This window comes from Talpa europaea, assembly GCF_964194135.1.
Source record: "Talpa europaea genome assembly, chromosome: 9".
Classification (NCBI taxonomy): Eukaryota; Metazoa; Chordata; class Mammalia; order Eulipotyphla; family Talpidae; genus Talpa; species Talpa europaea.
The window spans coordinates 116,681,387-116,749,400 of record NC_140076.1 but is presented as its reverse complement, the minus strand read 5'-3'; the positions used below and the strand labels follow the sequence as shown (position 1 = coordinate 116,749,400).

Below are 68,014 nucleotides of genomic sequence, written 5' to 3'. Positions count from 1 at the left end.
AGCTTGGGAAGGCAGGTGGGGGCCAGGGGTTAGCTGGGGGTGCAGGGCACCTGCTGGCAGCCGAGCTTGGGGCAGCAGGAGCTCGGACCGCTTTCCAGGCTTCAAAACCCATTTCCATCTGTAGCGGTTGCCCGGGGCAGTCCCCACTGGCCTGATGGCCTGGCCTGAGGCCCGGCGAACCTGCTGCCTGAGTCAGTCTTGTGAAGCCGGGGCGGGAGGCGGCGTGCGGGCCTGTGTTCTCCGCTGGCACTTCCACCTGCCCTGCCCAGCCCAGCCCAGCCAGGTTGGGGACCAGGCCTCCCCACTTCCTCTGGACCAGGACGCCTGTCTGCTGCCGGCGGTGACGCAGGAAGACCTGGCCGCCCAGGCAGCGCGCACCCGCGGGCCTCGGGGTCGGGACCGGCCCCTCCACAGCTCCTGCCCGGCGCCCAGGCGCGGGGGTGGGCGGGGCGACTGTGTGCTGTGGCCGCCGCTCCTCCGTCCCTTTATCTGTAATTGCGCACCCCTCTAGAATTTAATGGTTTATTGGAAAATGGGGCACTTTATAGAAAGCAACTTGTTAGACTCGTCTGTACGGGAAGAATTTGAGTAATTTGTAGCTTATTGTTTATGCTGATTGGCCTGTTTCTTTTTAAGTAAATGGTTGCGTTTGTCAAATCTGATCTTTTCATATTGGCTTTATTTTTGTGCTACTTTTAAAGAATCCCGTAGGGCCATGCGGATGACCTGTCAGCGCAGCCATTTTGAGCGCGGAAGAAGGCGGCAGCTCCAGCCGCTGCCCGTTGGGCCAGATGGCGGCGAGGGCGCTTCCCCCGAGGGTCGTGGGGCTGGGTATGGGTGGGGCCCTCTGTGACTTAGTAGGGAGCAGTCTTTGTGGGGGAGCGCCCCGGAATCCTCGGCTCGCACGGTGCTGCTGCTGGCAGGGGGAGGCCATCTGCCTGCCCTCCTGGCTCACGAGACAGGCCCCCAGCGCTGTCCACATCGCCACCTGGGGCCGGCGCCCCGGCTCCATGCTGGGCCCAGCACTCTGTCGGGACCCTCCTGGTGCCCAGTCCCGGCCAGGGCGTGCCCGTGGGCCCCCAGGATGCTTCCCCTTCTGTCAGGAAGCTGCTGACGGCTGCCACGTGACGTGGCTGCGACTCCGCTGTCCTCCCTGTCGCAGCACTTGCATTCTGTGCACGCAGTGCTTCCCGCCCCACGGGCGGCCCCTGGGTCTGGGCCAGGCCCTGTTCGATACCTGGCAGTGCCCCGCACGTGCAGGGTCCTGTGTTCTGGGCCGGGCTTCTGCTGGAGGAGACTGCCCTGGGCCCCTCGCGGCTCTTAGCTGTCCAAGTCCTCCTCGAGGCCCTGTCCACGCACTCGTTTGCCCGGAGGGGGATTCGCAGGAGGGGAGCCCCTCTTTGGGCTGATCTTGCCAGACTTTGAAGAGCAAATTCATTCTCACCTGCTTCCCCTTCCACGTGGTCCCTCCTCTTTGAGACTGTTCCAACTTCCGTTTTAAAATACATCCCTGAGCACCTCACACCCCTCCATGCCTGTATTCGGGCCGAGTCCTGCGCCCCAGCAGGGTTGTCCTGTCTTCCTCTGGCCTCTGGCCTCTGGCCCTGGGCGTGCCCTCTCCCACTGCGCACCGTTCTGCAGGTGGGACCGAGGCCCTAGGCCCCCTCTCTGCAAGGGTGCTGGCCTGAGTGAGGGGTGGGTGGCGTCGGAGCCCCTGCTTCCCTGAGGACCCAGGCGCCCGCCCATCCCATGCTGCTTCCGCTCCCCAGCGCACCTGGGCCGGCCTGGCCTCCCGCCCTGGCCCCCTGCCTGCAGTGCCCTCCTGGCGGCCCGCTCCCCGCCCGGTGTCAGGCGCCTTGCAGGCTCCCAGCCGCCCTTCTACCTCCCCACTCAACAGCCTCGGAGGCCCCAGCCCCCGGGGAAGTGTTTGCAGCAGCTGGGCGGTGGGGAGTCGTCTCGACAGTCACGGTGAAATGACCACGGGAAAAATTCCAGAAAACTTTAATTTTTCTCCGTTGGGATCAGTCAGCGAGGGGATGTGTATATGGATGGGTCAATAAATACATTCTTATGTACATGTTTCACAGAAATTTTACATTCCATCTTTAGGCTGCAGAAATAGATTTTTTACAAGACAAAAAAAATAACTGCCACAACTTCTATGTCTCCATGCAGAGAGGGGAGGGGCGGGGCGAAAGGCGGCTTCAGGTCGGAGTCCAGTGAGAGTAAAAACGCATGGAGGAAGCGATAGCGGAACTGTGCTTAGTGGGAGCGGAAGGCCCCTGCCACGCCCCGCCCTGCTCCGGGTCTGCTGCCCTGTGGACCGCTGCCCCACGGGGTGCGCTGCCTGCCCCTCCCCAGCCCGGGAAGCCCAGCCGCAGGGGCGCCTCCTGCCTTGGGGTCGCCGTCACAGCCTATTGAACCAAAGGGGGGGGGCGCGGGCTCCTGACCCTGAGCCCCACCCTCCCCCTTGGGGCGCGCTCCTCCGCTGGAACAGGCACCTTTTAAGATTAAGACAAAGGACAAGGCCTTCGTGCAAACACCTGATGGGCAGCCCTGGGGGCAAGTCCTTGGGGTGGACTCTCGCTGGGCTGGCTGAGGTGCTGTGGCGAGGCTGGCGGGGACACTGGGGAGCCCGCCCCGCTCCTTGGGGCAACTGCCCCCGGCGGTGAACCTGCAGTCAGAAGACTGGAAAGCGCTGTGGGCCGGGATCAGTTATGTAAATAAAGCACATTCCCTGTGGTCTTTGAGCCTTTATTTGGAATTAATTCTTTTGGGACCTTCCATGTCCATCTAACCCCGTGGCGCCCGCTCGTCCTGTCCAGCGCATTGGCCGGTGGGCTCCTGCCGTGGGTTCCATGGGCATCAGGCTTGAGGAGGAGGCCTCTGAAAATAGGCTGTCCGGAGGCAGCCTGCTCGGGTGACTGGGGTGCACACGGCATGTGCGCCCCTTGGAGGAGCCGCCCTGGTGCCCTCACACCGCCCCCCCACCCAGGGTGCATATCAAGCTGCGCAGTGGGGCCTGGGCGCCCTTCAGCAGCCCCTTCCCCCAGGTGCGCCCCAAGTCTGGTCCCAGCCGCGGAGGACACAGATTGTGTCTGGTTCTTCAAACTTAGTTGGAGGCCCCTGAGGCTCCCGGGGGCACGCGGCCTCGGGCAGGCGAGCTGGGAGGGCCCCTGGGCCTCGTGCTGCCCGGGCCTGGCGCATGGGCCCATGGGACGGCGCAGCAGGAGTGCGGGGGCTTCAGCCTCTAACTCCGCCGCCGAGCTGGGCTCCCCGGCCCAGTCACCAGCACAGCGAGCGCGTGTTGGACACGGAGCGCTGCTTAGAGGACACTCGGTGGCCTTCCGCGCAGCAGGCAGCGGTTTCTCCCTGCAGTCGACCTAGCCAGGCCGGCTCTCGGCGTCCCGCAACCCCGCCTGCTCATGAACAGCTGCGGCCGGCCTCCTGCCTGGCCCGGGGCCTCCCGCCGTGCCCTCTCCTGCTCGGTGAGAGGCCCTCAGCTGGAGAAGCTCCAGATGCGGACACCGGACGGGCTGCCCGCTGGTCCCCGGCTAGTCCTGGGGCTTCTCACCTGGCAGGGGAGGCAGCTGCGTTTTGGGGGCCCCGCCTGCTGCCCCAGCGCCCTGCACAGACCGCGCTGCACCAGCCTCGCCCTGGATCTACTGGAGTTAGAGAAGGTAAGACTCTCCCCTCCATGGGGGGATCTGAGGCTTCCAGCAGGAGCTGGGCGGGGGTCAGGGGCGCACCACGGTGCCCAGGAGGGGCGGCCATGAGGCCCGACCTGTTGTCCGCCATCTTGTCTGTCTGGGGGGGGCCTGCTGCTCGGCGCCCTTGGCCTGCCCTCTCCAGACACCCCTTCTGTTTCACAGGCCCCTTTAGAATAATTGTTCCATGTGCCCCTGGCGGAGGCCTGCGAGGGCAGGTGGGCGGTGGCGCGCGGGCTGGAGGTGAGCTGGTGGGAACACAAGTGGAAGCGACACCACTGGGGCCCGCTTGGGCCCCCGCTCCTCCAGCTCCTCCTGTGGCCAAGGCCTGCGAGGGTTGCCCGTCCCGCAGCAGCCGCCCTGCCGCAGGGAGCCCCACGGGACCAGGCCTGAGGCCACCAGGGGCCGCTCACTGGGCGCCGTGGTCCTGCCCAGGCCATAGTTGGGCCACCTGGTCGCGACTGTAGCGCCTGGTCCGCAGGCCACGGCAGACCTGGGCAACGCGTGCCCTCCTCCCGTGCCCTCTTCTGTCCCCGCTTCTCCGAGCCTTCAGAGAACTGTTCAGAGAAGGGTCCAGGCTTTGGAGAGCCGGCGGGGACCTGGCCCTGGCGCCAGCTGGCCGCACCTCGCCTGACCCTGCTCGGTTGGTCCCGCTGGGCCGCCCAGGGGGCTGCTCTCCTTGGCAAGCTCTGCTGCCAGAGACCTGCGCGGGCGCTTGGCCTGCACACCCCGAGCCCGGGCGTCAGGCTGCCGCCATTTGGAGCCGGTGACCAGGCTCCACTGAGGCCTGGGGTCAGGCGTCCGCGGTGTGTGTTCCTCCAAGGGCTGTCGCGGCAGGCCCAGGCCCCGCGGCTGCTGCTCCTTGGTGAGGTGTCCTCGGCGCGGGAATACTCGGTCTGTGTCCGTGGGCTGGGGCGCACAGGCCTTTTCACGGGCGGGCAGCCGAGGCCACGGACGGCCATGGACGGTGACGGCGCGGGGCATCACCTCGGAAGGCGTGGACTTGGCTGGGAAGCGGCGCCGAGCTGCACCATCTGGAGGCCAGCCTGGCCCAGGGCGCGGGGCAGGCCAGCTGCGATGTGAGGAGCGCGCGAGCGCGGCTGGCTTGCTCTCCGCCTGGTCCGTGCGCCGCGTCCTCTGCGGCGCTAACCTGGTGCCTCGGGAGGCCTGCGGGTCGCAGCCAAGGCACTGCAGCCAGGGCCGGAGGGAGGGCGGAGGCCCGAGGCCCGGGCGGCGTGGGAAGCCCCTCTCTGCTGGCCTCTGGCGGCGGCGGGGAGCAGTGAAGGGACGGGGCGAGCCGCTCCCCAGGGAGCCAGAGGGGCCTCCCCAGCCCAGGCCTCTGAGCTGTCACCCCTCCGGGCAAACGCTCCTCCGCTGGGGGTGGGGGGCAGGGGAGCTCAGAGAGAAGAACTGGGGAGGGGCAGGAGGCGGTGTCCTTGGAGACATGGGGTGCCCTCCTGTTCTTCCACCTGTGGTAGCTGGGGCGCCTCCTGCGCCCCAGGCTTCTGTCCGGGGGCCTTCCCTGGCCCCGAATTTGGCTTGGGAGCTCGGGACGTGCGGGAGCCGGCGGCAGGAGGGGCGTAGGAGGCCCGGGGCTTTCTGCGTGGTGTCTGGTTCCCTGTCTGTGAAGATCTGGAATTGTCTTAGTGAAAGGCGTAGCGTCTACGCAGGCCCCGTCGCTGGCCCCGGGCAGATGGACGCATCGTTGCGTGTGCGTCGAGGAGGCTTGCTGCCGGCAGCGGGGTTGGTGACAGGATCTGGGGTGGGGGGTGTGCTCGGGGTGGGGGTGGGGCTGAGGGGTGGCCCAGGGTGCGGGGGGTGCAGCCCAAGGGGTGGGGAATGGTGGTGTGGGGCATAGGGGGAGGCAACTCGGTGTGGATGCAGCTGCGGGGGCGGCTGAGGGTTGGGGAGGTGCCTGAGGGGGGCGAGCACAGCAGGTGGGAGTCTGAGGCAGTGGGCCCTGCCGCAGGTGTGGGTGCTGGGAGCCGGGTACTGGGGTGCAGCGGTGCAGTGAGGGGCTGGTCTCAGGGGCTGACGCCATGGTTGGGCATTGGAGCCCTTACCCCGCTGCTTCCCCAGCTGCACACAGACAGGGGTGCTGGGACACACCTGCACCCCTTCCTCAGCCCATCACGAACCCAGAGTCTGGCTTTGGCAAATCTCCTTCCACGAGGAGCCGGCTGGGCAGGGCCCCTCCCCGGGGCAGCCGCTGGCCTCATGCAGGGCTAGGTAGGGTGTGCCCGGGGCACGGTTTGCTGGAGGGGTGCTCGGGGGCTGTGTTGACTTCCCATTCTCTCTATTTTGGTTTCTCTGCCTGCTGTCCGATGGAACTTTCCAGAGCGGGGGCATTGCAGAACGCGCGACCAGGACAGAGCCGCCTGGCTGGGCGGGAGAGGCCCGAGGGCAGTGGCTCCTGCGCTGAGCTCATCTCGCTCTCCAAGAGCCGGGAAACACCTCTGTTACTGCTGAAGGTCCCCCGGCTGGCACAGCTGCTGCCGCCCCGAGCCTGGGCGTCCTGGGAGCCGCCCGGGGGCCTCCTCTGGCCTCGACCCCGGGGCCTTGTTCTCCTCGGAACCGAGTCCTTTCTTCTGCGGGCTCCAGCCTCCCAGACGCGCCCCGTCCTCGGAGGGTGTACGGCCCCTGTCAGGAGGGGCGGCCAGATGCCCAAGGCTGCTGCTGGCTGGGATGGCTGAGTGGCCAGGCTGGGCCCTCTCCTATGGTGTCTGCGCGTCACACAAAACCTGCAAATGTGGGCGGCCCCTCCCCTGTAGCCCTGCCCCGCCCGGCGGCTCCTCTAACGGGTTTGAAGCAGAGGCCGCTGGGCCTGTTTCTTTCCTCCCCGAGGTGGGGAGGCGCAGGAGGGCCACGTGCCTGGAGGACTTGTCCTAAAAGCAGAGTGGGGCTCGGGGCGTGGCAGGCCCACCAGTCTGCGGTCCCCTCGCGGGCCCACCCGAGCCTGCCGCAGGAACCCGCTTGCCGCCCGACATGGGCGCACCTGGCCAGGGTGTGGGCTGTGCCGCTCGGAGGGGGTGAGGTCACCTGCCCACCAGGTCAGCCCCATCCTCCCTCCCTGTGCCCACGGGGCTGACACGCCAAGGGGACGCACAGCAGGGCCGCTCAGCCGGCCTCGAGGGTCCTGTGGCCCCGGAGGAGTGTTTAGGCCTCCCTGGTCTGGTTTGATTTTCTGGACGAAACACCCCCCGCGACGCCTCCCCAGGCGCGTGCCCTCCCTGGCCAGACTGCCGCGCACGCGCGTCCTCTCCCCGGCTGTCCGCCCACACAGCGGGGCTGGGGACAGGAGCCGCACGCGTCCCCCAGAAGGCAGCGAGAACTGTGCCAGCGCCCGTGGCCTGCGGCTCGGACATCACGGTGTCTGCGTGAGCTGCGTGCCTGGTCCCTGCGAGCAGAGCGGGCTGGGCGGGGAGCAGCGCCCCAGGCCACCTTCCTGGTGCATCCGCGGGACACTGAGGCCCCCTGGCCGGCCAGGCCCTGTCCCTGGAGGACCAAGTTCAGCTTTTCCCTTGGCCGACAGGGATCCAGGCGTGGTCAGTCCTGGGAGGCTCTGTGCCTCCCCGCGTGTGAGGGCTGGTCCTGCTGTCCTGGCTGCCGTGGCCACGCTCTGGGCTGGCCCTCCGTGGCAGGGGGGTGCAGGGGCTGACCACCGGTGGTCGTCTGGCCCCTGAGGAGTCTTGGCTGGCTGGTTCACCTGGACGCAGACCTCTGCATCTCGTCTGGTGGCCGTGGAGGAGCGACGCGGCTGGTGAACTCGCTGGGCAAGCGTGCTGGCCCCTGTGATAAAGTGCTAGTGACGGCGGGCGGACCGGGGACCGCACGCCCTTTGGACTAGGGCTTTCCCTCCTAAAGTGACGTCGTGCGGCGAAGGCGTGAGCCGTGCAACCTCCTCCAGGGCCAGCTCATCCCGGGCCTCTGTCGCGGCTCCTCCTGCGTGGCCGGTGATGCCGCATCTGGGCTCCCCGTCCGGCCCGTGGCCTCGGCCGCTCCGCCCCTCAGTTCCTGCCCCCAGTACCCAGCCATCCTGGATCCCTGACTCCAGAGTGGCTTGTCTGGACTTTCCTACACGTTAAAGCTAAACAAAGCACCGAAAGGAAAATGAAGACTTATAAAAATATAACGGGGTCACCCCCCAGCTTGAAATTCAGTGAACAGACTTTCCAGACACCCGGGACCCCACCCTCCATTCACACGGGCTGCGACACACCCCACACCTCACTCTGGAACCCCTGAGCCCTGGGTCCTCCACCCCCCGACCCTGCCTTCCCAGACACACTCCCACTGGCCATTCCAAAGAGACTCGCCAAAAAATAGACATTTGAAAAAGTGCATCTGTTTATACTCCGTCTATCTGCATATTTCTTGAGATTATTACTTTTTTTTAAACCATAAAAAAGATTGCATATTGGCAATTTGTGAGAACACCGGGCGGCCGATTCCAGGGGGCGGCGCCAAGCGGTGCGAGCACTGAAGCAGGGGGGCCGGGAGGGGCAGGTGGTCCGGGCCGGAGGCCTGGGACCGGCCTGGGGCCTCTGTCCCTGGCGCCCTCTGCCTCCGCCTTCCCGGCTCCTCTGGGTCCCGCCCCCGGAAGCAGAGGCTGGATGGCTTTTTGGCGTGTGTCCACCCTGCCGGCTGGACCAAGGCGTGGCTGGGAGGGTGTGCGGGGACGCAGCAGAGCAAGCTGCTTTGTGACGGACCCCCCTCCGGGATAGCGGCCTCGCCCCGCCACGTCAAGGCTTTAAGCAGTTGCTAGGCTGACAGGCTGAGAATCGCCTGTTCTCGTGGGTTTGCGCTAACATCAAGCGTGGATATAGGTCGTATATTACATGGCTTTCCTTCTGCCTGGGCAGGAGAAGACTCTGCCGTGCTCGAGGTTTTGAAAGCCGCCCCGCCCCAGCCCCGCACCGGCCGCCAGGTCCTCCCGGGACGCCCCGGCGGACGGGGGTTGCCCAGGCCGCATGCAGCGCTGCCGGGCTGGGGCTGGGGCGCGGGGCTGCGAGCTGCTCCCTCCGCCCCGCCGCCCCTCCGCCCTCGCCCAGCCCGTGCAGACCGTCACTGGTTGTGCACGTCCTCCCTGCGGACGATCTTGTAGATGATCCAGTAGAACATGTTGAAGATGAGGAAGGCCATGGGGAAGCCGATGCGCGAGATCTTGTCGATCTTCTTGGCCCGCTGGATGAAGAGCTTCCGCATCTCCTCGGGCGTCTTGGAGGGCGCGGGCGGGGGGTTGGTGGCGGTGCTGTTGGCGCCCTTGACCGAGATGCCGTCCTTGGCCTGCAGGCAGGCGGGGCCCATCCCGTAGGCGGAGAAGTTGAAGCGGCCCTCCCCGGCCTCGTCCTCCTGGAACAGACGCAGCATGGGGCTCTGCGGAAGGTCAGCCGGACCGGGGCGCCCTCCCCGCCGGGCGCCCCCGCCGGCCCCTCTGCTGGCCCCCGCCGGCCCCCCGCCAGGCCTGCTGCGTCCTGGCGCCCGCGGTGAGGCCCTCGCGAGGGGCCCCGGCCTGCTGGCCAGATGCAGAGCGGGGGCCGTGGCGAGGCTTAGGTGTCTGTCCCGCCAAGCCCTGCCTGCTGGCCTGGGGCCTCCGTGGGGCAGGGCCGGTCTCCTACCCCTGGAAGTGGAGGACAGCACCCGCCTGCAGGGGTGACCGGGGAGGGGCACTCCCTGTTGGGAGCCGGGGACAGTGGGGGCAGCTCCCTGCCTCGCCTCTGCTGGCCTCCGCCTCCGCCCTCTGCTGGCCCCTGGCTCCCCAGCTCCCTGCAGACGGGGCGGCAGTGGCCGTGGCCCCACTGCAGCTCCCAGGGCCTCTCCCCGCCCGGCGGATGGGGCTGTGCTCCCGTGGGAAGGGGGTGCCCAGCAGGCACACCCCGGGGGGCGCCGCCACAGCTAAGTGACCCAAGAGCCGTGGCCTCGTGCCTGTGAGCTCTTTGGGGGCCGGCTCCCCAGGGCCTGGGCGGGACGCCCCGAGGCCCACGAGCCCGGCGTGCAGCTCCGGCCCGGGCTGTCCTCGCGGCCCGTGGCCCGGGTGCCCCGAGGGTCCGCGCGGTGCCGCGGTGGCCTGGACCCGTGGGCCCTGGGATGCAGGTGCCCCGGCCCGGCCCGGCCCGGCCTACCTTGTGATGCCGGCGCTTCCTCCGGAAGCGGAGCAGCTCCTTGTGCTGCCGGGACACGAAGTTGACGGCCGCGTACTCCAGCAGCGCCGAGAACACGAAGAGCAGGCACACGGCCATCCAGATGTCGATGGCCTTCACGTAGGACACCTGGGGGCACAGGCCAGAGTGGGTCGGCGGGCCCTCAGCCCAGGCCGGGCGGCCCTCACCCCCAGGCCCGGTGGCCCTCACCCCCAGGCCCGGGCGGCCCTCACCCCCAGGCCACGGGGGGCTCTCAGCCCAGGCACAGCTGGCCCTCACCCCCATGCCCCGGCGGTCCTCACCCCCAGGCCGTGGGGGGCCCTCACCCCCAGGCAGGGAGGGGGTCTTGGAGGGGCGAGGGACAGCGGGCAGGTGCCGGGCAGGGCCGTGGCTCATCAGTCAGCGAGCCCAGCTGGTGCAGGCTGCGGCAGGCCAGGAGTCCACCAGGCCGCCTGCGGGGAGGCCGCCCCTTCCGTCCTGCGTCAGGGCCACGGGAACCCGGGAACAATGGCAGAAGCCACTTTTCTCATCAAGCTGTTAACTAGCCGGAGCCTCGGTGACCCTGTGCGCATTTAAGAAAAGCAGCTGGACGTGGGAGCAGCAAAATCTGTGGCAAACGAAGCACCAAACCAGCTTTGACTGAGACGGCTCCCTGCGGCGCCAGCCAGGAGCGGCCCGCCCTGCAGCTGCGGTCAGGGGGCCCGGTCCCCCGCAGGCTTGGGTGAAGCAAGTGCCTCCAGCTGTCCGCCCCTCGGCCAAGGCCCCCTCCCCGGCCCCAGCCGCCGCTCGCGGAGCAGGGCCTCCTGTTCCTGCGCGTCCCGGGAAGGGGCTCTCCGGCGCCCCTCACTTAGCAGTGCGTTCTCAAGGGTCATCACGGTGTCACTTTCCTCAGTATTTCATTCTTTTTTATGTGCAAACGATACTCCGCAAGGCGGCACGTGGTGGCCGCATCTTGTTCCTCCATTTTGGGTTGATGGACGTTTGGGTTGTTTCCACCTTTCGGCCATTTTGAGTCATGCTGCCCTGCACACCCGTGTGACATGTGCTCTCATTGCCCCCGGGGCCTGGTGCTTTTAATTTGCCCCGTTCCCCTCCTCCCGGCCCCGGCTCCACGCGAGACTGGAAACCGGTGTCTCGCAAGCACGGTGAGCGCCCGTGCCCTGGCAGTCAGCGGGTCAGGCGGGCCGACTTGGAGCTTCGTTAAAGCCCGTTTCCTGAGAACTGTCACAATTTACCTGTTTAGTGGCTGCCCGAGACCTCGCTCACAGGCTCTTTATTTGGCTTGACTTGGAGCTGGCCAGATGTGAACAGGCTTTTCCTTGGAGCATTTGCTGAAAACAGTGCTCAGAAGTGTTGAGCACTGTATCAGCCGAGGCAGGAGATAGCAGCCGAGGCAAACCATTGGTTGATCAAAAAGCTTAGAAGAGAAAGCTGCAGAATGAGGTGCCCACAGGGGCTTTGGAAGGCTCCGCCATGTTCCCGGGGGCCCATGTGCATGGCCAGGTGAGGCCTGACTGGCTGGCGGGGTGGAGGGTAAGTGTGTGGCTTGGCTGAGCGTTGAGGTGGCACCCTGACATGCCGAGAGCCCCAGACCAGCGCTGGGAGATTTACAGGTTCTAGGCTTTTAAAGAAATCTCTGTCCATTTTTTAGCTACCCACTCAGATAAATGAACAGACTTAACTAACCCCAAACAGCAAAGAATACTGGCATTACAGAACTAGTTCAGAGGAGTTACTAAGCAAGAACATCAAATGAGGAGGCAGGAGAATCGTTACATTATGTAATATGTGTCCTTGCCAACAAAATACTATAAGCCATACAAAGAAATGGGGACAGAATGGCCTCCAGTGGACCGATGTTTGCGTACAGCAACATATGTTGAAATCCAAACTCTCACACGAGGGTATCTGGAGACCTTTAAGAGGTGATCAGGTGACGAGCGAAGAACCTCATGAACAGTATCGGTGCCTGTATAAAAAGAGGCCAGAGGCTGACCTACTTCTCTGACCGTCATGTGAGGATACAACAGCAAGCTGGCAGTTTTTAACTGGGAGAGGGCCCTTCCCAGGACCTGACCATGCTGGTATCCTGACATCAGATTTCCATTTTCCAGAACTGCGAGGAGTAGGTTTCAGTGGTCTGTGAGCCTCCCAGTGTATGGTACTTTGTTGGAGCAGCCTGGACTGACCAAGACTGGCCCACACGTAGGAAAAAAGGCAGTGGAAGGAAGCTACCAGGATGCGTGGCTTTGGGCTAAGTACTTTAACCAGCTATCTGATGTATTCAAAGACTAAAGGAAACCATGTCTAGACAACTGAGGAAAAGTATGAGAACCAAGTAGAGGAAGAGATAGGAATAATAATAATAATAATAATAGTAGAAGAAGAAGAAGGAGAAAAATCAAGTGTAAATCCTGGAGTTGAAAAGCAACTGAAATGAAAATTTCACTAGACAGTATCAACAGCATATTTGAACAGACAGAAGAAAGGACAAATAAACTTGAAGAGGAGTCAGTGAGCTTGAGGCTGTCCTACCCAAGAAACGGGATGAAGGGAAATGAACAGAACCTCGGAGGCAGGTGGGGACCACCAGGTGCACGAGCACCTGAAATGGGTGTCCCGATCACGTGGGATTTATCCTGGGGATGCAAAGTTGGTCGAACATGAAAGAAACAATCACCATGTGACTAGAACAGAGGACAAACATCACAGGCTCCTTTAAATAGATGCAGAAACGTCATTTGACAAAATATAGCACCTTTCATGATGAAAACACTCAACAACTAGGGATAGAAGGGATTTTCTCCTCTTGATAAAGGAAATCTAAGAAGAATCCACAGTCATTATCATGCTTAGTGGTGAAAACTGAACCCCTTTCCTATAAGATTAGGAATATGATAAAAAATGTCTGCTTTAATCATGACTATTTGACATTGTATTGGAATTTCTAGCCAGGGCAATTAGGCAAGAAAAACAGCTAAAAGGCATTCTGGTTGTAAAGAAAGTGAAGCTGTCTCTAAAGATGAGCTGGTCTATGTATCACAATCCTATTCCATACAATCCAAGACAGTTCTGAGGAAGGCATAAAAATCTATTGGAGCTAATGAGTTCAGCGAAACCGCAGAACCCTATATACAAGAAGTGACCTGCCCTCCTGTACACTAGGATGATCAAATTAAAAAACAGAATTAAACTATTTCATTTATAATAGCATAAAGTAGAATCATATATCGGAAATTAGCTTAACAAACTAAGTGCAAAACTCATAAGAAAACTAGATTTTGTTGAATGAAATTGAAGACGACCCCCATAAACAGGAAGGCAGCTTGTGTTCCTGGATTCGAGGACTTAATATTGTTCAGATGGCAGCACTCCCCACATACATCTAGTGATTGGTGCTAAGCTCATCTTAAAATTCATACTCATGATTATATGGAAATACAAGGACCCAGAATAGCCACAACAATCTTAAAATCAGAACAAACTTGAGGGACTCACACATCCCTATTTCAAAATCCTTACTACAAAGCTGTGGTAATCAAAACGGTGTGGTGCTGACATAAGGTTAGATACACAGATCACTGGAATAGGATTGTGATTCCAGAAATAAACCCAGACATCTATGGTCATTTGATGTTGGACGAGGCTGTCAATTCAATGGAGAAGAATTATTTTCTCTTCAGATGGTGCTGGGACAAATGGATGCCCCTGTGGAAGAGTGATATACCTCCCTTCCTCAGACCAAATGTAAAAATGAAATAGATGAAAAACGAAGAGCTAAGCCATAGAACTTTTGGGAAAAAATAGGTGTAAATATTCATGACCTTACACATTAAATATGAAAACAAAAGCACAAGCAGAAAAGGAAAAATAGATAAGTTAGACTTCACCAGAATTTTTCTGCATTAGAGACACAATGCAGTGTCAAGACAGCCAACAGAGAGGGAGAGAATATTTACAATCATATATGTGATGAGGGTGTGAAACCCACACAACACACAGCATTAGCAGAGCTGACCGTACAAAGAGAAATACCCAATTTAAAAGTGGGCAAACAATTTGAATAGACATTTCTGCCATGAAGACATAAAAACGCCCAACAAGCACGTGAAAAGGATGCTCAGCACTCGTGGAAGATAGCTCGGCAGCTCCTCCAAGAGTGAAGCATTTAGCTGCCATATAACCCAACAGTCCACTCCCAGGCCTGCACCGAGAGGTGAAGCTGTGGCCACACAAAGATGCGTGCAGGGATATTCATGGAGGCATCATCTAGGAGAGCCAAGAGTTCACCAGCGATGACTAAACAACGTGCTGTGTTCACACAGCAGGATACTGATACAAGAAGCAAGAAGTGCTGATCTAGAAGGCAAGGACCCTGGGAAACACTCAGACTGGATGCAGCCCGTCCGGTCTGTTTCCCTGAGCTGTCCAGAGAGGGGCGGTGGAGGCTGGCGGGAGGGGGCGACGAGCCGCGTGGGCTTCCCTTTCGTGCTGACACAGCGTGGTGGGATTTGGCAGTGGTGGGGTGCAGATTTGTGGCTACAGTAAGTGCCGTTGACTTCTGCGCTTTCCAAGCGTGACGGGACATAGCAGTGGGGCTGCACGCGTCTGTGCTCACGGCGAGCAGCCGAGGGGACAGTGAGTGGCCGAGGAGGACGAGGTGCCACCACTCACCGGCATGGAGCAGAACGCCGGGTGGCGGCGGGTGGATGAGCGCAGCGGGGGGTCGCATCTCACAGAGAAAGGGAAGGGCCAGCCGTGTAGGCCGTGGCCAGGCGACGGGCGGGCTGACCTGGCGGGGAGGGTGGCACCTGCCCGAGCCCTGGCTAACCCTGCCCCCTGCCCCCTGCCCCCTGATGACAGTGTTTGGGCAATAGGGGGAGTGTAAATAAAGGCCGGTCTGGGCCGATATCGTGGAGCTGATTCCAATTCTTACTGATTGTTTTAGATCGCCTGATAGTCTTTGCCTTTCGTGACTCCTTGTGATTTACCAGCAGTTGCTTTTCAGAAGGGCTGTCCCTGGGATGGCTCAGAGCTGAGCTGTCACTTCCGCAGCCTCCAGAGGACTCTGCCCTGTTACCCCCCGACTCCCCACACCCCCGCCCCCCCACCTGCAGACCTGCACAGTGACGCGGGGAGGGAGGCGCGTGGGCAGGGCTGGCAGGGCCAGTGCGGGCGGGGACAGCAGTGACAGCGGGGCCAGGTGCGGGGGGCAGGGTGGCCGCTCTACATTATTTCTGCCTTTCTGGGTGTAGCCAAAAGTTAGCTGCTGGCGGGGGGGTGTGTCTGTGTGTCCTGTGTGGACCCGGGAGGGGTGTGCTGAGCGTGGCCGGGCCAGGCCTCACGGGAGGAGGCAGAAGGGCGTGTGTGTTCTCGGGCACCGTGTCCGCCTTGGGGGCGAGCCGGGTGCTGGGAGGGCTGGCGCTAACAGAGAAGGGGCAGAACAGGCACCTGCTGCCGGGGGTGAGCGCGGACAGAGCGTGCGCCTAGGCCGAGCGGGCGGAGGGGGCGCATCTGCTGTCGCTGAGCTGGCGGAAGGGGGTGGGGGCATCACCGCACCTGACCTTGGACATGAGCTTCGCCCTCACAGTGTCACTGCTGCTGGGTGTGCAGAGCAGGGCTGTGTGGCCAGCGCCAGGGATGGCCGCCAGCCGGACCCCGGCCTGACCTCTGGGGACGTGGGGTGGGGTCCAGAGGGCTTCCCTGTGCCTGGACAGTGGGTGTGAGCCCTGTGGCCGCTGCTGGGGTCTAGAATCTTTGTGGGTGCTGGGGGCCCATGAAAACCCTGGGTGCTGAGGCTGGCGTGGCTCTCAAGGCAGCAGAAGACCGGCACACAGCGCTGCCTCTGCTGCTGCCGAGCGTCACCCCACTTCTGGCCCTGCCGGGGCCTCCTCACCTGTCCTGGATGTGTCCCGGGGAAGATGGCAGCTGCGAGGACCCCATGCTGAGTCCCATGGGTCCTGCCAAATCTCTGGGTGTGGCCCCAGGGGCCCCACCAGAATGCCCACCGCACACAGGGGCAGGGGCAGAGGGGTGCGTGGGGTGAGGCAGAGGGAGTGTGGCGTTGCTGAGGGAGGCCCCGCGGCCTGCCCATGGCGGGGTGGGCCAGAGAGCTGGGCCTCGCTAAGCAGTGGACACCCTGGGCTATGTGCAGGGCGCTGAGTGTCCCGCAGGCAGTGTCTCACCTTGGGCAGGGAGGCGCGGGACCCCGAGCTCTGGGTGGTCATGGTGAGCACGGTGGTGATGCCCAGGCCCACGCGGGCCGGCGCCGCGTCCATGTTGATCCAGAAGGAGATCCAGGAGAGGATGACGATGAGCAGGCTGGGGATGTACATCTGGATCAGGTAGTAGCCCATCTGCCGCTCCAGGTGGAAACGGGCCTCGATGCAGGTGAATTTACCTGCAAGACATGATGGCGAGCTGGCCAAGGCACGGGTCGCAGGGGCAGGCCGAGTCCGAAGGGTTGGGCATTGGGCTGGCCTGCCTCCTGCCCGGGCCTGTGACCTGGGGCGAGACTGTCCCATCGGGCCCCCCGGCGGGGCTCTGCCGGCGGTGCTGTGAGGCGCTGGTGGGTCCTGGGGCGCCCTCGCAGCTGTTCGGGCTCAGTGATGCCCCTGCTCCTTCAGCCCTGCCCCGAGGGCCCTTCGGGAGCCCCGTGGGGTCGTGGCTGGGGTGTGGCCAGGGGCGTGACCAGGGCGGGCCGGGCGGCGGCCCTGCCCCCTACCTGTGTTGTAGTGCTTGGTGCAGTATCTCAGGTCCTTCTCCTCCTTCAGGATGAACTGGGGCAGCGTCAGGCCATCCGCCACCTGCACGGCGCCCTGCTCCTGCCACTCGAAGATGAGGTCGTTCATGGTGTAGCCGACTGGGGGCAGAGCGGGGGTCAGGGCCGGGCTTGCTTTCCCTCAGGGGGGTGAAGGCCGGTCAGGGGCTCCCAGCGGCCTCCTCCCTGTGCGGCCGGCCCCGCCCCAGGCCACGTTGGTGTCCGAGCGCTTCGCTGGCCTCTCCTGCCCACCGGGCCGCCCTCTGGGGCTGACCCCGCCCATGGGGCCGGAGTGGGTCTGGCCAGGGGCGCTGCGGGACCCGCAACAAGTGACAGAAAGCTTCCCTGGGGCTCCCCGGGAGGGCGGCCAGAGCTGCCCCGGCCCTGCTGCCCAAGCGCACTGCCCGGTTTGTTTGTGCTTCAGCCGGTGAGGATCGGGCTGGCTTCTGAGTTGGCCGCAGAGACGTGCGCCTGCTGGCCTCTGCCCTGTGCAGGCCTCCTCCTCCCTCTCCTCTCCAGCAGGGGACTCCCCAGCCCGGCCCGTGCTGTCCCAAGCCCCCTCGTCTTCGCCCTCTCCCCTCCCTTCCCCTCTCTTGCCTCCTGAGTCTCTTCTCTGGGAGGCCACAGTCCACCTTGAAGGCTCACGGCCCAGGCCAGCCCTTTGTGTGAGCTGGGCAGGAGGCCCCCGACAGGACGCCTTGCGCGCTCTCCCCCCAGCTGGAGCGCAGCGTCCAGGGCACCCGGACCGGCCTCTCCAAAGCCGGGGCTCGTCACACAGGATGTGGGGGGTGTATCGCTACTGTTTTCTAGAAGCCACACCCCTGTACTGGGCGTCCTGAGAGCAGCAGCCTCGGGAACTCTCCAGCCCCGAGGGGTGGGGGTGGGGGGCTCATGCGAGGGACTCACAGCTCTCCAGCTGCATGATGCACGTCTGCACGTCCATGGGGAAATTCTTCAGGTCCATGGGGCAGGCGAGGGTCAGGGTGATCCTGGGAAGAGAAGGGGGCGCAGTGGTGGCCCCATATCCATTCTCGTTACCCTCAGAAACCAGCCAGCTAGGAGAGGCTGAGGCGCTGGGGGGGACTCTCCCTAAAAGACAGGTGTTTCTCAACGTTCAGGTATGTGAGCTCAGAGAGGATGGTCCCAAAGCCACAGCGTCCGAACTTCTGGGTTTCGTTGGGAACCTACCTTAGGAAGCTGCCCGGGCCGCGGGGCCCCTCCCTGCTCTGCAGGGCCCTCAGAGGGGGGCGTGGGAGAGCTTGGCTGGCGGCCTCGGGCAGCCCGCTGCACCTGCTGTGGCGGGGAGTGGCTGTGTACCCCTTCTCCGGTGGGCGTGTCCAGACACAGCTGGCTGCATCTGGGGGCTCCCGCCGAGTCAGCTGCAGGCAGTGGAGCGCCAGGTTCCTGGGGGAACTGTTTCTTTGGGGTGATTTCCCCCTTCCCTGTGCAAAGCAGCAGCCTCAGAACTGAGTGGGTACCCTCAACAGAATGGAGGTGCCCTCCCAGGGAAGGCTTTCGGGGCCTGGGAGCCCGAGCTCGCCCAGCAGGCTCTCCTCTGCCAGCTGGGAAGGGGCGCAGGGGAGGGCAGGACTCCTGTTGAGCCAGGCCACGGGCTGGGGGCTCAGTCAGGGCTCCAAGTCCCTGCCTGAAGCTGAGACCCGTGCTGGCATTCAGCACTGCTCCGTGGACAGCTCCAAAGGAGGGGCAGCCCCCCCACAGGTACCTGCCCCAACCAGAGACTCGTGAGCCCCCCCACCTTCCCTCAGCTCAGCCTCTGCATTGTGGCCCTGAACACCAGTGCAGGCCAGAGGGGGCAGGGAAGGGGTTGGAGGCAGGGGAGGGTGGAGGGAGACAGAGGGGGGTGGGAAGGGGAGGGGACAGGGAAGAGGGTGGGTGCAGAGGAGGGGAGGGCTGGAAGGGGGGAGGGGGCAGTGGGGGAGGGGAGCAAGGCGGGTGCTCCAGGCTGAATTTTGAAGACAAAGGCTCCCGAGGGGCAGCTGTCACACTGGGCTCCTCTCCTGGCGTCCTGCGACCTTGGGGCGGCCTCTTTCTGCTGGTGCCCTGTCCCCCCTGGTGCGGGGCTCAACTGGCGGGAGACTCCCTGCCCCGGTCCTGCCACCCCCCGCCACCCTGGGTGGCCCCCGTTCCTTAGGGCAGGGGGCGGGCTCGGGTTGCCCCTCTTCCTGCTGAGGGTCCCCGCGGGCCTCCCCCAGTGACTTCCGCCCTGTCGGCCTCTCCTAAGGGCAGGGCCGGCGAGCACCCCGTCCCCGGGCGCTGCAGGGAGGGCCACTCAGGACCAGCGTAGCCACCCGTCCGGCCGTCCGGCGGTCCCTCCGTCCACCCAGCCTCAGGCAGCAGGGAACGCTGCACCCCTTCCTGGCTCCGAGGGCGGCATATGCGCCCACAGAATGGAATTCAGGCTCAGCTGCCAGCCGGCTGCGGGAACCCGGGGTCCTCACCCTCTACTCTGCAACATGGGTGCTACGCCACTGGCCCGTGGGTCCGGGCGGCCAGGGGTCTGTGTGTGCCCCCGGTGCCCGCTGCTGGGCGCCGGCCATCTCCGTGCCTGGAGAGAAGAGCTGGGGTGCGTTGGGGGCATGCGCCCGGGTGAGGGGCCTGGAAGGGGCCCACCCAGTACCTGCCCACCCGGGGAGAGGACGGGCAGGCCTGAGGAGGGGCCCTGGGGGCGGCGGCCCAGCAGGCACCACCCGGGCCTGTGCCTCCGGCCTGCTGCTCGCTAAGAAGCTGGCGGGGCGGCCAGCCGGGCGGCCCCCCACCCCCAGGGCGCTGGCACGGCACGGGCACCCCGCCCTTGGGAGCTCGGGGCCGCGCCCCAGCCCCGGGTCTTCCCGCCAAGCGTCCGCCCGGGGCGCCTTCCGGGGTCCGAGTGACCCCGTCTCCGAGGTGCGTCCTCGCTGGCCCGGTACAAGGATCCCGTCCCGGGCATCTCGGGGTGCGCATCCTAGTGCGGGGGCGGCCCTCAGAGCTGGGTCTGCGGGTGTTGTAAGGCCGTGGGGTCCTCAGGCTGATCCCCCTCTCCTGGCCCCGCAGCCTTGGGCGGGTGTGCGGGGCGTCAGACAGGTGTGTGGGGCTTCGGGCGGGCGGGGGCGGCCAGGTGGGCGGGGCGCCGGCCAGGTGGGCGGGGCGTCGGGCCAAGGGGCGGGGCAGGGAGCGGGAGGGGGAAGCATGGGCCAGGGGGCCGGGCTTATGGGCAGGGGCAGGATGGGTGGGCGGGGCGTCTGGCGGGTGGGCGGGGCAGGGCAGGGGGCGGGGCGTCGGGCAGGCGGGCGGGGCAGGGCGGGTGGGCGGGGCAGGGCAGGGGGCGGGGCGTCGGGCAGGTGGACGGGGCAGGGCGGGTGGGCGGGGCAGGGCGGGTGGGCGGGGCGTCGGGCAGGCGGGCGGGGCAGGGCGGGTGGGCGGGGCAGGGCGGGTGGGCGGGGCAGGGCGGGTGGGCGGGGCAGGGCGGGTGGGCGGGGCAGGGCGGGTGGGCGGGGCAGGGCGGGTGGGCGGGGCAGGGCGGGTGGGCGGGGCAGGGCGGGTGGGCGGGGCAGGGCGGGTGGGCGGGGCGTCGGGCAGGTGGGCGGGGCGTCGGGCAGGTGCGGGCTCACCGGATGCTGTAGAGGACGTTGCCGTTGCGCGAGATGCGCAGCAGCTTGTTGTCGGTGGTGATCTCGTGGAAGTGCGCGCCCTTCTCGTTGGCGAAGAACAGGTCGGGCTTCCAGATGGAGTCCAGCATGGAGGGGTCCAGGTCCAGGGAGTCGTCGGGGTACTCGTTGTAGGCCAGCCGGGGGTCGTTCCACTGCTGCCGCAGGAAGATGTTCACGCGGTAGTCCTGCAGCCGCAGGGGGGGCGTCGGTCGGCGGAGGCGGGGGGCTGCTGCGGGGGCGCGTGCGGGGCGGGCGCGGGCTCCGCGGGCCCCTCCCGCCGGCCCCGGCGACCCCAGGCTCCGGGGAGAGTCCAGCCCCGCCCGAGCGAGTGAACGGCGTCCTTCCTTCCAAGAATCTTAAAAGTGAAGTTGAGACCCCCGTGGCCGTGTCCCCCCGTCCTCGGGCGCCTGGGCCCGGCTGAGCAGCCCCCACGGGCGTGCTGCCCATGGGGGGGCCTGTCCCCCCAGCGCCCGGCGCTGGCTTGGTCTCCTCATCTCTGCGCCCGGGCAGAGGGGGCAGCCGGGCAGCTTTGTGCCTTGGATTCGACATGGAACACGTGTGTTCACGTCGGCGTGCGAGCATGTGCGTGTGCCTGTCGTGCCCCTGGGCATGTGCGTGGTCTCTGGGTCTGCACAGATGTGTAGACTGTGCATGGGAGTGTGTTGTGTGTGCTCGTGTGTCTGTGAATTTCACAGCCCCGACTGCAGGGTGCATGTCAGGTCACAGGACAGTCCAGTGTGGACGCGGCACCTACGGGCTGCTCCGGCCTCAGCGTGGCGCGGGAGGCCTGTGGTTTGCTTTCCTGCACATGTGGTCGAGCCCTGCGGGGTCCTGCCTGCCCCAGGCCTGCCGAGCCCCCAGCAGGGTGACCGGGGGTCCCTGGAGGACTCTGCGCGTCTAGCGGGTGTGTCTGCAGCACCTGCACCAGGCGCCACGGGGCCAGCGTCCCCTCTAACGAGGGCCGGCGCTCCAGGAAGCCTGACTTAGACCCCATAGGGGGAGACAGGGGGCTGCCCCGGCCGGGGGGAGGGGCCGGGAGGGGCGGTTTGGACTCCAGCTGAATTTGAAGTGGGGCCGGATGCTCTTACATTTGCACTGTCACTGGTATTTAAAAATATTTTATTTTTTCTTATTATAAAAGTAAGTAAATGTTGATTTAAAACAATGTAAATGTGTATCACCTAAAAGGAGAAAGCTGGGACAGAACCAGAGGGTCTCTGCTGAGACCACTAACGGGACGTGGAGCCTGAGGTCTGGGGCACCCCCAACCCCGCTCTCTGGTGCTGGGCCCCCCTCCCTCCCCGGCGCCCCCTCCCTTCCCCACACCCGGCCCTCCCCCGCTCCCCTCAGCACTCCCAAGGGTTGTGGCCATTGATTTCTCCTCCTGGCTGGGAAGCCGTGGCAGGAACAGTCTGGAAGGATCGATGGGATCACTGTCGTGGCCGGGAGCCAAGGCCGCCTGCCGTGTTGGACACGCAAGGTGCATGTTCACATCAGGGTTGGGGAGCACGCAGGAGCCCCCGGGGCCGGGCAGGAGGGAGTTCCGAGCTGTCCCCAGCCCCCCCAGCTCCCTACCCCTCCTCGGAGACTGGAATGGGGTGGCCGCCTGCCTGTGACCGAGCCGGCACATGGGATGAGGCTGCCCTGGGCCCGGCCCGGCCTCGGAGTCTCGGGCAGGGTCTCCTTCCTGGCCGGCTGCTCCACTCAGCCTCGTGCCGGGAGGTTGGTGGGAGGTGTCAGAGAGCAGGGTGCTGGGAGCAGGGCGTGTCTCCACAGGCCCTCCGGGGGCAGGCGAGGCCAGGCTCACCACGGGGCTCGCCAGGTGCCATCAGCTGCTCCTGCTGGCTCCGGTTACCTGCAGGCCGCTGTGACCTGCCAACACCTGGGCCTCCATGCCACCTCCACGCCCCAGCCCCCTGCAGCCCGCCCTCTTGCTCTCTCTCGGCTTGGAGATGGCTTCCTGGGGGCGCGGGGTCTGGGGAAGCCCTAGGAGGCGGGCTTGGAGCCACCTGTCATGGACCCTCCTCTGAGGTCGCGTCTGGGAGGCCACTGTGCTGAGCTGTCAGAGCAGCGTGTGAGCCGAGATCGGGCGGGCGTGATGACGTGCCGGGAGAGACCTGGGCTCTGGGGCCAGCCCGTCCCCACGTGGGCGCCAGCTACGTGGCTGACCAGGTGGGACAGCAGCGTCCAGGAGGCCGGGCAGTGCCTCTTCACTGGCCGTGTGCAGAAGCCTGTTTCCAGCTGCCCTCACGTGCTTTGCAGATGTTGCTGCTCCGAAATAGCCCATGTGGCTATTTGACCTGTCTTGGGCCTGTCAGGGGTGACGTGGGGCCTGCCGTCTCCAGGGGCGCTGTGGCCTGCAGGTGACACGTGGAGCCCGCCCCCGGGGGGCAGAGGTGGAGGGGCAGGCGGGGGGAGTCCCAGCCCCACTCCGCTCAACCGGAACAGCTGCCTCAGGGTTGAGCAAAGCACTTCTGAGAATCTCCGGCTGGGCAGGCCCCATGCGTGCACAGGCTCGGGAGAGGAGCCCGTTTGTGGGGGTCGGGGGTTCCGTGGTAAGGGGCAGGGCCCCATCCTGGGCTGGGAGGCGGAGCTGCTGGGCTCCAGGTGCGGGCAGGCTCCCCCCACAGTGCTGGGCAGCCACATGCCAGGCATGTGGTCAGCAGTGCGGGCGGCCCTGGACGCAGAGATGTGGAGGGAGATGCATCTGTGCTCTCCATCGGAAGCAGACTGGACCCAGCATGGCCCCCCGTGTCAGCTGCTGCCCGGGAGGTGGGCCCAGGATGCTGGCGGCTGGGTGGAGGCCCCAATGGACGTTGCTGAGGCCGTGGTCAAGGAGGAGGCAGGGGCCGGCGTGGTTGCTGGGGGTGTCCAGATGCCCCTGGAGGCCCCTCACGTGGAGGGCAGGTGTCGGGTGACGGGAGAAGGTGGGAAGATGGGCTTAAGGGGCGTCCGGCCACCTGAACTCTTGGCTCCGCTCGACACCCTGACCCAGAAGCTGTCGGACAAGGGGCACGTGGCCCCGGCGTGGTGGCTGTTGTGTGTCTTGAGCTTCCAGCCCCAAAGGGGTGGGTGCCCCCTTGGTTTGGCTGTCCCCCCCGACACACCCTGATGACATAGCCCGACCTCCGCTGTCCTCTTTCTTGGGGGCGCAGGGCGTGCCTGTCTGTGGGGGTCTCTCCAGGCCGAGGGCCGCCTGAGCACAGCCCCACGCCTTCAGAGGATGGAGACGCCAGTGTCCATCGATCTGGGCATGGGGTGTTGGTGGCTGCTGGCGGCGTTGCCTTCCTGGGCTGGACCAGAGCCTAAGGCCATGCGGGGGCTGTGGGGCTGGAGGGGGCCACGTGGGGCCACGCGGGACCATGGAGGACCCTGGCGAGGGTGGGAAGGATAAATGAAGAAACTCCTGGAGGCGCCCCCATGCCATGTGTCCTGCGCAGCGGCTCAGTTGCAGGCCTGGGACCGCATCCCCGAGGCACTGACCACAGTTGAGCTGCAGCTCCAGCCTGGTCCTGATGCCCGGTCGGGGTCTGTCCATGCACCTTTGTGTCCATGGGTGTGGATTGTTGTCTGACGGGGGTCACCATGCACCAGGGCCAGTGTGCCCTGAGCCAGGCCTCCCCACCCCGCAGGAGAGGCCAGAGCACCTAGGAGTGGAACATCAGACACAGACACACGGACACACACACACGGACACACAGATACACACAGACACACACACGGACACACAGACAGACACACACAGACACACACAGACACACGGACACACAGACACACACAGACGCCAGACACACACAGAGACACACAGACACAGAGATACACAGTGACACAGACAGACAGACATACACAGGTGTGCAGATACAGAGACACACAGCGATGGCAGAAACACAAATACACAGACACACAAACACAGACATGCCCCCGTTTCCATGGCTCCACAGGACTCGGCTGTGGTCATGCCCATGTACACACTCACATATGCAGCACACATGAATCAACACACCTGTGCTCGCACACTGACACATCTGGAAACGCTCACACCCTGTCCGCATGTGCCCACACACACACACACACACACACACAGGTGCTGTGCTGAGGGGTGTGCCCTCTGTGGGCACCACCACGGACACCACCAGCTACGCAGAGAGAACACACATGCACATCCAGCCGCAGCCTCCCCGCCACATGCAGTGCACACACAGTACACACGCACACCCAGCCACACGCTCGTGGCACTCACACCATGGCACGGTGCCTATGCTTCTCTGCTCACAGCTGTTGACTTGGTCTAAACCTCGTGTCCACGCGCCTCTGCGGGAGTTTGTGCTGCCCCCGCACATGCACGTGCACACAGACTTGCAGGCGTGGCCTGCACACCCGCGTATGCTCACAAGCACGTGTGTCTCGGCCGCGGGGTCCCGAGAGGAGACGGGTGGGGGTGCCCGCGCGGGGCGGACTTGCTCCACGCTGGTTCTGGGGCCACGTCCGTCCACGCTGGGCTTCGCGGTCCCCTGTCACCATAGATGGCCTCTCCAAGGCAATTTCCTGCAATTTCTTCCACCGCTGAGATTTTGGGGTCCCCCTGAGTCATCTGGAGGTTACGCGCATCCCCATGGAGCCCAGTGCCACGCCCGGTGGATGAGCAAGCAGGGACGGCCCCTGTTTTGGGCGAACTTAGCAGCCAGACACCACGTGTTGGGGGCTGCCCGCGCCCCTGTCTGCGCCCTCACTGGCCCCCGCTGGCCACTGCCCCTCCGGGGGCGTGGAGCTGGTGTTGGGGTTTGCTCTGGGCCCTGCCAGAGGTGGTGGTGCTTGGGGTGCGGCTCCGCCCTCTGTGGGCGTCTGGCCCTGGTCCCCGGCTCCAGGATGCGCGTGCCGGGCTCTGGGGCCCCGAGCAGGGATGTGGTGTCTGGCTGTCAGGGTGGCCGCTGAGGCCCCGTCCTCTGGACGAGCCAGAGGGCGAGTCTGGAAGGCGGGAGACACACGACTGGGGGCCACGGGTCCTCGCTGCGCACTGAGCTCCGTCTGTGTAGCTGCCGGAAATGGTCACCCGGCCTGGGCGCTGCCCCGTCCCCATCTACAGAGGACGCCGCTGCCTGGGGCCGCCTCCCAGGGGGAGCCCGGCGGGGCCAAGCCCTGTCTTCGGGGCAGGTGCTTCTCCTCCTCAGCAGCAGGGAAGGCAGGCGAGGTGGCCCCAGAGAGGCCGGGGCCAGCGCCGGGCCAGGGGCTCCAGCATCCACCGGAAACACAAGGGCCTCGGCTGACCTCCCTGCGGCGAGCGCTTCCCTGCACGCGTCCTCACCCACGACCTCGGCTGTGCCACGCAGGGTCACAGGCCGGGACCCAGGCCAGAGGCTCGTGGGCTGCGGCTCCCCCCACAGGCCCCGCTGGCCACTCGGCGGCGACGCCCGTCCTTACAGGAAGGAGCCCGTGTCAGGCGGGGGCCCGGCCGGCCCCTCCGGAGACCGGGCAGGGCAGAGACGCACCCGTGGCCTCAGCGCCGCCCCTGACGTTTTGGGGTCTGGATGCGGGACCCGTCATTCAGCAAAAAGTGGATGGCACCTGTCCCCCAGGGTGAGCCGCGCCGCCTGGCCCGGGCAGGGGCAGGGACTGGGCGCCCCCGGGCGGGGCCGCTGTGAGCAGGGCCGGCTGCTCTGTCCCCGCAGCCCCAGAGCCTCCCTTCTCCACAGAGGCCGGTCACTCCCGCCAGCACCCTCCACAGCTGCTTTCAGGCACCGAGAGCTAAACCCTTAACGTATCTCACGTTTATTTGCAATCACTCATCTCACGCTCCCGCGGCAATTTGAAAAATGTAGCAACAACAGAAGCAGAAAACAGGAGCTTCCCGGGAGGCCGCGGCCCGGGCAGCCGCGGGGGCGATGGTCTCTGCTTCTCTCTCTACCTAGCGCCGCGCTGGGTCTTAATGGCCCCGCGCGGGGCTGCTGGACGCCGCCATGGCAGGAGGCCCGAGACCCCCGCCGCGGTCCCCCCGCCAGCCCGTCGCCCGCCCCGGCAGCCCCTCGGAACAGGCGGCTGCCCCACGACCCCGGGGCGGGCCTCCCCCAGGTCACCACCACGGCGCAGCCTGAACGCCCCGGCCGCGCGGGGTCCGGCCTCCGCGCACTCACCATGGTTGTCTCTGCGATGGAGCCGAAGCTGTTGATGAAGATGTTGCAGCTGACGTTCACCGGGGGACCTGCCGGCGGGGAGGGGCCGCTGAGTGCGCCGCAGGCCCAGCCTGGGGCGGCCCCTTCCTGGGTGCGGGAGGGTGCCCGGGCCAGGGCGGCCCTGTGTGCCCCCACCCCGCCGGGCCCCCACCCATCTCAAGGCCGGGGGCGCGCAGGCCCAGGCACGGAGCCCTCGGTGGCTCATCACCCTCCGCAGGGCCGGAGCCCGCTGGCCCCGCCGGCCGCCAGGTGTCCGCGCGGCTCCGGCACTCGGAGGCCATCTGGGCACCCGCCAGGAACGGCGAGTTCTTTGCCTTGAACTCCTGAGCCGAGCGCGGTTGCCTGGGAGGGCGCCGGGGCCGGCGGCGGGGGTCTGGGGTCTGGGGCCCTTATGCGCCTTCCAGGCAGCGTCTCCAGTCCCGCCCCAAGGAGAAGGGAGTGTGGGAGTCTCTTGGGGGGACCTCCGTGCCCTGTTGTCATGACGGTGGTCCCGTCATCCTTTGGGAGTCTGGCGGGATCTGCTGTTGTGCGGCGCTGGCCGCCCCGCCTGCCCCACCCCCGGGCCGGGGGAAGCCTCTGCCCTCACCTTACGCAGCAGATGGCCGGACAGGCCAGCGTGACCTGGTAGTAAGCGCTCGGGGTGGGGGGTCCCCCATCTGCTCCCAGAGCTGGGCGCGCGAGCTCACGGCTGCTGCCGTGGTTTGGGAGGAGGTTTGGAGAGAGGAGGGTCACGGTCAAGGTGGGGGGAGGCCGTGAGATTCCGGCTTCGGGGAGCTGAGCGGAGGGCAGTGGCGCCCTGGAGGGCGGGGTGTGCAGAGGGCGGGGCGGAGGTGTGGGGGGCGTCGGAGGAGCCCACATGACACGGTGGTCTTGAACTGACCTTGAGGACTGAGGGGATAGCAACCCGGGAGGGTTGCAGGGAGCATCTCCTGCTGGTCCCGGGAGCCCCAGGCCGGAGGGGCAGCATGTGTTTGAGGACCCCCTGGACCCCTGGGCCCCCAAGCAGAGGGCCGGGACCCCAGCCCGAGCTTCCGGGTGTGGGAGGGAGGCAGAGGCGCTGACCCCCTGCCCACGGCGCCGGCCCCTCCTGAGTCAGCCCTGGCTCTCGCCCATCTGGGCACACGCCTGGCTTGGGCAGCTGCAGCCGGAGGGCCTGGCCCAGCCAGCTCGCAGGTCTTCCTCTGGGGGCCCAGCCCTGGCTTGCAGCCCTGGGCCTGCACCTCAGGCAGCCAGACCCTTCTCTGGGTCACGGCATGTGGGGCGCCTGGAGGGAGGCGCTCCCTGGGGACACTGTCTACGGGCCTCGCTCCTGGGTTCCAGGCCTGGGCTCGCCTGCAAGGCCCCTCCCAGGACCTTCCCGAGCTGCCTGCTCTCCTGGAGGGTCCCCGGAGGAGGCCTGGCGGCGGAGACCTGCCCTGCAGCCCAGGGCCGCCGTTGTCTGCCAGCTCCCTGGGGGCCCTGCCCTCTGGGCCGGGCTAGGGGCCAGCGCCCTGGACACCGCCGCGGGCCTTCTTGGGCAGCGCCTTCCCAGCAGCGCCCCGTTCCCACTCCTGCTCTGCCGCCTCCCGCTCTGCCCGGCTCCTTCCACGCGGCTCAGGCCCGGGGCTCCCCCTCGCGTTCCCAGGCCCGCTCTGTGGTCTCCTTTGCCTCCTAAAGGTAAGACGCCCTGAGTTACTGCAGGCCCCGGAGGGTCAGAGCCCCGAGGCTGCCGGGCGGTGCCGTAGCTCCCAGAGGAGCTGGGTCCTGATTTGCGGGTGCAGGAGGGCGCTGCCGGGAGGCCCTGGGGGCGCGGTTCACTGAGCTAAATCTGAAACTAAATTATCCTGGAGAAAATCACAGTGCGACGCCTTCGGTGGCGGGTGGTGCACAGATTCCATGAAATATTAAAGTTTAATTTTGACCGCGGCGGCGTCCGTGCTGGTGCACCCCCGGCCTGGAGGCCCGGAGAGCTCTGGGGGCAGCCGGCCCGAAGGACGGTCACTCCGTGGGGCACACTGAGGCCGGACACTTGGGGGTCCTCAGGCCAGTGGGGACCAGACCCCCCTTGATGCCCCGTCCTGCCTTCCCTGCCACACAGCCGTGCGCTCCGGCCCCCACCCCTGCCCTGCAGAATGTCCGGCCGGGCCCCCGGCCCAGCAGGCCCCTTCGGGGGGCTCCTGGGCCACGCGGCCCCCGTGTGCAGGGTCACAGGGCTGCGCTGCTTGCCCTCCTGGGTGCCCTGGCTTGAGGGGGCCTTGGGTGGGGCTGCGTTGGTGCGGGGGAAGGGTGAGGGGCTGGTCGGTGGGGCTCGGGCAGCCTGGCCGCCTGCTCGTGGGCCCAGGGCGGGCGCATGCGGGGTGCCTGGATGTGGCTGTCCGGGGCGCTCTCCTGTGGTTTAACCCACACGCTGGCCGGGTTGTGGCAGCACAGTTGGGTTGGATTCCCAAGCTTTGTGGGGTCCGGGGGCCAGTGGGACGGTCATGCCGGGGCAGCTGCGGGGGAGGGGGGGGCCGGGCTCCTGCCTGCCACCTGCCGCAGCGCCGCTCCCCTCTCCTGTGCCCGGGCAGGGCTGGACGGACATTTTCTCTACCTTTGAAGTTGGGCCTGATCCTGGCGTCGTATCCGGACGTCCTCCCCATCAGCTTGTCCAGGAAATCCGAGGGGGACATGGCCTTGGGCGTGGAGCGGGCAGCGTCGGCCTCCTTAGAAGCGGCCAGGCTGGGAGAGAGAGGAAGGTGGAGGGTGACTCTCCCTGCACGGTCCCAGCCTGGGCGTGTCCTGATGTATGTTGGCTGCAGCTCAGCCCACCTTGCCCCCAAGTTCGGGGCTTCCTATGAGGTCGGGGCCTTGAGGTGCAGTGAGCGTGGCCCCTGCAAGCGCGACCCCCAAGCCCCCGGGGCCCTCACAGGCGGTCTTTTTGAGGCGCCCAGCACACTCAGGCCGAGCAGCGCCTGCTAAGTGGCTCCGGTGCCTGCCCCTGCAGGGGGTGCTGAGCCCAGCAAGCAGCTGGGCGTCAGTGCGGGGCCGCCTCGGCAGAGCAGCCCCATCCTGGCCCTGACACCGCAGGCCACCCTGGGCGACGCCCGCTGACCTGCAGGGGCACAGAAACTTCCGTCTCTCAGCACATCCACAGCCCCCAGAGCGCCCGGCCCCAGTGCCCCGTCAGCTGTCCTCACGCTTCTCCCTTGTCACCGATGCCAGCCCCACGGCAGCCGCCCCTGCACCCCAATGTCCCCCCTCACTTGGGAAGTGTCCCCGCACCTCCCCCTCCGGGCCCTCTGCAGTCTGGCCCCTGCAGAGGCTTGAGCCAGTGACGTCGGGCAGAAGGTAGCCTCAGCCGAGGAGGAGCGGCACCAGGACAAGCACAGATGGGCACGTGCAGGGCTGAGGGCGTGACCGCCGCCCCCACTTCACTGCGCGCCTGCCCGGCCCCTGCACGACCCCGAGTCCGGGCGAGGCTCCAGGGGAGGCTCAGACAGAGCCCACAGCAGGCTTGAAGCTCTCTCTGGAGGCGGCTCCCCACGGCCTCCCGGGGACAGAGGCCTGCAAGCGCCGAGGGATGCTCTGCCCCCGGTTGCCTGTCTCATGACTCAGACTCAGCGGGAGAATCCAGGAGCTCTGGGGGCCGTAAAGTGCGGGCCTGGTGCAGCCTGAAGCCTGCTCGTGCGCACGCCTCAGCGTGTGGGTCCATTCCAGTCCAGAGCTTCCAGCCTTGCCCCTGTGGCAGCGCCTCCATGACAGCACCACGCTGAGGTGACGCCCAGGTGGCCTGCTTGAGGTCCTGGCGCAGGGCAGCACCTGGCCAGCACCCCAGAGCCGGTCCGGCAGCAGCTCCTTGTTGAGGGAGACACTCCAGAAAGGTGGGGACAGGGGTGACCCCTTCTTGGCTACTATTAAATCACCTCTCAGAATTTCCCCGTAGTTACTATTCTAGGGGTCAGGGATGGTTTAATAGACACAGATCAATCCCTATAACACACCACGGCAACACTAAGAAAGGGTAGAAGTCACAGGGTACACACCAGGCCGCCGGGGGGTTGTCTGCGACCTAGAGCCCCACGTAGGGTAGAAGCAGCAGGTTAGGTGGGCTAGGAGGGGCCCCTCAATAGGACAAAGGTTGTGCATGACAAACCCCAGGTCACTATTATATGGACCGGTGGAAAACTGAAATCTTTCCCTGCAAAACCAGGAACAAGGCAAAGGATGCCCGTGTCACTTCTTCTGCCTAATCAAGTATTAGCCGTCTTGCCTAGCCAGTCAAAAGCATGAAGTTAAAGGAATCCAATTGAAAAAGATTTGCAGACAATATATTACATGTAGAAAGTCCTAAATATCAAAAAACTGTTAGAAAAAAATAACTGAATATAGTAAAGTGGGAAGATACATTATCGACATACAAGTGTGTTGCATTTTTATATGCAAATAATGAGTGAGAAGAAAAAGAAACTAAGAAAATAATTCCATTCACAATCACATGAAAAAGAATTAAATACATGGGAATCAATCTCACTAAGGAGGTGAAGGATTTATACAACATAAACTACGGGACATTATTAAAAGATAAAGAACAAAAAATAGAGATGTTCTTCTCGCCATGTTCATGGAAGGAGCATCGATATAGTCAAAATGACTCTATTACGAAAAACCATGTGTGGATTTGATGTAATCCCCATTCAAATTTCAAATATATTCTTCAATAAATTGACCAAAAATCAGTAAAATTTATACGGAACCATAAAGACTGTACATAGCTAAAGTCGTCCCCAGAAAAAAAAGAAAAATGGAGATACTGTGTTTCTTGATTTTAAATTCTATGATAAAGCAACACTAATTAAAACAAAGTGGCAGTGGGCAGCGCTCCGGCCACCTGTGACTGTGCACGTGCCTTTTTCTCTCTCTCCTTTTCCTAGTAACCCTGTCCTTTCAGAGTGTAAAAGAACAACAGTGGGCCTCCCCGGTGGCGCAGCGGTTGAGCTCTGGGCTGCGAAGCTGCCCGCAGCCTCTGCAGCGCCGGTTCGATCCCCGGCCACCGGCGAGGGTCCCACATGGCGTGCAGACCTCTCCTGCCGCCCGCTGCTCCCCTCAGCAGTGTCCTTCGGTCCTTCTGCCTGTTCTGCTCTCCGCTCTGGCTCTGGTGGATTCTCTCACCCTCCCGCGCTTCTGACTGTACCCAGTGCTTGCATAAATAAATAAATCTTTAAAAAAAAAAAAAAAGGGAAAGAAAAACAACAACTAAAAAACCCCAAACAATATGGCGTTGGAATAAAACTAGACACAAGATCAATGGGGCAGAGTTGAAAGCCCAGAATGAGCCCGTGCATGTACAATACTAGTTAATGACTGAGGCGTGAGGTCTACGCCACGGAGAAAGCGGAGTCTTTGGTAACAAGTGGAGCTGGGACTACTGGACGCCACATGTGAAAGAATGAAGCTGGGTCACTCTCTAATTCCACACACAAACGTAAATTCAAACTGGATTAAAGATTTAAAAAGAAGACCCAAAACAATAAAATACATGGACGGAAACACTGGTGCCCGCGTGGACACGCCACGGCGTCAAAGTAACGCCCCACAGCAAGGGGAATAAAAGCAAAAACAAACAAGTGGGATCGTCTCACATGTAAAAGCTTTTCCACAGAGAAAGAAAATATTAGCAGATTGAAAAGATCGACTGATTAAAAGAAGCTTTTTATGCATCACACGTCCACGGCACACAGCGAGCACGTCCAGCCCGACAGAAGGGGAGGCAGCCCAACCGGACAGACAGCAGGGTCCGAGTGGACAGTCCACCAAAGACGAGGCCAGGAGGCCAACAGCCCAGAAAAAAATGCTGACTCTCGCTTCTAGCAAGGGACAGCCGGTCGCCACCATGGTGAGATGCCACCTCACCACTTCAGGACGGAAACTCAGGGGTGCCGTGAGGAAGGAGCCATGTGGTGGGAGGGGGAGCTGGTGCGGCCCCTGGGGTCCTGGATGGCCGCGGGGCTCCCATGGTTGGGGTCTGGCCAAGGGACATCAGCTTCAGCTAGAGCCCGTGCCCACGTGGTCACTGCAGCGCCGCGTACAGCAGCTGGACGTGGACGCAGCCGCCTCACCTCACAGTGTGGAACTGGCTCCGGCCAAATCAGGGGGATGGGATCGTGGCTGCTGATGGTCAGGCACCCCGCGGGGGCCAGGACCTCCCCCAGGGGGCCAGCACCCTGCAGGTGGACGGGCATGAGTGTTACCTGTGCTCTTTGACTTGCACAAAAGGAAGAGCCGCTGCTTCTCTGTTTTCAGAGAAGTGGAGCTCGGCGGGGATGGTGGTTTGCGGCGCACCCCGGGGCCCCTCACGGGAGGGCTTGGGTGCGGCCTGGGCAGCATCCAGATGTGCTGGGAGGCTGGTCCTGCTTGCGTCTGCCCATAGCTCTGCTCGTCTGTGGCTGAGAACAGGCTGCTGTAGGGAGACTCTGAGGGGAATTCGGGCGTGCCGAGGGCCCCAAGCTGGCAGGGAGGGGCTGGCCAGCCCCGGCGCCAGGGTGGGGGCTGCAGCACAGGCCGCCGGGTCCTGAGGGCTCTCCCAGGCTTCTTGCCTTCCTGCCCTGCGCCCCCAGCTCTCGGGGCGTGCTGGTGCCTGGAACACTGTGGACGCGCCATCTGACTGCATGGATCCAGAGCACTGGCTGACCTGGGCTGTGAGGGGGCGTGGGTGGGAGCTTCTGGAGGCTTCTCTGCATCGCCCCCCACCCCCAGCAGCAGCGCCTGGTGGACAGGTGGCTCTGGCCACTCCCTGGCGTAGCCAGTAACCACTAAATTAATAGCATCACTTTGGCCTTTCAATCCATAGGATTAAGATCCTCTGATGTAACGGAGGAGTCGGTGCCCAGGTGGACACCGTCCAGCCAGGCATCCTCCCGGCTGGCCGGCTGCCTCGACAGGGCTCTCTCCACCCTCCGGCGAGGAGCATTTCCTCTGGCGATGAAAGTAATGAGTGCACACTGGAAAAGTACAGCCGGTCCACAGGGCGAGGAGGCCCACCTGGAAATCCTCTTAACTATTTCTTTGAGTTTCTGACGCTTTCCACGGGGCCCGTGGCGGAGCTGACAGGACGGGGGAGCTCGGGGTCCCCAAGTCCCTTGCACCTCACATCACGTTTTGCCCAAATCAAGATTCTTATTTCTTTGGCTCGTGTAGGGTAGGAGAGAAGGTGCCAGGCTGCCCCCTCCCGCCGTCAGCGTTGACGAGGGATCCCTGCGGCCCTGCACGCGTGGCTGAGGGCGGCACCTGGAGTGGGTGTGGGCAGCGTAGGTGGGCGCACCTGGGCTGGGACTGGCTTATAGGGGTGGCGTCACGGAGACGTCAGCGGAACGGAGCCAGCAGAAGAGGGGACTAAGAGCAGCAACACAGCAGGGGAGCAGCGGGCGCCGTGAGAGACCCCGAGAGCCCAGGAGGAGCGAGGACTCGCTGGGGGCTGGGAGGCCTACCAGCCTCCCGGCACCCCTGCCAGACCCCCGACCCCCTGCCTGCCTCCGGGCACCCCTGCCAGCCTCCCGGCACCCCTGCCAGCCTCCCGGCACCCCTGCCAGCCTCCTGGCACCCCTGCCAGCCTCCGGGCACCCCTGCCAGCCTCCCGGCACCCCTGCCAGCCTCCCAGCACACCTGCCAGCCCCCCGACCCCCTGCCTGCCTCCCAGCCCCCGGGCCCCTGCCTGCCGCGTACCTGGTAAAAGCTCAACAAAAGCCTGAAAAGCCACCGAGGGCTCCGGGACTCTCCCGACCCGTCTGCCGGGGTATAGAGACCCTGCTCTGTGCCTTGCCGGCCCGACAGCTCGTGAGCTGTGTTCCGCTTACGGTGAACTTTACCAGCATCCTAGCAGAATCGGCCAACTCCGGCGCCTGGTAAAACAGGATTCACGGCAAAGAAAACCATCCAGCCCCGCTGACATCCCACTGTGCTCCGTGGATTTAGGGGTGGCTCGGGTCAGGCCCCCGTCCTCGCTGGCTTGGGTATCGCCCACTGTCGGCTCCCCTCTGGCCTTGGCGCCCCCGGGGGCGGGGGCAGGGGCTGGTCCTGGTCCTGAGCAGGAGGGTTCCTTGCAAACGCGCACAGGAACGGGCCACGCAGCCTCCCGTCCAGAGAGCCCCGCGTTCCTGCTTTGCCTTCCTCCTGTGGGGGCCGCCCGGTGGGGCCATCCCCCACGGCCTCACAGAGGAGGGGAGGGGCTCAGGGTTCACAGCCCGCTGGCCCCTCACAGGCCAGACCACCCTCCCCACCCCCCGCCGGATTTCCTGGAGACAACTTGATTTCAGGGTGACACAAGGCCAGAGGGGCGGCTGTGGGGCCTGGAAGGAGCAAGTCAGGCCGGCCGTGTGGGGAGGGCAGCAAGGGCCAGGAGAGGTGGGTGCAGACCGACGGCACACAGGGCACCCCCTGTCCTGGTGTGTGCCCGGGACCTGCCCATCTGTCACACGGACGAGGTGGGTGGAGCGACGGGCTGGCTCCGTGGGGCTGGGGGCGCTGGCCCTCTCCCAGGCTGCCCAGCTTGAGGCCCACGCGCGGAGCCTGCGTCCACTCTCTGCCGCTCTCTGCCCCGAGCCGCCGTCCTCGGGCACCAGACAGCCCTTCCTTGGCCCCGAGCGGAGTTTCCTGCCCCGTGTTCGGGTCTTGACGGTGGAGCCCAGGACTGCTGCACCGCTAAGACTGTCCCTGTCCTGAGGCCTCTGAGGGGGCCTGTCCAGGCTGGGAGCAGCCTTCCCGGGTGGGTGTGCAGCACGCAGCACGGATGCTGGGGGCCGGGGCTGGCACCGGCCGGCCCCACTACACAGGCAGGCCGACCGGGCCCCCAGCTGTTCACTGTGGAGCAGGACAGGGGTCACAGTGAGGCCCAGCAGGACTGTGGGGCGCGGGCCGGGCTGCTGCGGGACCAGAGAGCGGGGGACATCTCTGACTGGGTGCACATGCCTGTCTGGCCCACGTGCTCTCTGGGGGACACCAGGGTGTGCCCCTGTTTCACATGCACCCCGGGCCTGGCCAGTTCACAGCCCCGCAGGACACGGTCCAGGGGGTCAGTGTGATGCTACAGCTTGGGGCCAGGAAGGCGTGTCGTGCCATGGGGTGGGACAGGAGGCCTGTGCTTCTCCCAGGAGGCCATGGCTGGAGGCAGCCTCAAGGCTGAGCTGGACCTGGGCAGGGCAGGGCCCACCTGCCCGTGCTGCTCAGTCCTAAAGTGATGGGTCATCAGGATCCTTTCACACTGCAGACGACTCTCGGGGAGACTGAAATGCTGCAGACGAAGGGGGAGAAGCATCTGAAGGGCAGATTGGCGCGTCTGTGGGTGGAGTAGGCGGGGGCAGCCCGGGGTGCAGTGCGTGGCTCCGGGGGGGGGGCTCCCAGATGGTGCAGTCAGGGTGTGTGGGCTTTGGGGGCGTCCAGGCGGGGCGGTCAGGGCGTGTGGGCAGGATGGGCAGTGGTTAGCTGCGCGTTGCCTGAGGGGCCAGCGTGGTTTGTTGTGGCCACTGCCCCCACCTCTCTCTCCCCACTTCCAACGGGCGGTGCCTCTGTCCTGTGTGCTCCCCGGGGCCTGGACGCTCACGCAGGGGCGTGGCTGTGAGACCGTGAGCTGGGCTGCTTTTGAGAGAGAGGCCCGGGCGCTGCTGCCCAGGGGCTGCACATGGCGGGGCGGGGCACAGGGCTTCTCTCTGGACTCAGGCCCTGAGCGCTCTGCAGAGGGATGGAGAGGTCAGGGGCAGGAGAAGGAGGGATGGCGCTCTGGTCGACGATGGGCGGAGGAAGGGGCGCAGTCTCTGAGCAGTGGGGTCCTGGCCTCCCGTCACGCTGTACAGAGTGCCTCGGGGTGCCGGGCCACCCCCTCCATCAGTCCCACAGGCCCCCTGTGGGGTCCCTTTTCCCAGCCACATCCCCAGCCATGGGACGAGAGCTGTAGGGACCCGCCCACCCCTTTCGGATGGGGCCATCTGAGGACCCTCCCCAGGCGAGGCTCGTGCATGGGCGGGCAGGGCCCCGGGTGCCGTGCTTTCGGGCTGGCTGGCGGGAGCACTCGGGGCTGTGCAGGTGTGGGCGGGGCCTCCTTCACCCCAGGGCCCTTTACGGGCTCCTCCTCCACAGAGTGACGCAGTCGCAGTCCATGGCGTCAGGCGCCCCAGGCCCCCGTTGGCACCACGGAGTCTCCCCACTCAGACCTTGGCCCCTGAGGTGCGTGTTTGGGGTCTGAGAGCACCACAGTGCCACAGCGCCCCCCCCCCCCCCAGGCTGGCATCAGCACCTCCTCCCTGGGCCTCAGGGACATGCTGGCCTGGATGCTGGGGCTGGGGCTGCAGAGCCCTCAGCCTCACGGCCGTCCCCGGGGATTCCGCCTCCGGCGTCTGCTGTGGCTGCATTTCTGCCCAGTCCCTGCCGAGTGGCAGGGCAGAGCGGGTGTGAGGCTGACCGGCCACGGGCTGCGTCCCCAGGACACAGCTCTGAGTGTCTGCGGTCGCCCCAGGCGAGGCGGAGGGGCCGCCGGCCACTTCTCAGCCGGTGGTGACTGCTTTACCGTTAAGACTAAACTCATTTAGCAACAGACACTGAGAAACAGCCGAATTCAAAAGCGGGAGGTAATCTAATCACGCTGAATTAGCCTCGGGAGACCCGGCCGTATCCACTCAGGAAGCCACAAAGGGCCCTTTTATGAGGCCTTTCAAAGGCTCTGGGGCCCCAGGCCCCCAGCGCCCCCAGGGCCACCTCCCCAGCCTGGCGCTGCAGAGCCGGAGGCCGCCCTCCTGGGCCTTTGTTCCCGCGAGGTCTGGGGAGGCGCAGGCTGGGACAGACATCCTGTGCTCGGCCCACGGCCTGTCTGGGCCGGTCCCTGGCAGGCGGCTGCGGGCGCTGCTGTCCCAGGCCGCTCTGGTCCCGAAACCGGCTCTTACGTAACCAAGGTGACCTCCTTCCAAGGGCCCTGTGGCGAGGCCTGGGTCTTCGTTGCCTGGTGTTATCCGGGCCATTTCGTTATCCAAGGGGGGCAGGCCTGAGTGTGGGGGCGCGGGGGGTCCTGGCCCTCACAGAGACCAGCTCGGCGGCCCCTGCATCCCGTCCACTTTGGGCAGCAAATCACAAGTCACAGTCCCCCCGGGCTGGCTTCTCCCCGGAGGCTTCTCCCGGGAGGCGGACTTGGTCTCTGCTCACACACCTGCACCCACGGGCTCCCTCCTGCCCCGGCCCGCTGCCCTGTTCCTGCCAGAAGGCGCCAGGCCACGCGGAGCCAGAGTCGCCCGCACGAAGGACATTGTCGGTTCATCCCCACGCTTCTTTGGAGGACAGAGAATAAATCACAGGTAGCATTTCCCAAGTAGGGTCCCTGGGCACCTGGCGGCTCATTCACTAGTAACACGAGGACCCAGAAGCCTTTCTAAACACTTCAAAGATGCTGAGAGGCCGAGATTTGCTCTGACATGGCCTGAGGGCCACCAGAGCCTCTGTCCTCACTCTGCGGTCAGCTCCAGGGGCAGTGGGCTTCTCCCCATGGCCAGCACAGCTGACACCATGGTGCCCTTGGTGGGTAAGATGTGGAAATAAGTTAATGATGAATGGGTTTGGCAAACAAAGTAACAAAAGAATAGCCTTTTGGAGGAGGAGCCCCTCCTCCACAGATCACTGCTTAGAAGGGGGAGGGCGGGGGAAGGGCGGGAGGGAGGAGGGAGACTTTCTTCACTTGAAAGCTGGGGCCTGAGGGTGGGTCACGCGTGTGCTGGATTCTGGACCCCGTCTCCGCCCTTTGGCCCGAGGCTGCTTTGCCCAAAGCAGCAGAAACCCGCAGAGCTGCGCAGGCCGGCCAGCGGCAGTCGCCATCCATCTCAGAAATCACCCTGGTGCTGCCGCTGACGGAGGAGTGAAGTCAGGGACGCACACAGGCGCGACAGTCACGGGAGGCGGGCTGTCCCTGGAGAGGCTCGGGGCCCCTTTGAAGGGAGCCGCGTCCCCCTCTCTGCAAGGACAGGCTGCGCCTGTGGCCTCCATCTTCCCTGCAGAGGCGGGCTTGGGACATTCTGCCCGTTAGGGGGAAGCCAGGCTCGGGAAGGGGGTTGTGGTGGGGCCTCTCGCTCTACTGGAGATGTCGCCTGAGGCTGGAGGGAGCGCAGAGGGCGGAGCCAGTGTCTGGGCTGGGAGGAAACTGAGTCCCGGGGGAGGGAGAGCTGGGGGCGGGGAGGGAGAGCTGGGGGTGGGCTGGGGGGCAGCAGCTGCTGCAGCAAGGGGCTGCCCAGGGGCCTTGACGTCCCTGTCACTGGGTGGTCTCAGATGCCAGCTCTTGGATGGTCCCCAGAGGTCAGGGACCTGCAAGTGTGCCCACTCCGCGCCACGTCACCAGCCTGTAGGCCGCATCAAGGCCCCCACCGAGAAAACGCGCGTGTCCCCGTCCTGGTCCTCAGGGTTGTGGCTGCCCTGATGCACGTTGGGCAGCCGGGTCTCTCCCTAGGAAAAAGGCCTTGGCCCTTCCAGAAGCTCCGAGACGCTCCCTGCTGTGGCCAAATGCTGAGGGTAAGGTCTGGGGGATGTGGCTGTGCCCTCAGGTGGAGACGGCCAGGGTCACTGGCCCTGGCTGGAGCGTGGAGACACGGAGGCCGGGGGGCCCTGCCGTGGAAAACCTTCCAGCTAGGGGCTCAGAGCCAAGGAGTGAGACAGCCCACCCGCCGGGTCCCCCGGCCCTCTGTGTGCAGAGTGCCTCCTGGGGTGGCGAGCTCTCGGCCAGCGAGGGCCCCTCTGTCCAGGCGAGCGGGCAGCACCCGCGGGGCAGCCACCAGGACAGGCGGGCTCCCCTTTTGCTCGGCTGCCGCTCACGTGCAGACAGGCCCTTTGTGCTCGTCGGCGCAGCGTGTGTTTCAGGAGGGGCTTTGCTGCTGGCTGTCGTTAGTCCACGGGAGCAGCTGACTGACAGCCCTGGCCGCCCTGCCCAGGGCCCCTGGCGGGCAGTTGTGCCCCCACCGCCCAGTTTGTTACGGGGGGAGGGGCAGCTCCGGCACCATGGCCGCTGCTGGACGCCTTCCAGGGCACAGGACCGTCCTCAAACAAAGGCCGTCCTGCTCGTGGGCCCAGATGGGCAACGCGGTGACGGGACGCAGGTTTACTCCGGTTACCCGGGAGGTGAGAGCCTTCCCGGGTCGCCCTGAGCCCCTGCAAGGGCTCTGGGGATCCAAACAAGGCCCCTCGCTGGCACTAGCCGGGAGGCAGTGTCCTCTCCCGTTGTCCTGACCAGGCTGCGGACGGGCCCATCGCTGCGGAAAGGCCCATCTCGGACCTCTGGCCTTTAAGCACCAGGCGGGGGCTCCGGCCAGATGGCCACACCTTCCGTGGGCTGGGGTGTGGCGGTGCCAGGGCCCGGGACCCGCGGCTCCGGCTCGCTCCTCCTCTGCCCTCCCCGCCCTCTGCTCCGTTTGTTTTGCCGTCACTGTTGCCGCCTCGCAGGCAGGCTCCACGCTGGTGCGGCAGCGCTAGTGCAGTCAGAGGCCTCCTTCTGCCCCTGGGCTCCCGCCCCCGCAGGGCCGGCACTGGGCATCACTTAATGGAAAGAGACCTGGGCGCCGAGATGACCGACTGGCCCGTCCGCTCAGGGCCTGCCCTGGGAGGAGGGCTGTTCCCAGGGGCCCGCCGGGAGCCGCCCCGCCTGCATCCTGACGAGCCCCGTCTATAGCGTCCCCTGAAGTCTGCGGAATGGGAGTTAGGCTGGAAATGCCGCGTAGACGGAGAGCCCCCAGCGCCTTCCCTCCCGCCCCCAGCTCTCTGGACAATTTCCGAGGGCACGTCCTTAGCTCGAGTTTGTTTTTGTTATGTTTCCAGACATTTCCCAAACAACAGTCCCTCTGGGGGACGGTGCCCGCCCCGCCCCCACCCCTGCGGCCATGACGCCGCCCCCGAGCGTGGGCGCGGGCAGCGGTGAGGCCCTAGGAGCTCCCTGGAGGAACGAGCCAGGGGCCTGTGTTTCGGGTACGGGGTCAGCTGCCAGCCTGCGGGCCCGCGTCTCCCTTTGCGGCAGGCACTGCCCAGGAGCGGGAAGCAAGCGTAACCCACTGCTAGTCAAGGCGGGGGCGGTGTGTTTGGTCCTATTAATTTGCTCTTTAATCTCTCTGGCTCAGCCGTCCGGGTAAGCCAAACGGAGAATCAATTTGCACACGAACGTTACCAGCACCCACCTCCGCGGCGTCTCCCAGTCCTCGGGGCTGGGGGAGACAGCACCTGATACCCTCATTGAGCTGCAGGGCCTCCCTGCCCTCTCCCCTGAGGAAGCGGCTCCTCTCAGGCCGGCCCTTGCACTTTCTCCGTTCTGACTCCCTGGCTATTTGCACCCGGGTGGTGGGCAGAGCTGGGCCTACCCAAGAATTATTTGGACCAGAGATTATAAGCTTTAGCACTGGGCACCTCAGGACGGTTGTGACCATCTCCAAAGAAGGCATGAAGAGAGGCTCACGCACCCTCCCAATTGGGGGGGGGGGTCATTCATTTAATAAACCAGCCAGCGTGTCTGTCAAAGATACCACACTGTACGTGTGGGGTTCTCTACAACGTGTAAAAAATTATTTGCTGTTTTACGATAGGAGAGAATGACATTCGGTGTTTACTCATTTTTTAAAAACGCGGAGCGGGTTTCTCCAGTGACTGTGAAGCCAGCGCCGGCACCTCGTGAGAGGCAGGCATCGCACGCAAGCAAGATTGATGGTCTCTGCAGGCCGTGGAAGAAGAACCATTTTTTTCAATTCATAGAAATGGAGTTTATCATAAGCATCTCTGAGGACGGCACGGTCCAGCACTTCCAGGGGGACTGTCTCTATCAGTGCTTCCCAAAGAGGTGATTTTTCACTTTCCCTTGTGCCAGCATAAGCTGAGCCTGTAGGTAGGAGATTTCAGCTTGGGAGCCAAGCGGTGGGGGAACTCAATTACGGAATCTGGGAGAGGCAGAAATCCAGAAGCAGACCACACAACTGCCGCTCCCAGCCCAGGGTCTGCAGCCCCTCGGTGGAGTTTGGCAAGGTGAGGGGGAGGGTGTCAAAGTTTCCAAAGGGCAATTTCCCCCAGAACCTGCTTCTGAAAAGGCTCCTTCGCCCGAGTTGAGCGTTTTACAACCTGAGGTCGTCACACTATTGTTTGCCAGCAAAGCCTCCGCACCCTCCCCTCCCGCCCCCCGCAGAAAAGGAAAACAACAACAAAAAGGAGAGAAAACGACACGTCCAGTGTCCAGGACTCGGCGCAACCTCCCCCGTCACCGCTAGTTGTCGCTGGGCTCCCAGACGGGAGAGGCGGTGCTCGGCACTGCGGTGTAGAGAGAATGCAGTCCTAATTAAACTGAGCAACTCCTAAAGCTCCCCTTCAAGTCCTCAGCCCAGTGGGGGCCGGCATGCGGGGGGCCTGGGGCAGGGGCGCGGCGGGGGCCGCAGGCGGGGGACCAACAAATCACAAGAAACAGGCAGTGGCCGCGGGGCGCGGGGCGCAGACTCCACGCACCAGCCAGACACCCTGCGGGCGGGGTGGGGGGTGGAGATGGAAGCACCGATCGCCGCGGCATTCAGCACCCCCTCCCCACAACGAGGGGCCGCGGGCAGAGCCGGCGCCTCCTCCCCCGACCCGGCAGTGATGTGGTCAGTAGAAAATCGCATACCTGACGAATACAATGGTCTCCCATAGGTAGAGTCGAAGAGTATTGAAGCTGCACATTTTCAGGTCCTTGTGCTTTGTAGTCCCCGAGTTATGGGGGAGACAGTATTTCAGCTTGGCACTTGGAAAACCAGCGGGCGCTACTGGGAAAAACAATCCCGGGCGAGGGGCGGCGGGCGCCGGGCGGGCCTGGAGGGCGCGGCGCCGGCGGTTCAGCACCGCGGAGAGCGCCCGGCGGCTGCCGGGGTTCAGCACCGCGGAGAGCGCCCGGCTGCCGCCCGGGGTTCAGCACCGCGGAGAGCGCCCGGCTGCCGCCCGGGGTTCAGCACCGCGGAGAGCGCCCGGCTGCCGCCCGGGGTTCAGCACCGCGGAGAGCGCCCGGCTGCTGCCCGGCGCGGTCGCTGTTTGTTAAACTCCGGCGCGTCCGCGGGTCCCTGCGGCGCCGGCGGCACGTTTGGGGGGGCGGGTAGATTTCCTTTTCCACCCCTGTTTTTCGGTTTAAACGGCCAGCTCCGTGCAAGGAAGAAAAATCGGTGCAGATCAGAGCGCGGGCCTCGGACGGCCAGGCTGGGCGAGCATCTTGGGCAGAGAGAGCAGGGCTCACTGCTCCTGGCTGGCCGGCTTGGGGGGAGCGCCCCCGATGGTGCCGCCTTCAGTTAAAGCCAGGAGAGTGTGCCAGCCTGGCGCATCGCGACCCAGTCCTGGAATCGCGTCCCCCTGCCTGCGTGCCGGTCTGCTGTCGCCTGGCGATCCTGATTGTGGGGTCCCCGCCGAATAAGTTATGGTCGCTGCAGGGTCCTTGTCCCATCGCTCAGGGCTGCGGGCTGAGAAAGCGCAGGGCAAGTTTCAGGGGCTGCCTGGCTCCATGGCGACCCGGCTCAGGAGCTCAGGACTTGAGATGCATCACCGCTTGCCCAGCCGCCCGTCTTCCTCCAGCCTGGACTCCTCAGATCTTCAGACTTTCTTACCGCATTAATTTAACAAACTGGTGGCGTGGGGGATGGGGGGGGGGACAAGGCCGATGGGAGGGGGCGGAGAGAAAAAAAGGGGGGAAACTCCTTAGTATCTTCAAACCCTCCCACTCGAGGCGCTCATTGGCCTGCGGCTGCGAGCCCAGCTCCCTCCCCAGTCCCGGGCCAATGGCCTCTGCTGGGTCGAGTTAACACTTGCAGCGCTGGCGCTGGACTGAACGCTCCTCTCTCCTCTGCAGCGGGTGGGCTGCCTGCCGAAGGCTGTGGGGCTGCTCTCGCAGGTCTCTCAAAATGTTGTTTTGATTGTGAAAGAATGTGCTTGTATGAGAGTGAGACAAAAATGGCCACCTGGCTCAGAAATGCTCTGGGCTCAGTTTATCTTTTGAACAGGGAAGAGCTGAAGCAGAGCCCTGAGTTTCTTTAGGGAAACTGGAGTTTTAATGTCCCAAGGAAAGGAGAGGTCTCAGGAAGAAGTCTGGTTGATAAGGTAGAGCCCCCACCCCCACCCCAAGGCTCTGCTGCAGGGAATCCCAGGAGAAATTCCTCGAGCCCAGCCGTTTCCAGGAGCTGTTTCCAGGGTCAAGAGGGAGCCGGCCCGGCCTCCCTGCTGCGCCCGCCTCTTTGGGGCATGGAAGACTCGCTCTCTCCCAGCGGGACAGACGTGTTCTGCTGGGACTGGACGCTGCAGTGGCATCATGGCTCCCCACCCCCTCCCCAGTGGCTGGAGGAGCTCCGGCTTCTTCCCTTGCTTCTTCTCTGTCTCCCCACCTTGTTGGGTCCCAGAAACCAACTACACATTTCACCCGAGCGCCCAGCTGGGGAGGTGGAGTTAATCAGATTTTCTTCAAGCTACTGGACTTCAGTGGCATAATAGCCGCTGTAAGATTTTCTGGCTGATTTGAAATGACGGGCCTCGGGGGTCTCCCCTCCCAGCCGCTGAGAGGGCAGCTCCTCTGCCCCTGGAGCTTGTGGAACTCCCGTGAGCGTTGGAAGCTGGTTCTCCTGAGAACAGTTCGCAGCTCAGCTCTCTCTAAGCCCAGCCCTTCCCTGCAGTCTCCTGCCAGGCGGGCTCTCCCCCCCAGCTGAGCAGCGCACCCAGCCCTCCCTCTTTCACTGGCCTCTACAAACCAGACAGTGATGGGCTGCTTAGATTTCCAGGAGCTTCTGTGTAGTGACTGAAAAGGAAATTTTGCTTTGAAAATAGGTATTCCTGCCAGCCTGATAGGGATTTATAAATCATTACCTACTTACCCACCTGCCTGCCTTCCACCTACCTACCTATCATCTGCGTATCCGTCCAGCCATCGTCTGCTCTTCTGCCTGCCTGCCTGCTCTCCCACGGACTTACCTGTCTGTCTGTCCATCTACCTGCCTGCCTACCACACTATCACCTCTCTATCCATCTGGTTTCCTACCTACCTACCTTCCTACCTACCTTCCTACCTGCTGCCTAGCCAGCCGTCTGTCCGCCTGTCCCGCCCTGCCGGCGTGCCTTCTGTGCCGGCCACTGGCCAGCGTCCCCACCGCCTCCCTTCCCAAGCGCGCTTGGGGTGGGCGTTGTATCTGCAAACGTGTCTGTGTCCGTGCGTGTGCCTTTGTGCGTGTGCTGGGGCAAGACCACTCTTCTGCGTGTGCAAATTGATTTGTGATTTGGGTCTTACCTAATCGAGGCGACCTGAGGCGCACGTGTGTGTGTGTACACTCGTGTTTGCCAACGTGCCTGCGTCCAGGCTGTGACCCCTGGAGGCAGGTCAGACCCTGAGCTCCCCTCCACCCTCGCCTTACCCTGCAGGAAGCGCCTGCGTGCGCAGCTCGGGCGCGCCTAGCCCGGGGCTCCTCCTTGCGGGGCTGCCGTGTGTGTGTGTGTGTGTGTGTGTGTGTGTGTGTGTGTGTGTGTGTGGTGGGGGGGGTGTTGGGCTGTGATGCTTGTCAGCCCTGGGGGACCCTGTTTTCGCGTGGGCATGAGCCGACGGTCTCCCCAGACCGGGCCGGTGGCCGCAGTGTGACGCGGCCCACGCGCCGGGAGCACGCAGCTGCTGAGCGGGTCAGTGCGGACGGTCTTTGGGCCGGGCTGTGAGCCCCGCGATACCCCTCGCCACACAGCTCCCGCCTTTGCGAACATCACACCCCCTCCCTGTACTATGTGGGCCAGTTTGCTTTTTAAAAATGGAAACTTATTTATTTTCTTCTGTCGTGGTTCATTTCTGGACGGCGCTTGATTCTCCCCTCGGGCGTGGTCCCGTGGCTCCCCACACCGCGGCCCCCCGGCTCCCCGGCCTGTCTCCCGGCCCTCGTGCTCCTCCCGCCCCGTTCCGTCCCCTCGCCCGCCCCTCCCCGCGGGGTGCCCGGGCTGCGGTCAGCCTGCACGTGCTGTCCTCCTGCTGCCCCTTGTTCCGTGTCTCCACGTTCCACGCGCCAGGGCGACCATCGATATTCGTCCTCCTCCGACTGTTTCGCTGAGCGTCATCCCTTCAGCCCCATCCTTGCCGCCGCGAAAGGCAAGCGTTCATCTTTTCTGATGGCCGAGGAGCGTCCACTGCGTAGGCCCCACCTTCTCCAGCCACTCCTGTTCGGGGCATGGGGTCCTTTCCGGGCCTCGGCTGCTGTGACTGTGCTGCAGTGAACGCGGGGTGGGGGGGGTTTGCTTCCGAGTCAGTGCGCTGTGACCTCTGGGCAGACTCCCGGGGGTGGAAGCTCTGGGTCATCTGGCAGCTCCAGGTTCAAGATGGCAGAACCCCCCAGGCCCCCGGAGGGGCTGGGCCAGTCTGCACCCCATGTGGTCACTTCAACCACACACTGCTGCGGGCTGGGGGTTGGGGCGCATGTTGGTACTTTAGGTCCATCTCCCAAGCCTGGGCAGTGCCGGGCAGAGGACGAAGCTGGCTGAGGCCGGCGAGGCTCATGTTCCCGGCCTGGGGATGCAGAGAAGACGTGGCACGTGGCCTCCTCGCCCAGTGACCACGGGGCGTGCGCGGCAGCCCCGGGCCAACACTGCTGCTCGACCACTGAGTCCCACTACGTCTGGGCCCGTTCGGATGAGCTCGAGACCCACCTCGCCGCCCGAAGAGGCCCGTTCTCACGGCACACCGGCCGGCCCGCCTAGCCCCAGGACAGCCGCACCCCACGGAGCCCGCCATGCAGCCCGGACTCGGAGGGGAGCGAGACGACGCTCAGGGTCAAAAGGAAATGCAGGGAGGAGGGGAGAGTATCAGGGAGGCCCCCCAGAGGGCCTGTCATGGGGACCCTCTAGAAAGGGGCTCTTTGAATCGCTGCAGGAGGAGGCGAGGCCAGAGCCTTGTACGGCCAGGACAGCACGTCGCCCAGCAGTGGGGAGCCCACAGCCCCAGGAGAGGGGCGCGGCCAGTGCGTCCACCGTGTGGGGCCGCGAGGAGGGGGCCGCAGGCCTGCGGGTCTGCAAGACCCCGGTCTAGATGGCGCCTCCCCCAAAGCGTGTCAGGATGTCCCCTTCTATTCCCAGCGGGGCCAGAGGGGGGAGCGCAGCACCGGGACCCGGAGGTCTGGCCCAGCATGCAGTGGGCAGGTTGGGGTCGAGGGAGGCAGGGGGAGGGGTGGGGTGGGAGGGCCCCCGAGGAAGGGCCCTGCCTCTTCCCCACAAGGTGACTCCTCGTTGGCGAGTCTCCGACTCGGGATGGGATCCAGGCCCCCGGTGGTGCATGAGGGGACTGTGCCCGGCTGTTTGCTCCCGCCGGGGTGAAGGGCACGCAGAGCAAGATGCAGAGGCCGGGGCTGCACCCACCTGCCCAGGCTGCAGCTCAGGAGGCCGTGAAGGGGGTGAGCGAAGAACAAAGGGAGAGGACAGCTGCGCTGTCAGTGCCGCTTGCCGCTTCGCCGGGCACCCACCCGGGGCTCGTGGTGCCTGGTGCCGAGGCGGGGCTGGGGCGCCAGCTGCTTGCCTGACTGGCCGGGGTCCTGTGATGCGCATGGCCTGGAGCCAGGGCCGGCCCTCCCAGGAGGCGGCTGCAGCCTCTCCTGCCCAGCCACAGGCACTGGCTGCCTTCCTTTGCTGACGTTGCCCAGCAGCGGTCTGTCGTGGCGCTCTCACGTCGGGCCCTCAGCAGGCGCCACGGAATACTACTCAGTGGTCAACAAACATGAGTCCTGCCACTCGCAGCAACACGGACGGAGCTGGAGGGCGGTGCGCGGTGGAACAGTCAGGACGAGGATAACCAGCAGGCGGGGCCGCTGGCATGTGGAGCACAGCGGCCAAAGAGCCCTGCCGGCGGATGGGGCCTGAGGCCTCCAGAGGGGGAGCTGGGGTGGTGAGGAGCAAGAGGGCAGGGGGCTCAGTAGGCAGAAGACTGGGTGGGGGGTGCACCCGGGTGGAGCTGCCTGGTGGGGATCCAACTGTTATCTCAAAGGTTCGATCCCCGGCTGCTCCCCGGCCACCGGAGGAGGGTCCCGCATGGCGCGCAGACCTCTCCTGCCGCCCGCTGCTCCCCTCCGCAGTGTCCTTCGGTCCTTCTGCCTGCTCTGCTCCCCGCTCTGGCTCTGGTGAATTCTCTCACCCTCCCGCGCTTCTGACTGTGCCCAGTGCTTGTATAGATAAATAAACAAATAAATAAATAAATAAATCTTAAAAAAAAAAAGTAAATAAATTGACAAATTGAAAAAATAAAGACCCGACTTCGGACCTGCCAGGGCGCTGCGTCGGGCTTTGCCAAGGACACGCTGCTTCCTGCGTTTCCGCCGGGGCGCGTTCGGTGGGGTAAAAAGCACCTCTGCTCTGCGCACAGGCCCTGGGCCTGCGGCTGCTCTGGTGCTGACGTGTCAACAAAGGATTTGCGCCTTCGCGTTTCACCAGACAAGCCCCTCTCTCCGTCCCAGGCACCGGGGTGCTGCAGCCCAGGGGGAGCCACGCAGAGGAAAGTCTTCTGGCATCCCGAGCCGCTCGTGGGTGGGCCAGCACCTGGCGATGCCCAGGTCACTGGGCCACGGAGCCCTGTGTGTCTCTCGGGCCCTGCCCGCCGGGTTTCCAGCACTTCCGCTCGGCGGCGTCTCCCCGGCTGTGTCCTTGATTAACTCTGGGCCTAGCGAGTGTTTCGGGATCAACAGGCCGTGAGCGTTTCAGAGCCGTCTCTGGAAGGTTGGTGTTGCTCCTTGTCTGCATGTCTGGGGGGTCCCTGGTGAGCCCCTGGGCAGGGAGGGTCTGGAGGGAGCCGTCCCCCAGGGTCCCCCCGCTTAGTGGCCTCTGAGGGCGGAGGCGGGCGCTCCTCGCGCCGGCGGACTTTCCTGGGCATTCCGAGCGCAGCCTCGCACCGTCCGCACAGAGTGACCCGCTGTGTGTCCGTCTGGCGCCCGGCGCTGTGTCCTCCTGTCCCGGCGGCGACTTCTGCCTTCTCTGTCTTGCCTTATTCCCGCCAGGGGATTAGCCGTTTTATCGGTCACTTCAAAAAGCTTTAATTTTTTTCGATGTCATAATTTTGTCTTCTGTGTTCTCAACACAGGCATTTGGGGAGCTTAATTTGTTTCTTTTCCGCCTTTTTGAAATGGAGGCTTCGCCGACTTCCAGGCCTTGTTTTCTGGCACGTCTGCTTACAGCTCGCCCCAGGCTGCGTCCCGTGCCCGGCGGGCGCTCTGTTCCAGCAGGATTCAGCCCGAAACCCGGCCTCGTGTCCCGGCCACCAGCGCTGCGGCCTTCGGGGGCCAGGAAGGACGGCAACCCCGCGTGTCCCGAGGGCCGGCCCGGCGCGGCGCCGGCCCAGCCCCACGCTCCTGCTGGCGGTGACGTGCCGCCGACTGTGGCCTCTGTGCGTTGTGCGTGATGCGCCCGGTCCTGCTCTCCCCTTTTCCCTCGCTAAGCGGCTGAACACAATTCATTCTAGAACTAAACAGAAGAGATTAAACGCAAGGACACGGGCCCGAGGGCGGGCGACTCCGGCCTGCTGCTTATCAGCGGGCTTCGGGGGCGCGGGCGCTCTCGCCTCCTGGAGTCAAGTTTGAAAATAACGATCCTTCCAATTTTTGTGCTTGAGAACAATTCTCCAAACATTTGTTATGCGCCACAATGGTTCAGTGAAATTCCTCTTCGAAAAATAACTTTGAGCAAGAAAATCATTCAATCCCATTCAGAACCGCGCACACCCGCTTCTGCCCGAGCCCAAGAGGGCGCCCGGGGTGGGGGCCGAGGGGCTGTCCCGCCCTCTGCGTGGCCAGGGAGGCCCTGCTGGCTCAGCCTGGTCTGGCCGCGGCTGCTCACGCCCAGGCGGCGGGTGATGCCGACCCAGAGTCTCTTTCCAGCGCTGCTGCGGTTTCCTTCCCGGAGCCCCCGCCGGCCGGCAGGTGTGAGCCCCGCTGCAGTGGCTCCCTCGGGCCGGGCACCTGCCCTGCGCAGCCCCCGACTCCTCTGTCCACCACTGCCCGGAGGCTCCCCAGCCTCGGGACGAGACCTCGGCGCGCAGAGGCCTGTCCCCGCGGAGGGCGCGTCGCCCGCTGCTCCCTCCTCGCCCCGACCCCACGGGCTGGGCCGGCCCTGCTCCCCTCCACGCCGGCGCCTGCCTTCTGCGGGTTCAGGCGATTTTACACACAAATTGAATTAATTTCAATTGTTTTAATTTTCAGGCTTGCATCTCCACTCGCTTCTTTTTGCTCGTATATAAAATTAGATTCCAGTTCCCTGGAGAAATGCTTCCTCTTTTCACCTATTCTCAGGGACACAGTCGTGATTGTTTCAAGCTCCCGTCTGATGTCCGGGTCTGGCTCAGCCATCGGCGTGTCGCTCGCCTGGTGTTTTAAACGCAACGTTGGCCGCTGGACCCGCTTACGTGGTGCTGGTGCTTTGCTGCGAGCGCCTGGAGTCATCCAGGGAGGGTGTGGGGGGCTGGGCTGTGGGGGGACGCCGGGGGCCTGGGTCGCGGGGAGACACGGGGGGCCTGGAGTCATCCGGGGGGGTGCGGGGGGCTCAGCACTGCTCAGCGCCCACTGCCGAGTTGCCTTCTCTGACCGTCCCTCTCATGTCTGCCTTCGTGCCCCCACGGCCTCAACATTCTGATTTTATTGAAAAATACCTTTTTATTTCTCTGGAAGTGACACGGTTTGCGAGAGCCCTTGGATTCCAGGGCGTCGCCTTTACGAGTATCCACCGAAGTCCTGTCCACCACGGTGCACTGACCACCGCCCGGTCCCCCCGCCGCTCCGTCCCCGCCCCCGGCGGCCCTGCTTTGCTTCTCTGGCCGCGCCTCGTCTTGTCCGCACTCCACGCGGGAGCAGAGCCCCAGTGCTTGTCCTCCTGCTCCGGCCCATCCGCGGGGCAGGCGCCTAGCCCACCCTGTCGTCACCAACGGCCAGGGGCGTCCTCTCTACACCCAGGCCTGTGTCGGCGGGTGTGTCCAGGCCCTGCCGGCTGCGGCTGCTGCCCTGGACGCGCGTCTTTCTGGACTAGCTGCCTGTGTTCCCTGGCAAACACCCCCACCTGGGAGGGCCCAGGCATGTCTGTTTGCAATTGTTTATGCTGGAGCCACACGTGCGCACGCACTCACGTGCACGCACAGGTGCACGTACGTGCACACGCACACGCACGTACACGTGCACACTCGCGCACCTGCACGGCAGCCAGGCGTCTCCAGGTATCCGCTGCCTGTCACGTTCCCCTTGGGCTCTGGACCAAGCACTGTCCTCCTTGGACACGGTGACCAGTGCTCCCGCCACCGGCTGCCTCCACAGGCGTGTGACCTGCCGCGGACAGTCAGGTGACATGCTGGAGTGGGCGTCCTGCTAGTCTGTGGTGCCGCCTCCCTGCGCTGGAGGCCGTTCCCTGGGCCGTTGTGGTTTCTCCTCTGGCCATCCCCGGGGGTGCTTAGCCCTGATGCTGCTGTTGCCCCACCTGCCCTCATGCCCATTCCTGGGGCTCACCCCTCACCCCCGGGCGGGTCTGGGTGGGCCCCGCTGGCCTGTTAGTCAGTGTCCCGCCCTGAGCCTGGCTCTCGGTCCAGCCCATCACACCTCTCTGGACTCAGGGCTTTGAGGTGCGATGGGAGAACCCCTGCCGCCTCCCCCCAAGCGAGGTGGAGAAGCAGAGCCAGCACAGGGGAGTCGGGCTGCAGCGGTGCAGGCTGCTTCCCCAAGACAGCGGCTGGGCACCTGCCTGCCCCAACCCTGACCTCTCTGGCTGTTTCAGTTAAGGGGCGTTCTGATGTGTGGGTGCCGACACCAGCGGCTTTCCTGCGCCGTGCGGCTCGTGCACGAGCAGGAGGGTTGTGCTGTGTGGACAGACAACACCTGTGCACACCTGACCCCGCAGCGCCTCCTGCTCCTGCCCTCCGGCTGGGCCTCGGCTCTCAGGTGCTGGGAATGATGGGGCGGGGCGGGGGCCTGTGCAGGGCTGACCACCCGCGAGGCTCCTGGCAGGAAACTCAACAAGTCCTAAGCATCAGGTCTCTCGTGAGCCGCCTCCTGAGGCCGGGATGGGGGGCTAACGTGGGCGCCCCGCCCGCCTGTGACTGCGCCTCGCGGGGTTGCTCTGCTGAGGCGGGAGGCTGGGCAGTGCTGGGGCCCGGCTCGCGCTGGGGCGCTCCGCTCCGACCGGCTGCTGCCGCTGCTGCCATGGAGCCCCTCGCCGGGGCTCCTCCGAAGATGGTGACTTCGGGCCCCAGCTCTCCGGGAGGGGGGAGCTGCAGACAGCGCCGGCCCAGCAGGTCCTGGCGCCGGGCCGTCCCGCCCTGTGGGCACAGGGCCTGGCAGCAGGCGCGTCCAGGCAGGTGCAGGCGGCTCTGCCGGGGGAGCCACGGGCGGGGCCCCCTCAGGCTCCCTCCCAGCCACCCGCAGGGCCCCCTCAGCAGCCAGGGACACCCCTTCTTCCTTGGGACGGGAGCCCCTGCGCCACCTGCACGCGACCTGGCGCCGCAGGTGTCGGATGGTCCCGTGTCGGGCCGGGTCGCTGCCCGGGCGCCTCAGGTCTCCTCGAGCCCGGCCTGTCTGCGGGGATGCGGCCCTGGTCGGGCCCGGGGAGGCCGGCGGGGGTCCGGGGAGGCGGGCGGGGGCCCCAACACAGGAGGGCGACCGGAGGCCGTGTGTGCGCGACCGCAGGGGGCGGCGGACCCGAGAGAGGCCGGCGGCCGGCACAGCCCCCCCGAGCCCCCGCGGCCCGGCCGGGCGTCTGGGTGAGTCTCGGGAGCGCTCATCCTGCGGCTCTGCGCCAACTCCCCAAGAGGGGGACCTGGGGGTGGAGGGGAGCCCCGGAGACTCGGGGTCCCCCTCCGTGGCGTGGCTGCTCCCCGGCTGCAGAGCGGCGGGTGGAGGCCGGTCTCGCCGCCTCGCAGCCCGGGTTTCCTCAGGAAGGGCCGGGCCTGCCCAGCTCTGAGGGGGCGGCTCGGGGGCGGCGGCCTCCCCCCCACTCCCCTCACGGCGGGGGCCTGGGGAGAACCGGGGCCCTGGGGCTGCTGCGGGGGTGCCGGTCTCCCGGCGCCCGCAACGCTGGGCTCGTGGGCGTGGCCTCCCTGCCGGGGGCGTGGCCTCCTCTGGCCTGGGGCGTGGCCTGCTCCGGCCTGGGGGCGTGACCTCCTCCGGCCTGGGGCGTGGCCTCCTCCGGCCTGGGGCGTGGCCTCCTCCGGCCTGGGGCGTGGCCTCCTCCGGCCTGGGGCGTGGCCTCCTCCGGCCTGGGGGCGTGGCCTCCTCCGGCCTGGGGCGTGGCCGCCTCCGGCCTGGGGCGTGGCCTCCTCCGGCCTGGGGCTGCGGAGGCAGGTGTCTGGTCTCTAGCAGTGTCTTCCCTCAGCAGGAGGGGGGCTGTTTCCTCCCCACTCGCTGGAAGTTTCACATGGGGCGGGGCACAGCCTTGGGGTGCGGGCAGGGCCCCCTGTGCTGCCCCGGCCCCCGCCAGCCGGCCTGCAGCGGAGCAGGTGGACTTCAAGCCACCTCTCAGCCCAGAACATTTTATTCTGGTGAAATCTCTCTCCTGCCCCAATTCACTCACTGCAAAAACCAACATAATTTATCTTCTGGAGGGAAGGCTGCGGACTTCAGCTGCGTTTTTTTTTTTTTTTTTTTTTTTTTGGCCCAAGCAACAGCTCAGTTTAAGTCACTTGAAGAAAAAAGGGAAAAATAGGCCCTGAGAAGGTTGCCAAGTCGCAAGCCGGAGGCGAGGGCCAGCGCTGGCCTCTTCTCTGGCGGGGGCAGCGGCCTCGATGCTCCCAGGGGCCCCTCGAGTGGGTCCCAGCGAGGTCGGCCCCGGCGAGGTCTTGTTCACCCTGTTTCTTTGTGCGTCACAGTCTCAGGGCCAGGGGTTGTGGAATTCCTTAGGGGGGGCGAGAAGGCTGCTCCTGCTGACCCCTCAGTGCCCCGCGGCCCAGGCCCGGCCTGCCCGTGTGACCTCTGCCCGAGCGGGCCCAGGGCGGAGGGGTCAGCCACCCCTGCAGTCCGGCCGCTTTGCCCAAGGTCAGTACTGCCCAGCCAGGACAGAAGCCGAGGTCCCCGTTTAGGAAGTTCCGCTGCCCACCAAGGTCAGGGCAGCAAACCCCGAGGTTTGGAGACCCGCGTAGGGTCTGCTTGCGCCTCCTCCTTGGCGCCTGGGAGCCGAACCCTCCCTCGGGAAGGATGTGGTGTTGAGGGCTTCCCTGAGGAAATCACCTTCCTCTCCCCCCGCCCTGCACAGGACTGTGGTGAGCCCCGGTTCCCAGAAGGAGGCAGAGGGACCCCGACTCTGGGCCTTCCAGAAGCTCATTTGTTTTTTGTTTTTTTAAGATTTATTTATTTATTTATACATGCACTGGGTACAGTCAGAAGCTCGGGAGGGTGAGAGAATTCACCAGAGCGGGGAGCAGAGCAGGTAGACTGACGAAGTACACTGCTGAGGGGAGCAGCGGGCAGCAGGATTGGTCCAGGCCACGTGGGACCCTCTCTGGAGGCCGGGGATCGAACTGGTGTTGCAGAGGCTGTGGGCAGCTTCACAGCCCAGCGCTCAACCACTGCGCCACCAGGAGAGGCCCCCGGAAGCTCACTTGTACACAGACGAAGATGGGGCTGTTTTCCTTCCAGACCCATGAGCCGAGGACTGATCCTAGCCTTTGCTGTGGCTGGGGCTGGGAACAGGTGTCCAGGGCACTGGGCTCAGGGGTTTACTTGGGCCGCGCAGGGCGGGAGGGCTTGTGATAGCTCAGGCCGGAGGTGTGGCCTGGGACCGGCGGCTGGGCCAGGACCTGGAACCCTCCAGAGTGCCGCCCCCCAGCGGGGCTGCCCACCTGTTCAAGGACATCTGTGTCCCCCCTTGTCCTCGTGTCCCCCTGTCCCTAGAGCCACGGGCAGGGAGTGTCTCCCTGCCGCCTGCATCCTCTCCCTCGGTCTCCGCGGCAGGACTTCGCGAGAGAGGGTCTGGCTCACAGAGACTCTGTTTCTCCTTCGGGGGCGGCAGCGGTGCCCTTGCTATGAGGATGAAAAGGTGACGCTGCTGCCGGTGCGTCCCGTCACCCTGGGTGTGCCCATCTGGCCTTCGCTGTGGCTCCCTGGCCGCGGCCGCCCCGGAGTCTCTCCCTCTCGGAGCCCCGCGCTGACCCTGGAGGCGCAGCAGGCACGTTCCCTGAGACATAGCAGGTGCATTTTATTGCTGCGTTTTCTTTACCTTTTCCACTCTCCCTGCCCCCTCACGGCTCCTGGCTCCGTCCTGCTGGGGAGGAGTGGCAGAGCCAAGAATTTAAAAAATTTGGTAATGAAGATATTTAAAATGCAAACAAGATCAGGGTCTGATGAGGCCGCAGCATTCTGGGGCCCTGGCGTCCTGCTCGGGCTGTGGGGCCGTCCGCCCACCCCCGAGAGCGGAGCGCTGCGCCCCACCCGGGTCACTGCAGCGGGGTGCAGGCCCGGCTTCCGCGGGAAGGGACTCAGGACTCCAGCTTGGGGCGCTCCCAGTCTCCGGGCTGCCTGGCCCTGCCTCCCACAGCAGAGCTCGGTCCCTGGCGCACCTCCATGTGCTCACCGCACCCGCTCCCCGCCCCTGAGCACCCGACGTGACGGGGACGTCGCTCTGTGTAGACGCGGCACGTGGGCTTGGCACGTGGGCTGAGCCGCGTCGTCTCCTGCGGGCGTTGACGTTGCTGTTAGCCCCGCTCTTTCCTGGAAGGGGGTATGGAGCCCAGAAAGTGGTCACAGCCAAGCTCATTTTTCTAGGCTGAATGACGTCATAGGCAAGGCCTTGACACGGCCCTGGGGGTGTGCTTGCTCCCCGCTTCGCTGCGTGTGTGAGTCTGGGCTCTGTGCTACTTGGTGTAATCTGGAAGGTGCTGGCTCGGGTCAGGGAATGCCAGTTATCTCACATCAATGAACGATATTTGCCTCTTGGCTTTAGGTCGTCTCCAGAGAAGGCCCAGGGGCTGCTCGCCGGGACAGCGGGGGCTGCGTTCACATGGATGACGGCTCCGTGGCTGAGGCGGGGTAAGTGAGCGGTGGCGCTTCCTCGCGCTTCTCACCCTCGATGTTGGAAGAAGAAACGTGCGTCTGTCCCGGGCCGGGCTCAGAGCCCCTGAGAGCATTGGGCTTCTCTTGTTATGTTGGGGAACTGGCCTTGGAGGCGGTGGAGGGTGGGGGCCGGAGGCCGTGGGGGCAACTGTGTGACTGGAGGGTGGGAACTTGCAGGCGCGCCGCTGGCCTCCCGGAGTGGACAGGGCTGGAGACTGAGCCGTGGCCAGTGGCCGTGCCTACGTAATGAGGCCCCCCTGAAAGCCCAAGAGAGGGGCTGCTGGATCTCCCGGCTGGGAACGCGTGGCCTCCCGGGGAGGCCCCCAACCTGCCCGTGTCCACTGTGGACGGTCAGAGTCCAGGTGACAACCGGACCAGTGACTGGAAGCCCTAGGCGGGCAGTGGCACTGTGTGGGCAGCTGCTTGGCTGCATTCAGGGGATTGTTGGGGGGTGGTCTTGCATGACAGAGCCCTGAACCCATGGGGCCTGCCGCTGTCTCGGGGTAGAGGGTGTCAGGATTGGGTTGACTTCTCCGATTCCCAGGGGGGTCTGAGCCTTGCTGTGGGTTGTGGGGAGACCCCGCCCCCGTGGAAATCGGTTCCAGAAGCTGTTTCATGTCTGGCGAGCCGGGGGGGCAGGGATGAGAAGGAGGCTGTCAGACACTGGGCCAGCCCCTCAACTCCTCTGCACCCCGTTTCTTCTGCTGGGCTGCGGGCTCATCGCCGGGTTGGGACGGCCACCTTACTGCTTCCTTCCTCTTGCGCGAAGGACCCAAATGGCAGTTTTTGTTCCTGGGGTGAAGGTGTTTTATAAAACAGACTGGAGGCCTCTGTGGGGCGTAGCTCAGGTTTCCTTGGTGGTTCTGTTTGGGGGGGTCTGGTTGTTTCCTGCTAAGGACTGACTAATTGTGGACATGGTATGAGTCAGGTGTGGCCGGGCGGGCAGCCCAGTCCGTGTTGTACAGTCAGACCTGCTGAAGACGTGGTCAGCGAAGCGGCCTCCGCCCGTGAGCGTCCTGCCGTGGGTGGCCGGCAAGGAGGGGGTGGGGAGAGTCAGACTTGAGGTGGCATCTGGGCTCGGATCCTTGTCTGCGGTGAGCCAGATCCTTGCGTGCCGTGGGGAGGCGGGGACAGCAACGTCCACTCGGTGGCCAGGACACACGGGTGTCCGTGCGGGGCTCCCTCTTTGTCCGCGTGGATCCGCAGGAGCTGGCGGCTGCTTTCCAGCCCTTCTCCCTCCTGCCTGCCCCCGAGGACGGTCTGGGCAGCAGAAGTTTGCTCCTCGCCCTGCTGCCCCTCCCAGCAGCACAGCTTCGACAACATTAATCCGCTATTTAGTAGGAAAATGGAGTTTTATAATGGGGAATGCTCAGTTTGAGAGTTAATCTTCTCTTCTTAATATTTTAAAACCCCACTTCGTGATGAATTACCACCGCCGTCTTGGAGGGAAAGTGGGGGGGATCGCCGTGGGCGAAGGGTTTTGGGGGCAGGACCCTCCTGCGGCCCCGCCTCACTGATGTGGCCTCGGGGTGCTGGGGCCTGGCTGCTCCTGTGCCAGCGGTGGGGGTCACTCGGGAGCACCTCCATCGCTCCCCTAAACGTGATGGAACGCTGGCCCCGAGCTCGGCCGTGAGGACGTGGCTGGGGCGCCCGCCTCTTCCCCGGGAGGGCCCTTCCCGTTGGCGCTAAGGTGGCCGGCCGCACCTCTGCCCCTTCCCCGCCGGGAGCACGCCACGGCCTCCGCGGGCTCCGGCTGAAGTGCTGATCCCTCCGGAGGCCCGGATACGAGGGCGGGAAGGAGGCGCGGCCCGGGCTGGCAGATCACAGCCCAGCCCTCCCAGGGCTCCCCGGCAACGCGCCGCGTCGGGGTGTAGGCCCCCCACATGGCCCCGGGGCTGATCCTCCGTCTCCCCCATGCTCTGCGACCCTGTCACCCGCGTCCTCTCCCTCGGCCAGGCACCCCCTTCTGCCTCCGCCCTTTCTCCCGAGATGCGCCTCTGACCTCTCGTCCCGCCTGGCCCCGCTGACCGGCCCATTCAGGCGCAGGCGGGCTGCGGGGTGCAGGAGGAGCGTGGATTGAGGGTCGTCGCGCTGGCGGCCTCTGGTGACTGGCCGGCTGTCTGACCTTCCGGCCACAGCCCTCATTTTCAAATGGGGGCGCTGAAACGGGTCCCTTCGGGCCGGGACTGGGAGCCCGCGGGGGGGAAAAGCGTGTGCCCCAGGCCGCGTGTCCCCTGACTCGCAGCTCCTCCTGCCGGGTGGGCAGCCCCGGGAGCCTGCAGGGGCCCAGGCGCGGGGGTGCGGGGAGGGGGGTGGTTGGGAGCACGGGGCCCAGAGCGGCATGTCCCTGCTGGCCGGGGCGGGGGCTGAGGGCCGGCGGGGTGGTCTGCGGCGGTGACGGGCGGCAGCGGAGGCCGCTTGAGGGCCCTGGTCACCTCGGCGCGGAGCCTGGACGCTGGACGCGGGAGCCGCGGGGGCCGGCACCCCTGCCGTCTGTGTCTGCCCCCCAGCAGCCCGGGCTCACCTCCGCTCACCCCACGAGGCCTGGGCTCCAGGCTTCCCGCGGAGTTACCGGGGAGAGGCTCTATCCTGAGCGGAGCTGGAGCCCGCGGGCCGGGCTCGACATTACAAGGGCGCAGTCTCCGGGCGTGTAACAGGTGGCGGGGATGCTGTCTTCCCGGGGCCCCAGGCCCAGCACCCCGCAGCGGGCCCCGGGGCCCCACGGGCAGTGACAGCCGGGCCCGGGGTTCGGCGAAGGACAGGCAGCTCCCCCGGCCCGTGCCCTCCTCCCCGGGGCGGCTGCCGGGAACACCCCCCTTCCCTCGGTGGCACCGCAGTAACAGGACAAGCTTCCGGGGTTGTCAGTGACCTGCTGACATTGGAGTGACAGAGCAAATAATTTATTTTCCTCTAAATCCGGATTAAGCCGCTGTGACTCCCGGGACGACGCTCAGCGCCGCGGGCTGTCCGGCTGTGCGCTGTGCCGCCGCGGGCCTGTGCGCCCCGCGCTTCCGTGTTCCCCTGGGGGCGGCTCTCGGGGAGCCGGGGTCAGTGGGGGGCAGGGGCTGCTTGGGCGGGGTTTGGGGCGGCCGTGGCACGTGCAGCGCCCAGAAGCCAGGCGAGAGCTCAGCCCTCGTGGGAGTGAGGGGCGAGTGGGGCGGGCGGGCCGGAGGGGCCGAGTGGGGTCATGGCCTTGTCCAGACCTGGTCCCCACAGGGGCGCTGACGAAGGGTGTGGCTGAGGAGGGCGTGTGTGCCCTGACCCTGGGGAGGCCCCGGCGGGGGGTGGGTTTGTGGGGTCCATCCTGAGGCCAGGCAGCTGGGCAGGGGTGAGGTGTGCGGACGGGGCGGTGGGTGCCAGCTCCTGGGGTGCGGGCAGGGTGAGGGAGGGCCACAGGCCTGCTGAACCCCAAGCTGGAAGCCCCCAGCTGGTGATGCTGCCTTGGCTTTACCTCTAGGCCCTACCCAGTGCTGCTCCCTGCCCTGGGGAGGGGGTGTCGCCTGGGCCCAGGTCTCTCCCGGGTCTGGTGACTGCACAATGAGGCGCTGCTTGGGAGGGCCCAGGATGTCAGTCGCGCTCGGGGTGAGATCTGCTCTAGCCCCTAACGCAGGGGCTCTGGGTTGGGCTCCTCAGTGGGGCCACCAGGAGGGCCCTAAACCCTGATTCCGGGGTCCCCAGCGGCTGGGATGTAGTTGGCATGGGTGTGGCCTGGCCTGGGCATTTTTGAAAGTGTCCCAGGAGCGTCATCGTGAAGCTGGTTGAGACTCAGCAGTGAGGGGCTGCTGGTGACGCTGCCACCCCTCCTGTCACTGGGCGACTAGGTTTTAACTTAATCACAGATTTTAAACTTGAGTGCCTGCCAGGATCAGGAAGGTGACGTAAAGCAGTTTACGTAGTAGTGTAGAGAACAACCTTGAGAGTGTGATGATAAAGACAGTTGGCTTTGATCTCAGTGTGGGAGGCATTCGGGAGCAGCGGGGACTGTGGTAAACTCTGAGGAGTTGTCCTACCCTCAGTTACTGCCCTCTGGGCCCAGGTGGCCAGTTCTCATTCTCTTTCTTTTTTTTAAAAAGGTTTATTTTTTTTTAAATACAAGAACTGGGGTACAGGTCAGAGGCGCGGGAGGGTGAGAGGACTCAACAGAGACAGAGTGGGGAACAGGCAGATAGACCGAAGGCACTGCTGAGGGGAGCAGCGGGGAGACAGGAGAGCTCTGCTGCGCCATGTGGGTGGCTCCCTGGCCGGCTGGGGATCGAACTCGTGCTGCAGTGACTGCAGATGCTTCATAGGTTGCGCCTTAACCCCTTGCGCCGCCAGGGAGGCCCTGTACCGAGTCCTTTGTATACACCATGATCTTCGCCATGAGGATGAAAGCCCCATTTCCAATATTCTGCATTTGTTTGAGCTTTTTTGTCAGAATTTCTAGAAGTACTTTTTAAACGTATTGGTCACGTGGACGGCTACTCAGGTCTATTACCAGTCAAATTAATTAATTTTCTTTTGGATCGATTGTTTTTTTCTGGCCATCCTAGTCTTTCTCTAGCAGCTTCGCTTCCTTCCTTAACCCCTTTTATTGCTGCCTTCTTCTAGCCAACTCACACGCCGCGTCACACATGCCAGCTTGTGCACAGCTCTGGCGAGTTCTCACCTGTTTCATGTGGACGAGCCACACATTTCTCAGAATGACGTGGAAGGACGATTTCGGCTTCTCTTTTCACCCAACAGTTATTTAGGGTGGTGGTCGTAATTTTTAAGACTCTGGTATTTAAAAAGCTTGAAACTAATTTCTGATTTTCTTGCATTTGGATCTCAAATGCGACATCCATTAATTTTTGCAGCTTTTGAGGAACCCTCTGTGGCTTCACATGGGATCCATTTTTACGGCTCTTTCCTGGACGCCAGAGGCGGCTGATGCCCTCCCCACAGGCCTCAGTCTGCAAATCGGCGTAACTAGTTCACGTTACTCGCACCGTTCTTGGTTGTTCTTCCCTTTTCAGTCAAAGATTTAGCAGTGCTTGGTTATCTCCCTACGAGTCTTTCTCCTCAGCCTCTGCATCATGTATTTATTTCCAAGAAACTTCCTGGTGTATAAAAGATAACTTTTTCCATCATGTATTTTATTCTTCGTGACATGATTTATCTTCTTTGTCTTTTTTGGAACTTTGAGTTTTGCCCTCCTGGTAACACTATGATGATCCTGAGTTTCTTGTTGTTTAACTTGCCCATCATGTCTCCCTCCATTTCTTTAAATTTTAAGGGTTTTTTTTTGGGGCTTAAGTGTGTCACTTAATTTTAGAGTCATCTTTTTTCAGTAGCGCGGAACTTAGGGGCGTGCGTGGGTTTTTTTACGTCGTGTGAGAGAGTTGTTCACCTCATTGATGTTTGCATTTCTCTTTTAATGACTATATTTGTCTTTTGTTATTTTATGCTTCCTTATTGTTTTATAATTTTCTGTATCACGCAGTAGCTGTTCTGGTCGCCTGTTATTTTTTGAAAGCCATATTCTTTTTGTGGTCACTTCAAATGTTTTTATACTTTTATACTTTTCAGTCGAGAGCAAACTGTGTGGACTTTAGCATGCCCACGCCCTCGTGGTCAGTGCCCTGTCCTTCCGCTGGCCTCGCTCCTCGCGAGGGTGACCCTGGAGCCCAGACGAGATCATTTATGCTTAACCGGCACTTCGCCTTTGACTTCAGGGATAACTTTCGCATTATGTTATCTAGAACTGGCGGAGTCGCCTCTTCCCCTCTTGCTTTGGTGTTTACGCCGGCCCATCTCCGTCCACCCTGTCCGAGGTCTCCGACATGTCCTCCTGTCCCTCCTCCGCTCTTTGTTCTTTAAAGAAATGTCTTAAGGCGGAGGCCATGTGGAGCTCGTGTGGGGATGTGAGAGCGGCCTGATTTTTGCTCCTTCATAGGAACAAAACCCAATATCCTTTCTTCAAAAAAAGCCACTGGGTGACGGAATCCCTCCCTTCTTGGACACCCCAGAAAGCTGGCTGCTGGCAGCGGGCAGGAGCCCTGGCCGAGTCCAACGGGCCAGTCGCTCCTGCCTGCGCACACTGAGTTGTCGCGCGTCTCTGCTTCTGTCCCTTTGCTCGGCCCTCTCGGAAGTGCCAGCCCTGCGGTCGCACCTCCCTCCTGCGCGCTCTCCTGCCCCTCGGCCTACTTCCCTGCCCGCGGCCCATGGTGTGTTGCAAGTCTGTAGTCAGAGTTTTCGTTTCTGCCAAATGAAAAAGTAGCCGCTCCTGCCCGCCCTCCAGCCTCGCCCTCCAGAGCTGCTCTGCTCTCCCCACCTGCTCAGGCTTCCTGCTCCTCCTGGCCCCAGGCCCCGCGCCGTCTGTGGAGAACACAGCAGTTTCTGGAATGTTCTGTGCCTCGCGGTGGGTCTTCAGGATGCTCTTGCTTTTCCTTATCCCGCGCTGTTTTCCTCCCAACACCGGTCCTCCCTCCAGGCCCCCAAGCCTCCAGCTTGTCAGCACTCATGGCCTTGCCGGGTGTGGTCAGAGGCTTTGTGCGGGGCCGCGGGACCCCGTGGAGCACTGGGTGCACAGCTCTGGCTGTCTGCGGCTGTGCCTTTCCACTCAGGGGCCTCTGCCCCCAGGGGACACCTATGGGAGGGAGCTGCAGAGAGGCCAGGGGCTGCTCAGGACCCCTCAACCTAGCTGTCCCCACAAGACTCACATCATGCCCCTCCCGCTGCAGTACGTCCCCGCCACCTCCTGTCTCCTCTGCGTCAGCGGGACACACGCACGATGAAGTTCACAGCCCATGGGGCACCTCCCAGGATGCACATCTACCCACCGCCCACCCCAGGGCGCTGTCAGGACGGGGAGTCAGGGCCCGAGAGTGGGATGGGAGGGGCGGGCTCTTTCCCTGCGCCCTGGGCCGAGCCCCCCAACCTCCTGGGGCGGGGGGCAGCGGCCCCTTGCGGGGAGGTGGCTGCGTGGGACAGGTGTCCCTCTGAGTGGGGTGGGGTGACCCTGTTAGGGGCTCATGATCCGGGGGTCCTGAGATGAAGCTCGGGTCAGCCTTCCTACCAGATCCTGGGTTTTTAACATGACCTTTGCCATCTTTTCCTGTCTTCTGACATCGGCGGGCAGCTGGCACCCGCGGCGTCAGGGCCAACGAGCCGACGCCTTTGCGTTGTGTGGTTTTCGGGGCGTTTCCCACACCAGACCCGGCACCTGGGGGAAGGGCCGCCTTTCCTGTGTCTGCCTGCGGTCATCCCAGAGCCTGGAGGCTGCCGGCTGACACCCACTCTCTGCCTGCGTGACAGCACTGGGCCCGGGCAGCGCGGTGGACTGAGGCTGCGTCCCGGCTGCAGGGACAGGCCTGCAGGAGCTTCAGCGGGGCTCCCCACGTCATCCGCAGAGAGGCCGGTGAGGGCCCCGCAGAGCCGCCGCTCCCCCCACGCCCCCACTCCTGTACTGGTTGGATGGAAACGTGTCACCTCCGGGCCATCTGGCCAATAGGAAGGAGCTGAGCCAGGGCCCCAGGGTGGGGGCAGAGAGCTGGGAGCAGCCGCCTCTCTCCCTTTGGCTGTGTCGGCGGCTCTTTCTGGGTGACCCTGCAGAAATCCTATCAGTGGCGGGGACATCTGGAGCCCCCGGGCTGCGCGCCCTGGGGACGTTGCATAAGGCCGTGCAGGACCCGAGAGCAAAGCACAGGGGCACGGGAGCGGAGGAACGGCAGCAGCGGCTGAAGGCAGCAAACAGCTGGCGCCAGAGGCAGGAGAGGGCGTGAGGCCACCTGAGGATGCTGGCACCTGGCCTGGCACCTCCTGGAGGGGGCCCGGCGCTCACCGCCTCGCACAGAGTGTCCATTTCTAAGTACCTGGCCGGTGGGTCTGACCTTGGACTTAGGTTTAGATGTCCTGGCTCTGGTCCCGACTGCCACACCTCTGCTGGGTGACCTTGGGGGGCCCCTCCCTCTCTGCGAGCTACTTGCATGGGTGTAAGGGGGCGCTGGAGGCCCGTCCCGCTGCAGTGCCGGGCTAGGCGTGTCCCCAGCGCCCTGTCACCTGGTAAGTAGAGGCAGGCAGGGGTCACGTAGCGTCCACGCCCCGGGTGCCAGCTGGCCGCCCCCTCCGCCCAGGTGCATCGGTGTGAGGAGTCCACTTTGCCCCGCAGGACTGCCCCGGGGGAGGTGGTCCCGGGACGGCCCAGGGCCTTGTCCCCATCACGCCAGGTGGGTCTGCAAGGCCCAGAGGGCTCTCGCTCGGAGGGGAGCCGGTGCGGCCTCACAGAGAGCACCTCGGGTAGCTCTGAGCCCCCCGACCCTCACGCGCCTCCTTCGTGCTGCCCCAACGGCCCCGTTGGTCAGTCGCTGGCCCCGGTCACCTGGACCCTGGCAGGCGCCGCTACTGTTAGCCTTTTAGGGGTGATGAGAGCGGAGCACAGAGAGGTTAAGTGACTTTTCCAAGGTCACCAGCTAGAAAGAGCAGAGCTGGGCGTGAACCCACCCGGGCTGGTCCTCACTGACCGCGGGCGGGTATTTACGACTTAGCGTCCGGCTGCAGCTGGCCTGCGCCCGCGGGGGCAGGAGGCATGTTTTAGGTCAAGCTTTCCCCAGGGTTTAAAGTCAAAGAAGAGTGACGTCAAGCCCAGGGTTCTCACCAGCCCCGGCCTTTGGGGACAGCCTGGGGGGTCTCTGCCCCGTCCTGCCGCCCGGGTGGGCACCGCTGGGCCTGGCGGGCTGCGGCGCTCAGGTCACGCGCTCTGCCGCTCCTCGCGCTCAGCCTCCCAGCCCTCGCCTTTTGTTCCAGCCGCGCAGAGGCGGGCTGGGGGCGCGGCGCGGAGCGCGCACGCGGGGCCTCGCGGGCCGGGCAGCCCTGCCCGGGGCGGCCCCGGCCGGGGCGGGGCGGAGGACGGCCGGGCGGCGGGGGTGGCAGCGGGTGCCCGCCGGGCTCCCCAGCCCGCCCCTCGGCCGGGCGCCGTCTCTGCGCAGGGCGGTTCCCGCGCCGGAGCCTCCAGCCCGCCCGGCCAGGGCCAGCGGGGACCCGCCGGTGCCGAGCTGACCCTCGCCCCGGGCCCCGGCGGGGTGGGTTGGGCGCCCGGAGGCGGCCGCTCTGGCTGGACGACGCCGGGCGCGGCCTTTCAGCCCGTCTCGCCGCGGGGGGCGCGGGCGGGCGCTTTCCCCGGGCCGGGGACTGGGGTGGGCCGGGCCAGGAGCGGCTGCCCGGCGGCGGTGACCGCGAGGCGGGCGAGGAGGGCGCTGTCCCGTCTCCACAGAGACCGCGGCGTTTGGGGCGGGGTGGGGAGGGGCCCTTTATGACGGGAGCGCCGGGCGGGGCCGCACCCCTGGGCCGAGCCGGGAGCGGCCTCCGCGTGGACACGCAGACCCGGGGGCAGCGGGGCTCACAGCCCGGGAGCTGTGCCCACGCCAGGCCCCACCGGAGCTGTGCCCACGCCAGGCCCCACCGGGAGCTGTGCCCACGCCAGGCCCCAGGGCACGGGAGGGCGCGGCCGGGACGCGCCGTCCAGGCCGCTCCTGGCGACCAGCGGTGTCCAGGCCGCGCCCCTGCCCCGGGGCCGCCCCCGCGCCTCGGACAGCCCCGCCCGGCCTCGCCAGGACGGCAGCGCCGGCTCCGGGGCTGCCCGTGACCCCCGCCGGCCCCGCCCGCGCGGTGACCGCCCCGGGCAGCGGCGCGGGGGCTCCGGGCGGCTGCCCACCCTGGTCGCTGGGGGCTCGGGCTCTCGGTGCCCCTCGGGGTGCGCCTGACCGGGGCCTGGTGCTGCCGCCAGCGCGGGCTTCGGGGCCCAGGACGGGGCAGAGGCCGCGGGGCCACCGTCTGGCCCGGGCAGCGGGCCCCGCGCCGCCGCAGCTGGCCCTGGCCCTGGCCCTGGCCCTGGCCCGGGGCTGGGGCTGGGCGGCGCCCGCCCGTGCGGGCCGTGGGGTCGGGCCTGGCCGCTGCCGCCCCGAGGGCCCGGGACGCTCCTCTGCAAGCGCCGGGAGGCTCCGTGTTTCCACGCGGGCCGGTGAGGGGGTGTGGGCGGGGGCGCACCCGGCTCGGCCCACCGGCGGGCCGCGAGGCGGGGCCGCCCGGGAGCGGCTCTCGGCCCCCCCCCCCCTCCGAGGTCAGCGCGGCGCTGCCGGCGGCGGAGTCGCTCTCCCGGGAGAGGCCGGCGGGGCCTGGGGGCGGAGGGAGATTTATGGGGCCTGTCGGCGGGGAGACGGCGGGGGCGGGGGGGGGACCCGCGGCACCTGCTCCGGCCCCGCCCCGTGGCCCCGGCGCCCGCCCCGCCCCGCCCCGCCCCGGGCCGCCAGGGCCCGCACGTCCGCGGACAACGGGCGCGGGGGCGTCGCCTCCGGTTCCCGCGCCGAGCCGGGCCGGGCCGCGTGGAGCCCCGCGTGGAGCCCCGCAGCGCGGCCCAGCGGGCGGGGGCGGGGCGGGCCGCAGGCCGGGGCCGCGGGAGGCGGCGGGGCTCGTCCCGGGGCGGGGCGGGGGGGGGGGCGGCCGCGGCCGCTGCCCTCTGGGTCGGCGCCGCCTCTGGTCAGGACCCGGCGGCTTCCCGCGAGGCTCGGAGCGGCCCGTGGGGGGCGAGGGCGGCCCCGGGGTGTCTCCCCTCCCCGCCCCCCACCGGGCTCCGTCCCGGGCCTCGGGCGCGCTGAGGGGCTGGGGGCGCCGACCTCGTCACCCCCAGGCGCCGGGCAGGTGCGGCCCGAAGCGCCCGTCAGGGGACTCGCGCTTCCCCGGGCCCGCCCCGCCGTCACTCCGGGGCTCCCGCGGCCACAGGGGCGCCGCCCCGCCCCCACGCCGCCTCCGCGGGGCGGGGGCCACTCCCGGGCGGGCCTCGCGTGGGGCGGCTCCTCTCGCCGAGGGCCGCGGGGCTTGTGCGCGTCAGCGGGCCCTTCCCTGCGTGACCGCGTGCGGCGCGGGCGCGTCCCTGCGTGACCGCGTGCGGCGCGGGCCCTTCCCTGCGTGACCGCGTGCGGCGCGGGCGCGTCCCTGCGTGACCGCGTGCGGCGCGGGCCCTTCCCTGCGTGACCGCGTGCGGCGCGGGCGCGTCCCTGCGTGACCGCGTGCGGCGCGGGCCCTTCCCTGCGTGACCGCGTGCGGCGCGGGCGCGTCCCTGCGTGACCGCGTGCGGCGCGAGCGCGTCCCTGCGTGACCGCGTGCGGCGCGAGCGCGTCCCTGCGTGACCGCGTGCGGCGCGAGCGCGTCCCTGCGTGACCGCGTGCGGCGCGGGCCCTTCCCTGCGTGACCGCGTGCGGCGCGGGCGCGTCCCTGCGTGACCGCGTGCGGCGCGAGCGCGTCCCTGCGTGACCGCGTGCGGCGCGGGCCCTTCCCTGCGTGACCGCGTGCGGCGCGGGCCCTTCCCTGCGTGACCGCGTGCGGCGCGGGCGCGTCCCTGCGTGACCGCGTGCGGCGCGGGCCCTTCCCTGCGTGACCGCGTGCGGCGCGGGCGCGTCCCTGCGTGACCGCGTGCGGCGCGAGCGCGTCCCTGCGTGACCGCGTGCGGCGCGAGCGCGTCCCTGCGTGACCGCGTGCGGCGCGGGCCCTTCCCTGCGTGACCGCGTGCGGCGCGGGCGCGTCCCTGCGTGACCTTGTGCGGCGTGCGTGCGGCCCTGACGCGGTCCCGCGAGTGACGAGGACGTGGCGCGGCTCCGGCGCGTGGCTTCACTGCTGTCCCCGGGCGTGTTACCGGGAAAGACGCTCCATGTCCTTTGTTCCCGTATCTGCATTTTTAAAAAATTTGTTTCCTTGCGCACGCAAGAGCCGGGGCGCAGGCCAGAGGCGCGGCCGGGAGGGCTCACCGGGGACGGCGGGGCGCAGAGGGCAGAAGGCCCGAAGCACACTGCGGAGGGCGGCGGCGGCGGGAGGGTCCTGCGCCACCAGGGAGGCCCTTCATGTGCATTTTTTTTTATGATTTATTTATTTATTTACACAAGCACTGGGCACAGTGAGAAGCGCGGGAGGGTGAGAGAATTCACCAGAGCCAGAGCGGGGAGCAGAGCAGGCAGAAGGACCGAAGGACACTGCTGAGGGGAGCAGCGGGCGGCAGGAGAGGTCTGCGCGCCATGCGGGACCCTCCTCCGGTGGCCGGGGAGCAGCCGGGGATCGAACCGGCGCCGCAGAGGCCGCGGGCAGCTGCTCAACCCAGCGCTCAGCCGCTGCGCCCCCGGGGAGGCCCTTCATGTGTATTTTTAAGACCTGTTTTGTGGCTCAGCAGGTGATCAGTCCTGAAGAATGTTTATTCTTTGCATTGGAAAGTTCGGTAAATGTCTGTGAAGTCCATTCTGTCCCTTCCTTCATTTCGGGCCATTCTGCCTCTGTTTACTTTCTGCCCAGCCAGCCCGGCTGCTGTCGTAGGGGTGCGGCAGCCCCTGCTGTCACGGCGTTGCCTTGGGCCTCCTGTCAGCCACTGGACGTATCTGGGCGCCTCTCTGTTGGCTGCAGAAACATTAACCACAGTTAGATCTTCTTGATGGATTGTCCTTCTGATCATTATGTACTGTCTGTCTTTGTCACTAATTACTTTTTTTGGCGGAAAGTCTAATTTATCAGATATGAAAACAGAAGCTCCTGTTTTCGTTTTTTCCCTCTGTGTTGTTGGCTTGAAACACCTTGCTCCGGTCTTTGACTTTGTGTTTGTGCTTAGATCTGCTGTGAGGCGCTCGTGTGCA

At 65.1% G+C, this 68,014-nt stretch overlaps 1 protein-coding gene across 2 annotated transcripts; it reads right to left on the bottom strand.

Moving 5' to 3' along the window:
• Positions 1 to 8,771: 8,771 nt before the first annotated feature.
• GLRA1 (glycine receptor alpha 1) lies at positions 8,772 to 42,075 on the bottom strand (the record flags this gene model as incomplete). Of its 2 annotated transcripts, none has more annotated exons than XM_084242854.1 (9): positions 8,772 to 9,083; positions 9,830 to 9,976; positions 16,033 to 16,247; positions 16,572 to 16,709; positions 17,514 to 17,596; positions 20,216 to 20,439; positions 26,383 to 26,450; positions 28,991 to 29,118; positions 42,020 to 42,075. In XM_084242854.1, 9 exons carry the CDS (start codon positions 42,073 to 42,075, stop codon positions 8,772 to 8,774), a joined length of 1,371 nt encoding a protein of 456 aa, XP_084098980.1. The 2 variants fall into 2 exon arrangements, with proteins under 2 accessions (XP_084098980.1, XP_084098981.1); XM_084242855.1 differs by having other exon boundaries at positions 8,772 to 9,059.
• Positions 42,076 to 68,014: the final 25,939 nt, after the last annotated feature.